The 64,559-nt window shown below is 37.2% G+C and overlaps 3 protein-coding genes across 3 annotated transcripts; 2 read left to right on the top strand and 1 right to left on the bottom strand.

Moving 5' to 3' along the window:
- Positions 1-4,727: 4,727 nt before the first annotated feature.
- Positions 4,728-14,736, top strand: LOC104107248 (mitochondrial outer membrane protein porin 4). Its single transcript, XM_009615989.4, has 7 exons — positions 4,728-4,854; positions 6,177-6,245; positions 7,511-7,578; positions 9,568-9,678; positions 9,834-9,920; positions 11,674-11,882; positions 14,135-14,736. The coding sequence occupies exons 2-7, from the start codon at positions 6,197-6,199 to the stop codon at positions 14,439-14,441; spliced, it is 831 nt and encodes a 276-aa protein (XP_009614284.1). The 5' UTR covers positions 4,728-4,854; positions 6,177-6,196; the 3' UTR covers positions 14,442-14,736.
- Positions 14,737-17,106: 2,370 nt separating this feature from the next.
- On the top strand, positions 17,107-23,855 carry LOC104107247 (4-coumarate--CoA ligase 2-like). Its single transcript, XM_009615988.4, has 5 exons — positions 17,107-18,278; positions 21,033-21,231; positions 22,564-22,777; positions 22,946-23,048; positions 23,580-23,855. Exons 1-5 carry the CDS (start codon positions 17,238-17,240, stop codon positions 23,697-23,699), a joined length of 1,677 nt encoding a protein of 558 aa, XP_009614283.1. The 5' UTR covers positions 17,107-17,237; the 3' UTR covers positions 23,700-23,855.
- Positions 23,856-50,732: 26,877 nt separating this feature from the next.
- On the bottom strand, positions 50,733-51,287 carry LOC138900830 (uncharacterized). The gene has a single exon (XM_070188459.1). It carries the CDS (start codon positions 51,285-51,287, stop codon positions 50,733-50,735), a length of 555 nt encoding a protein of 184 aa, XP_070044560.1.
- Between the last annotated feature and the right edge of the window lie 13,272 nt (positions 51,288-64,559).

Genomic DNA, 64,559 nt, shown 5'->3' with positions numbered 1-64,559 from the left:
GAATAACTGCATAAAGGCTAGTCAATACAAGGATAAGCAATTGTTCAAGTACCGAGATTAGTTTATAGCCGGTAAAAGTAAGGATATGGCTGTTAATATTGATGGTATTCTCCGACTAGGTAATCAATTATGTGTAGCAAAAAGATATGGGTTGAGACAGGCTATTCGTGATGGAGCTCACAACTCTAGATACATTGTATATCTCAGGTCTATAAGATGCACCATGGCTAGAAAAGAATTGGAATGGTTGGAAAAAAAAAAAGAAGAAGAAAAAAATTCAACTTTGTTTCTAACTATTTGACATGTCAGCATGTTAAGGTAAGCACTTGCGACTTACAAGCCTACTACAACAACTTAAGATTCTGAAGTGTAAATACAAAAAATTATAATACATTATATGACCAAATTACCTAAACCATTAGAGGTATGATTATATGTGGAAAAGCTGTAAATTGACTTACAAAGTAGGCACGTTTCTTGCTAGTCAAAACCTCTTACAGTGAGGTAAAATATGCACAGATATACCTGAACTGAAAATTATCTGACTCAGTAGGGCTCTATTGTCCATCATCTCTGATAGAGGATAGCAATTCACCTCACGATTTGAAAATCTTTTCAAGAAACGTAGGGTACATGAGTAGATCTTAGTACTAGTTTTTACCGCAGACAGACGCAAAGTCTGAATATACTATATAGATCTTGGAGGATATGTAGAGAGATTGCATTCTTGAGTTTGGAAGTTGTTGGGATACCTATCTATCTTTAGCTGAATTTTCCTACAATAATAACTTTTAGTCCAGCATTCAGATGGCATCATACAAAGCATTATATGGTAAGAGATGTTGTTCTCCTATCGGATGGTTTGAAGCTGGTGAGACTAACTTATGGGGACCTGGCCTAGTACAAGAAGCTATTGACATGATCCAATTAATCAGGCAGAGGTTGCTCACAGCTCAAAGCAGACAAAAATCTTGCGCAGATAAGAGAAGAAGAGATTTAGTGTTCACAATTGGGGATAAAGGTGTTCCTAATGGTCTTCCCAATGAAAGGTTTGATGCGATTTAGGAAAAAGACGTAAGTTGAGCCCAAGGTTCATAGGACTGTATAAGATACTTGACCGAGTGGGAGCTATAGCATATTGTTTGACACTTCCTCTTAATGTTGTCTATCTATCCCATGTTTCATGTATCTACGCTAAAAGATATATATTGGACTTCTCTAAGGTACCTGAAGCACCGACCGTACAACTTGATGATAAATTAACTTATGGGAAAGATCGGGTCGCTATTATTGAAAACAACTAACAAAAAAGTTACAGACAGAAGAATTTGCGTCCGTGAAAGTCTTACAGGAAAATCACACCATTGAATAAGCTACTGGAAAGTAAAGGATGTTATGCGAGTCAAGTATCTTCATTTAATTCAGTCTATATGTACATACTTGAGTTAAATTCGGAGACCGATTTTTATAAGGTGAGGAGAATGTAATACCTCATATTTAAGTTATGGCATATTAGTAATTTAATAATTTAAATAAAATAATAATAATAATAATAATAATAATAATAATAAAAAGGATAAAAGCCCAATAAGAAAGACTAAACAAAAAGAGCAAAGGGGATTAAAGAAGGAAAATGAAGCCAAAGCTTCTGCCGCAACTAAACCTATCGGCAAAGGTTTTAGATTCATCAAATAATTGAAACCAAATAATAAGAAGCTTTAAAGCTTAAGTAAATTCTGGCAGGTCTCTTTCAACTAAAGAATGGTATGTTCTTCTTTATAGTTTTGTTTCCCTCGTTCTTTGATTTATGAAACTTTATAGGGTACTGAAATTTTTTTTTCTATGGATAGTAGTTTTATTTGGTTTAGACTTATGCGCCTATGAGGTATCATGTGGTATTAAAATTAGATAAATATATTCTATGAAATGGTTGGAATTGATAGATTATAGATGAATTTGAGTGAGGAACTCCTTACAGAAAGTTGCTTCAATGATGACATAGTGCAGTTATTTAACTTAAGCAAGTTTCAGATGTTTTTAAAAGTAATCTGGAATTATATTTTTTACACTAAAATCTCAAAAGTTTACATATGACTTAAGGAGCATGATTAAGATATAAAATAATTTTCCCGTGGTCTGGACAAATCCAACTCAGGAAAAAATAATTGAGAATCAACGTAAAACTCCAAGAGTTGGATATTGTAAAATAGTTAAGGATTAGCCTAAACAATAAAATTGATACGAGATCGATATGATGTGATTATAGATTGATTGAAGAAAGTCGTATGGATTGCACGAGGTGATGTAGTTGGTATTTCAGCACTAGTGCTGTGAGTAGTAATCTTATAGCAATTTGTGTTTTCATAACCTGCATGGTTTATACATTATTTTGAAAATAAAATGTGTTACCGAATGTTTGAAATTGCATGTGGGACAAGTCCTTTACTTGATATGGTAATGAATAGTTTACTTGAGATGTTTACAATTATTTAAAATGTTCTCGCTGTTACGAGATGTGTTTTACTATTACTTGAGATATGTTTACCGTTACCGAAATTAGATTACATGATTTGATAAGAATTGAAATGCCCTATACTATTTTTGAAAATGCTTCCATATGAATATTTACTGTTTACAAAGAATAGTATAAATGGGAGGAGACTTTAAAGGATCCCATAGCTAACGGCGTATTCGTTAGACTTGGTGCACCTTGTATTTACAGATTACCGAGTATAGTTATAGCCCTCGCTAGTGGGAAGATAGAACTTGCATACAGTTACAGCTTTCCCCCGAGTAGGGACCTATAATTATATTTGACTCCTTTTACGAAGGGGTCCACACAGTGATAGAAATTACATGACCCTTTTCTGGAAACCTCCCAAACATAAAGATTTGCTATGAGACAGTGCTTACCGAGTTTATTACCGAATTGTTCAATTGATTTTGTTACACGAAACACATGATGAGACTGATTATTGTGTATTGTTTCTGAAAGGGCAGCTTTATAATATTTTTTGTATAATATACTAGCATTTTTTTTGACTTGTCCCCAATTAAAAATGATTGTGGTTAAGTATTATTACTCACTGAGTTAGCGATTCACTCCCCACTATTTTTTTTTACAGAGATAATAGTTGACGCGAGTGAGGATTTCGTTAATTAGAGTATATGAGTTGATAGTTCCTGGTGAGCCCCGCACTTGTTCACGTGGTGAAGAGTTTATTTAGTTCTTGTCGTCTTTCCTTATGAACTCATAGAGTCTCTCCATAGTCATTGTTATTAGTGTCATGAGTATTCATTCGTTATATTGGACTAGTTACTAATATTGCACTTCTTTCCGTATTTTTGAGATGTGTTTAGTATTATGATATTGATAAGGTTGGTAATGCTGGTGAAAACTCATTTTTGGTTAGTTAATGAAGATTGTGACTGATTTAGGTGAATATTGGTTCGTTGTTATTTGTTTATAAGACAGGAAACTTTTGGATAGTTCTAAAACAGGGAAAACTTTATCCGATTTTCTATAAAATACTGATGGGGCTTACTTGGGGCACTTGCTACTTAGCGCCGGTCATGATCCTAAATTGGATCGTGATAATACATCCGTTAAAAAGGTCGGCCAATAAGCAAAACCCATCATGATGTATTGGAAAATTCTCTCTTTGGATATTGGCTGCAAAGACGTTCGTTGGATACAAATGTTCCAAATCCCCTATTTTGTGAAATGTTGTTTAATTAACCTTTAACTTGGATAATACCTCATTAATATTTAATTATTTATCTTGTAATATGGATATATGTTCCATGCGAATGAGATGGATAAACTTCTTTTAGAATATGTAAATGCTAAACAAAGGAACCAATAGCCGAATGGATTGCATTGACTATAAATTTAACTGAACATAATATTTTCGACACAATATAGATATATGTGTTAAAATATCTATAAGTATTAAATTATGAACCCATAGTTTTAAATTATAATAGCTTTGTGCGAAGACCTTAATAGAGTAATTAACTTAAATATCCGTTCACGCAATCACTTAAATTAAAAATAGTTGGCGGATATATAATATATTTATAATTCATGTATAATTTATATATAATTTTATATTATCAGCTTATAGTCTATATATACGGGATAGAAACAGTAAACAATGAATTAGCCGGCTATTTGTGTAAAAGTCTCAACTTATAGCCTATTTGGCCAAGCTTCTCCAAGTTCAAAAGCACTTTCTTTTTTCAAAAAAAAGTATTTTTTTCTCAAATTTGAAGTGTTTGGCCAAGCTTTTAGGAGAAAAAAAAGTACTTATGAAGAGAAGCAGAAGCAGTTTTGGATAAACAGAAAAAAGTAGCTTCTTCCCAGAAGCACTTTTTTGAGAAGCACTTTTGAGAAAAATACACTTAGAAGCACTTTTTAAAAGCTTTGCCAAACACCAATTGCTGCTTAGAAGTACTTTTTAAATTAATTAGTCAAACACAAAGTAATTCATATCAAAAATACTTTTGAAAAAAATACTTTTCAAAATAAGCTAATTTTTCCAGCTTGGCCAAACGGGCTATTAATAAGACTTGTAAAAGTAAGAAAATATATAATGGGCCAACCTGATAGTGAGCTCATTCATATTAGGAACAGGCCCAAGACCAAACCCAAGCCACTTACATGGTCCAACATGAAGAAATGACATTCTGCAATGACAAATCTACCCCTCAAGGAAATAAGAGAGAGAGAGAGAGAGAGAGAGAGAGAGAGAGAGAGAGAGAGAGAGTTAAAAGAGGTTTAAGCTAAGGTTCAGTCATTTTCTCTGCACCCAAATCTCGACGCCGATTTCCTTGTCTCTCCCCAGAACCAAGGTCAGTGTGTGTGTGTGTGTTTCGTTTTAGTTTCAAAGCTTTAATTTTCTCTTTGATACTTATTATAATGATGCAATATGTTTGGCAGATTTATAATCTTAAATATTCATGTGATTTTATACATCTACTATTTCCTTATAGCTGTTTACTGCGGGGAGGGGGCTCTGGGGTTTTATTTTTGGTGTTGTTGGTTGATCATTGGTTGCATTGATTCTTCTAATATTAGATATTACTGTTTCTGATACTTTTAGTTATAGTCAAATTATTGAATTTTTTCTTCTAAAGATTTGTGTTTTTGATAGCTCACTGTTAGTAATATGAACCAAATGGTGTTTAAAAAGACAATTTTGTTCTTGGTTTCGTTGATGATTTCAGTGTGTTTATGGAAAAGTAAAAAAATTCAGTATGGAGTTTGGGGGGGTAACATTTGTCCATTAACCAGATGGCTTATATAGTCGACGAAATGTAATTGGCTCATAGTAATCATGGGGAAATCATACTAAGACGATATATACTGCTGACGTTGGAGAAGTATTTGCCAATTCAAAAATGATAAGGTGCACCCAAGGGTGTGGCCTAGAGGTCTTAAGTTCAAATCCCAATGGAGGCAAAAATACTAGGTGATTTCTTCCATCTTTCCAAGCCTTGGTAGGTAGAGTTACTCGGTAGCAGGTGCCCAGTGGTGTGAAAGTTGGCCTAGACATTATCGTCATTAAAAAAAACAATGAGTTATCACAAATATTCAAGGTTATGAGATGAAAACTCTACTTTTCATACCAGTCGGCAAGTTGTTAGCTATACTTAGTGTAAATTTGTTACGGTGGTGTTGGAATTGGAACACAGCTATGTTGCTCGGACTCTCCAAAAATGATGCTGGATGTGTGTCGAATTCTCCAAAAGTAGTGCATTTTTGAAGGATCCGACACGGGTGCGGCAACATTTTGGAAAGTCCGCGCAATATAGGAACAAAGTAAATTCATTAAGTGTTCTTTTGGATATGATAAATTTTGGTAGATATGTATTCTTTGTCTATATGTTCTGTTTGTGAGCGAGGCAATATCATAGAGCTAGTGAAGAAAAGCATATAATTTTGAGATAGGAAAACAGAGAAACAAATTCATTTGGCCCGTTAGAGTGTTTAACCTGTCAACTGTAAATACAAAATGTCATGTTGCTTGGTTCTGGTTAGGGTTTGTGTATAATGTGAGGAAATTTGTATTTCCTTCGTGTTCCTTCATTATCTCTTTCACTAGCTAACTATGTAGCTCTGGATCATGTGGGGATAACCTATTTTATGCTAATTGTTTATCAATATTGATCAGTCATTTCACTTGAAGAAGAGATGGACCAAAGCCCGGCACCATTTTCAGAGATTGGGAGGCGGGCAAGAGGTAGTACTTCACCCTCATTTAATGAGTACTGAATCTATTTATGCTTTTGATACTTGTTTGGAAGGTAAAAAGTAAAAATAAAAATATTAGTGGTGCTATGGAACATAGTTCTTAAACTTGATCCGCATAGCCATTTGTATTGGGAACCAAGCATGTCTTCCTTTCTAGGCTGTTTAGGTAGTCAGACCTCTTAAATAGTCAACCAGGATAAACTAAGTATCCTGCCAACCTTGATATAACCTGTTACGCAGTAGGTGCTTTCTACATTTGAGCCTCGGGATACTGTATCTTTTGGAATCACACTAGACTCTCCCAAGCGTGTACCGGTACCATTATTGAGCCAGTTGACAACCATGTATTGGTGCTTCGCTTAACCAACTCTACACAGTCTCCTGTAGGAAGAAGTTACATGTTTCTTCCCCATTTATGTACTTATAGCCTGTGGCTCATATATTAACTCTTTTATTCAGAGTATAGTAAATATATTATGTAATGCGGAATATTTTATGTAATTCGGATTATCTCATAAGCTTTTAACAGTTGTCGTATTATGCCGGAAAGAGAAAATTTGTAATACGTGCTTTTGAAAATACTTTATGCCCAATCCTTCATTAAACCCCCCCAAAAGAAAAGGAAAAATAAAAAAGAAAAGTAAAAGACTTTATGCCCAATCCAAAGTACAGAACTACAGGTTGCATTTTCATCAGCCCTCTGAACACATGCCAAATATGTTCTTGATTATAAGCAGAGAAAAGTCATAAATAGATGGGGTTTCAACATTTAAATATAAGAGTGTTTTAGACCTTAGTCTAGCTGAGTTTGCCCGAACACGCCTCCTGAACTTGCTGGAATCGGTTATTCCAAGCCTTGAATAAGAGTAAGTCGGGCTAAATGTCAGCTAACATCAGGTCATCGTGAAGCTGTGCAGAGATTGCAGCAGGACAAATTAAGCTCAGATCTAAACCAGTTTGCTTATATAGATATCCTATTTGTTTCGTACTGATTTCTCCCATTTAGATTGTTATAACAAAGTGAAGTATATAGTTTTGAGTTTTGATTCTTTTGTTATCATCAAAAATCCCTTAAATAGATTTCTATATATTATATAATCATCATCATGTCAAGACTAATCTAAAGATTTAGTCATTTAACATTTTGGGCAACTTCTATCCATCTCTTAGATTATCTTTTCTCGGAAAGGGAGCTTGCATTTCTTATTAATCAGAATCTCTTCTAATGGGTTGTAAATTGCCCGCATTGTGCAGATCTATTGACCAAAGACTACAACTATGATCAGAAGTTCTCCTTCTCTATTCCAAGCTCCAGTGGAGTGGTACTAGCTTATTCTATCATTTTCTCTTTCATTTAGTTTACTTGGCCTGTCAAATCTTCTATTGGACTTCAGAAGGCTGTCGAACTTTTCCACTTGCACATATTATCTCTTTTTCTTTATTGTAGTTTGTTTATTTGTTATGGGATAAAAATGTATACTCTATTTACAAAATCATCCATTTGCTCTGAAATTCATTATAATGTGGCTTCCAGTTTGAGAGTCTGATGTCCTAGAATTGTCAAAGGTGAAAAATGTTTGCTGGTGCTTTAAGTGCACAGCGTATTTAATGCATGAAATATGATGAATAAGACGCTAATGAAGAAAAATAAACTATAATGTGTGGAATGTAAGAAAATAACTATATACACAAACTATAATATTTTGTATTAGGTAAAACTCCTTCCTCGAAAAGCGAAAAGGTACGCATAAACTGGAACAAAGGGAGTATTATAAAACAAACATATGAAGTAGAGGATCATGTGAATGAAATTCAAAACCATTTTAAATTTCTAATGTAGATGTAAAGATGTAGTTTTAAGTTTTTACTAATTAGTTTTCTTTTAGTAAATTCTATTTTGTTATTCCTAATATATTACTTTGTCAACTATATCTATTGTCTAGTGTTGCCCTCTTAAAGGCAGAGCAAGTGGCATGAGTGACATGCCTTAATGCCTTGATGCCTGCACTAAAGTACCAGATAAGCAAGGTGAGGTGCCCAACCTGCGCAAGTGTGCATCAGTAGCTTCAGGGTTTAAGCGCGCCTCTACCGAGCCTGTAACTATGCACCTTTGTTCGTTTAATAGTGTAACTGATGTTCATTAGTGAATTTGAAGTTAATAGAAAACGAAGAGAGTTTAAAAGTAATATAATCCTACATTGTCACACTTCCATGTGCCTATTAATAGGGGTATATGCATGAACCATCCTGTAGGTTTAAATTAGCAGATTGTACTCCATCTAAGAATGGATGTGAGTGTGTATATAACAGACAATTTTTTTCTGTTGAATTTTGGTAAGGCATTTAAACTTATTTACTCATGCCATGTTATTTTGGTACATTTGTAGTATTCCAAATAGTCCTAATTATCAGGTAAGATTTTCTATTCCACATATGGCTGACCACTGACACAGTAGTAATTAGCACATTTTTTTTGATAAGGTAACAATTAGTAATTAGCACATTTTCAATTTAATAATTGATGTAGGTTAGGGGGTATATGAGGGAGCAGAGGAGGTAAAGGGGGCAATAGTGACATTTTATGAATGTCGAGATAAAGAGGAGGTTAGTTGGAGATCAAAGTTGGGTGGGTAGCATTCAATCAAATAGGAGAAATAAGTAGGGAGTGATTGGAGAGAGTGATGGGGGAAGATAAGGTTAGGAAGGCAAGTGGTACAGGTGATAAGGCCCTGAGATTGGATGGATTCACCTTGGCTTCTTCCAGACAGTGTTGGAGTACTATCGAAGGAGAGGTTATGGAGATCATCGCTGCATTTTGGGAGACTGGGGAATTTGAAAGAACCATTAATGCATCCTTCATACCCATAATACTGAAAAAGGAGGGAGCATTAATGCACATGCTATATAATTTTTCGAGGAATTTTTTATATTAGAAGCTTGCTTGATCTAAGTGCTTCATTGGCTAAAATAACAGGTTACATTTGCTAATGCATCTTGATTCTACTTGATTATCTTGTTCCATTAGGTAATGTATATCCGCTTGAAATTGATCTTGAAATGCTTCATACATTTGCATAAGATTGCGATTTGTTTGGTAGTGATGGGGGTGAATTTGTTGGTAATCATACTTGGTATGCTTTCATCTGTTGTAAGTTTGAACCTTTACCAATAGATGCAGCTGGTGGGTTATGAAGTTTGGTGTTGCTGACTCTTATCATTGTTATGTAGTGTGAAACTTTTTTCTATGTCTTATTACTTATTCTAGAGTTCTATTTGAATTGATCCTAACTTCCCTTGTTTTCTCATGTTAGGGAATAACAGCTACTGGTGTGAAGAAAGATCAATTTTTTGTTGGTGATATAAGTACTCAATATAAGCTCGGAAGTACAATTGTTGATGTCAAAGTTGATACCCACTCCAATGTAAGAGCAGAATGCCGGCCTCTAAGACCAAACAACTGTTTGTCTTCTTGATAATCTAATAACTGATCATGAGATATAGTTAACCCTTTTTTCTCTTGTTTATACCTTCGACGAATTGTCTTCTCATTGAAGTTTATATGTTATCTTTTATGCAGGTCTCAACTAAAGTTACTTTGAATGAAGTTTTCCGATCTGCAAAAGTGTCCCTTAGCTTCAACATACCAGATCACAAGTCTGGCAAGGTTAATACTTGTGTTTACTCTGTACTAGTCAAAAGAATCTTTGCTCTGTTACTTATTCTAACTCTCTTTCAAATTTTCTAGCAAAGTATTTTTTATGATTGAAGGTGAACACCTTTTTTCTGATTGTTCCTCGATATGGTCTGTCTGATACACATATATGTGCTAAAGAATTATATTAGTGTGCATGATATCGCAGATATTATGGCCAAAGAGACAAATAATAGAATAAAAAAGCTGCTTTTCAAAATAATTATTGCCAATTACGACAGAATAGTAGTAAGTTTTACAAAAATTTCCGTTTTTTCATTTGTACTTTTGACGTAAATAATTCCTTTTTGCTTAGATAAATGGTCAGTTTGATGGAAGCTAAAGAGTAGCATACCTATATGAATGCAGATGCAGGAAAATTGTAATATGTTTATGTCACCATCATTTGTGATTTAAGACAATGAAATTTGACTCATCAGAAATAGGTGATAAGTCATAATTAGAGTTGGAAAAAGTAAAGAAAAACAATAGAGGTGAAACAGATGACAACTGATTTGATGTGCTAGAATTACTGTTTGTTTCACTACAAAAAGATTGTGAAATCATCTATTAGCCTTGGAGACCAAATGGTCCTTTTGACTCTCTCTCTCTCTCTCTCTCTCTCTCTCTCTTGTAGCAGTATTGGTGGTCAGACACGGCGATAATTACTGGTATTACATAATCAGCCTAATTGATACAACAGCTCATACAGCTACTGGTTTATTTCTTTCTGACTTGTATGTGGCTACTGTCCTAGTAAACTCCAACTTAGTTAGTACATCTTGGTGAGAGAAACATCATTCTGGTCGTACAGGTACAGGCAGATAATTGTTTGGTGAGTGATTAGGTGTTAATGGTGAACTAGCTGATACCTGGTGAGATGTCTCCTTGGCTGCTAGGTGAACTAAACTTGGGAATACTGTCCACTAGGTGTAATTCTTAGATTATTTTCAGTGCGTGCAAGTAAATCATGTAGTTCAATTTAATGTATTATCATCCATGACTTGTTCACCTTTACCCCGTAACATCATCTTTTCCTTGCGCATCTTAATGTTCAGAATGTCATGGTGTGCAATGTGTGATGAGCCATAGAAAGAGTTAGACACATGCACTTGAATATTTCATGGATGTTGGACTTCTTTTTATTTTCTTATTCCGATTGTTTGGTAGTTTTTGGTGGATGCTTATAATGTGTGAAATCTAGACTCCCTTGTTCACGTGCCGCACTTTAAGGACAGTTGTTCTTGTCAAGTTGTCTTTGAAAGAAGAGATAGTATCAGAGGCTTTACTTTATATCTGAATGGGCGTGCGTTTAGTGAAGACCCTTATGCGGGTCATGTGGATTAGTATTCTATTAATTTGTTTTTCAGTGTTGATATTTCAATCTTTTTTCTTTTTCAGATGATGCAAATGTCAACAATATTAAAATCTCACAGTTTCTAAATTATAATTTGGATCTATTTTCCGATCTAGTAGAACAGGGATAAAGCAGTTGAACCTATTGTTTCAATTAGGGGTGCAAGCTCTACCTGTTAATATCTTAGCGTCTGACTCATGCACATGTTTGTGAGAGTCAAATATGTTGATTCCATTATTTGTATGTTGTACATTCTTTTTCCAATTTCCTAGATTTTAATCTGCATTTTGTTTTGCTGATATAAAGAAACTGTATTTCATTTGATTTGTGAACTCTATCAGTCTTTGGAATCATTTTTTGTATTTTCAGCTTGATGTTCAGTACCTTCATCAACATGCTGCCATCAACTCCAGTATTGGCTTAAATCCCTCCCCTCTCTTGGAGCTCTCTGCTGCTATTGGAAGCAAGGATTTAGCCCTTGGTGGTGAAATAGGTTTCAATACTGCTTCGTCTTCTTTTACCAAGTGCAACGCAGGAATTAGTTTTAACAAACCGGATTTTTCTGCTGCACTTATGTTGTAAGTATTTGAATTTTGTTCTTTGCTTGATATGCATTTGGTGTTTCTGAGTTCTCCAAATATGTTCCTGCCAGTTATGTGAAAGTAGGATGCAATCCAACTGCGGGACATGCAATTATATGACTTTTCTACATCCCTTGTTTCATTTGCTTTTTGTTTCTTCCTGTTGTATAATGATCTCCCTCATCACTGTTGAGATCAAAGGATGCTAAAGCTGTGCTTCTCTATGTTAATAAGAGTGAATACTCCAATAGTCCCCTTCTGTTCTGCAGTTTACGCCCAAAGCAAAGACATTTGTTGGAATCCCATATCCGCTTAAGTGCATGGACTATAGTCTTCCTTAAGGTCTTTTCCAATTCTCATCACTTGGGCTAATTTTTGGGGTTGAGTTCGGCTCAAGATACATTTTCTCAACTTGGTGCAATGGTGTTATAGCCAGACATATCCTGATGTTTGGCTAAAAATGTTGGGCACATATGTAATGTTACTCCACGCTCGAGATGTTCAGCTTTGAGCGTGCAAGAGGAGAGGGAGTGTCATAATACCCGATGCTAAGTGTATGAGCTGCAGTATCCTCATATAGTCTCGGACATCTTCACCATTTGAGCTAGCTTCTGAGGTCTTAGTTAGGCTCAAGATTCATTTTCTTAATTGAAATCTAGCTATGATACTAACTGTGTGTATAATATAAACCTCCGGCCTAACTCAATCCCAAAAGTTAGCTTAAGTGGTTAGGATTGGCTGAGACAATACAAGAAGACTATGGCCCATATATTTTGGTGATATGGGATTCTAACATCATTCTCCAAATATTTGCTCTGCCAAGCTTGAATATAACCTTCTTAGGAGAGAACGTTAGACTTGAAGATGAACTAGTAGGCACCAACACACCGACTTTGTCTACATATGGTCTATAAACAGCTGTGCACTGGAAAATTAGAGAATAATCATAAGATTAGAGAAACTAATCTTCACACTTTTTAGGAACAATAATCCGATGTGGAAACTACTTTTTACTTTCATAATACATCAGTTTAGAAATTAAATTGCAAATAGTAACACTCAAAATTTAAATAAAGGCCGACTGTCAGGTTTCCTATTAATTAATGAGGAATTTAAGAAGCAAAATAGATGAAGTATATTGAACACCCATTACTTAATAAAATTAAGGTGAATCTGGATTGTAAGTTTCCCAATCAATAGAACGGAAACATAAAATGGCTTTGTATTTGTTGTCTGTCCCATTGTTTCTTCTTTAGGTCTCAAAAGTCTGTCAATACTGTCTAGCCAATCAATTGCATTACATTGGCCATGTTGCTTAGAACCTAATCAGGTCATATAAATAGGTTAGAAGGAGTATGCGAAATGATCAATAGATCATGCTAGCAAAGAAGATCTCTTTTTGTTTTATGCGCAAGCGGTATGTATGTTATTGTCCTTTGTTGGGATATGGAAGAGAGCTGGTTAAAATGAAGCAAAAACCTGGAGGTTCAAAGGAAATTACAGTATCAGATTAGGGAATACAGATGATGTTATCTATGAAATGTGCTACACATCTCTGCTCTCCAAGCATTAATGACAGTTTTTCTATTTCAAGATTCTTATCTAGTTGTAGTATTAAAAAGAAATGTGCAACTATGGCGTGAATTAATTTGCTGCTTACTTTGCTGAAGTTTGTTTTCCTGTTGAACATATACATTTTAAAAAAGCTGTTATCCAAATTTCCTGAATTGCAAATTTTTGTTGAAGCATTTACATCACTTGGGATATTATAGTTGGATTACTAAAATCTGCATATCTGAGATTATAGTCTATATGGTGGCTTTGGAAATGAGGGGCTGTATTTGGCATTTCAATTTTCATTTGTTTCTTGAGCTCATAAAGTGGTACAGAACCCCGGTTTTCCCTTCACTAGTAGGGGGAACCATTGTTCCTATGCTGCCGCGTTGCCCAGTCCTTTCTTTAGTAAGTGTGTGTGCCTTTTATAATGCGTGTGGGTTTCTGCACATTGCTCTGATGTGGCTGAAGTTGCATTCAGTGTCAAGGCTTCAACTACCATATTAATGTAGCAAGCTTTAGTCTTTTGTTTTTTACCCCCCTTTCAATCCCTCAGTTGTTGCATTTAAATGCACTCATCATCAGCTTTATTCGTTCAATAAACTAGAGATTTTAACTTGTGCTTGTGCAATATGTACAACATTTCTTTGATATTTCTGAGTGTCTAATCTGCAATGTTGTTGCCATCCATATAGAACGGACAAGGGACAAGCTGTGAAGGCATCATATGTACACTCTGTCGATCCAGCTAGTGGAACTGAAGTTGCTGCGGAGATGATTCACAGATTATCTACCTATGAGAACAGCTTCAGCATCGGGAGTGCTCACAGAGTCGATCCATTAACATCTGTGAAGACTAGGTTTTCTGACAATGGGAAGGTTGCAATGCTTTGCCAGCGGGAATGGAGGCCAAAGTCACTTATTACTTTCTCTGCTGAGTATGACACGAAGGCAAAGAATCCAATACCCAAGTTGGGTCTTGCCCTTGCTTTGAAGCCATAAAAAGGTGCTATCTCTAATTCAACCAATTTTTACTTGGTAGCTTGACATTGTTCTAATTCTTTCGAAGGCCTAAAGTGTGGCCCTTACATCTTCCTCGCATCATTCCAGAGGACACTGGGAAATCAAACCCATTTTTGTCAGATTCATATAATGATGATAAAGTTGAAAGAATACGTTACAGGAGCATTGTTGCATAAGGTTCTTCAAGGTCTACTGGCTTTCTATTACCTTGAAACTTGATACTATATATTTTTTTGAGAATGAAATGTTTCTGATGCCTCGTGCTTTCGCAAAAGTGTTTGTTTTACTTACATTTGCATCCATCATTTCTGGCACCTCGTTAGGATGCATCTCTACTAATTTTAGGATTTTGTTTCACAATTCTATTTTGTCATATTTAACACGGACTAGTTACTCTTTACTGAGCTGGAAAACGAAAGAAAAAGAAAATAGTAAAGTCTTGGAGAAAAATTAGTTGATGGCTTATCTAAATATAGTAGCTTGTATTTATTTTACTGTGTGGTTAGACACGCGGTTAATCAAGTCGTCGATGAATGCCGCTGGAACATTAGTCAATCCAAACGACATCATCAAGAACTCATAGTGAACAGAACGAGTCTTGAACACTATCTTAGGAATGTCTAAAGCTTGAGTCTTCAATTGGTGATAACTCTGATCACAAATCAATCTCGGAGAATGGCTTAGCACCTTGAAGCTGATCAAAGAAATCAATACAAAACAGTGGATACATATTCTTGATGGTATGATTATGTCGATCGAACGAGATCGCTTCTTGCTTTTTTTAAGCACCTTGACTACTCTGCCCTTCCAGGGATAGGGGTAAGGTTGCGTACATCTTACTCCCAGACCCCACTTGTGTGAAACTACTGGGTTTGTTGTTGTTGTTGACTACTCTGCTTACTTAACCACAAGTCTTATTTAGTGTTTTTTTGGTTGATAATGATGTATCATTCAAGAAAATCATGGATGGGTATAAAGTGATGAACTTCGTAGTTAGCGTCTTTAAGCTTTTAGTCAACGAGATATGTAAGTTGATAAAGTAAACGCAGCACACGTATGTATGCCTAATGACTAAATCTCCACAAAATTTAATCCGCCATATGCATCTTTAGAATGGAAGTAGGTAAGCTGTACCATCTGTTACACTGCGATGACCATATCAAACTTTCGGCCTCTATTTAATTTTTTCGTATAAAAATACATTATTAGAAGGGGAGCTTTGGACTTTGGAGCAACGGTAAAATTGTCGCCGTGTGATCTATAGGTCTTAGGTTCGAGCCGTATTAGCTGCCACTAATGCTTGCATTAGGATAGGTTGTCTATATCATACTCCTAGGAATGCAGCCCTTCCTCGAACCCTGCTGGACTGTCCTTTATAATAATACGTTCTTACATATATTAGTGTATTTTAAGTTATGTTTTTGACTAGTCATTATGTTAGGTGAACATGTACAATTGAGTGTAGTACCTCATATGAACCTCTATTCAAATGTGGCGTCACATACTCCTATATAATAATAAATATATAAGCAAGTTGGAAAAACGACTAGGAAAAAAGAAAACAACAATAGAACACTAGCGAAAAGGGTTTGTTACTAGGCTAACAATGTTACTCGTTTTATCGAATGATTATACTTGTAGAATGTTTGGACTTAGATTGAGTTGAAATTATAAAAAGAAAAGTATTTGAAGTTGAAGTGTGTCAATTGTGTTTAATTTGGACATGAATTTTAATTGGAAAAAAAAGTTGAAGTTTTTTTGAGTGAAAACTAGAAATAGAAAACCGTTTAATTTCGATTACCAAGTCCAAATTATTAGTAAGTATGGGTTCTTTTAGGCACAAGTATGACTTGTTAGCAAATAACTCTTGATTATTACTCCTTTTAACTTTAAAGATGAAGTTTTTCATATAAGAAAAATGTACAGAAATAATTAAATGACCTCATTTAATTATGTGACACTCTTACATTTAAAAAGTTTCAATTGACATAGTACTTATTATAGTATCATATCTTGCGATATTAATTTTGACTTAAAACCAAATTGTAATCTTTATGACATAGCCGACCGTATCATGCAAGTAATTATATTGTGTTATAGCTCATGCGCTGTCATAATGCTAAATTTGCAACATTAATTGTATATAGTTGGATATAATTGACTGTAATAATTCAATCGTAACGGCAAGAGTATACCATATTAAATTCTTTCGACAGATATGGATGAAAGTCGACAAAAAAGAAGAAACATTTTAAAGACGAATGATACCCTTAAATATTATAATATCTTTATAAGTATAGTTAGCTGGCTAAATCTATCTAATTTCTTTGATTTTAACCTATATCCACCCATAATATAAAGAACTCTTACACTATATATGAGGTCATATTTTCTGTTGTAGTATGTCATCTGTCTTATTTTTAAAATTACAAATCTTATTTTTTCTGGAGAAGTTCATGTAGATAATTTTTGAGTGATATGATAATATAATTTTTTTTACACGATCAGTTTATATAACTTAACTCCATCTACTTTTGAATACATTTCTAAACCATTTCGTCAAAAACTCCAAACAATTATAACCAATACAAATCCATTAATTTACCAGTTCCTCTACCATCACCTAACCCTCTTGCCTCTGTCTATAACTTCCTACCAATTCCCAAACAAACCAAAGATAAATTAAGCTTCATCTTAATTATACCTCTATACCAAAAAACCACCTTCTCTTTTCTTCTCTCTCTCTTTCCCTCTCCATAACAAAAACAAAAGATTATGGAAATGGTGAAAAACAAAGAAAATCACTATGATCAATACATTTTTCGATCAAAACTTCCTGATATTTACATTCCAAATCATCTTCCTCTTCATACCTATTGCTTTGAGAATATCTCTCAATTCAGTTCACGTACTTGCTTGATCAATAGTGCCACAGGTGCAACATACACTTATGCCGACGTTGAACTCACCTCCAAAAGAGTTGCTATCGGACTTTACAAAATTGGAATTCAACAAAGAGATGTTATCATGCTTTTACTTCCGAATTCGCCCGAATTCGTGTTCGCGTTTCTTGGAGCATCGTTCCGAGGAGCGATAAGCACGACGGCGAATCCGTTCTACACGCCGTCGGAGATCACAAAGCAAGCAAAAGCATCAAATGTGAAGCTTATTATTACACAATTTTGTTACGTTGATAAAATCAAGAGTTTCGCCGAGGAAAACGAGGTGAAAATTATGTGTACGGATAACTCACCACCAGAATATGGTTGTCTTAGTTTCACCAAGTTAATTACTGATCAATCAGAGGAAGATAATCATAATTATGATTATAATACCATTTTATCTGATATAGAAATCTTTCATGATGATGTCGTGGCGTTGCCTTATTCGTCGGGCACGACAGGGTTTCCAAAAGGAGTAATGTTAACACATAAAGGGCTAGTAACAAGTATAGCACAACAAGTTGATGGTGAAAACCCTAATCTTTATTTCAATAGTGAAGATGTGATTATGTGTGTTTTGCCATTGTTTCATATTTATTCACTCAATTCTGTGTTGCTTTGTGGGCTAAGAGTTGGGGCAACAATTTTGATAATGCAAAAGTTTGAGATTAAAGGATTAATGGAGCTAGTAGAGAAATATAAAGTGACAATTGCACCATTTGTGCCGCCTATAGTTTTGGCTATAGCAAAAAGTCCATTGGTCGATAAATATGATTTGTCAAGTATAAGGATGATAATGTCTGGGGCTGCACCAATGGGGAAAGAGCTTGAAGATACTGTTAGAGCTAAACTGCCAAATGCCATACTAGGACAGGTAAAGTACTACAAACTTCGCTTCTTGCATTTCTTTTTATTTTATGAATTTAGCATCCTGCCTACGTCACTATGTCTTGGGGTGCCGCCCTTCCTCGAGCCTTGCGTAAATGCGAAATGCTTAGTTCATATGGGTGTCCTTTACCGTTATATATATATATATATATGTGCTCAGTGGCGGAGCCACATACACCCAAGGGGTGTCAAACTGATACCCCTTCGTCGGAAAATTATAGTGTGTAGCTGGGTAATTATTTTTTAAATATGTATATATACTATATATTGATACCTATTGACTTCTTGGTGAGTTTATTTTCTTATATTTTGACTCCTATTAATGAAAATCCTGACTCCGCCACTGTATGTGCTGCCAATGTGGAATTGTTTGCAATATTCGTGTATTTTAATGTGCTACGGTACGTTATTTACTCTTATTTTTTTTTTTTTTTTTATGATATTAGCACTTTTGTGGTAGTTAATTTCCCAAATCTGATATGGTATGGGGACTAGATTTTAGTTGAAATTATAAATGATGATATACAAAGATGGTCCTTAATCTTTGACAAACTTGACGTTGCATATCAAAATAAAAAATTGTGCAGCGTTTGACCTTTATTAGAGATATACAATGTATAAAAAGCAACGAATAGTAAACATAATGATTTTTTAAACTTATGATATAAATATGTCATAATATTTGTTTTGTTATAAAATTTTGAAACTTATGATATTTAATATACCAAAATACTTATATGACTAAAAATTGTCATCGGAGTAAAACAAAAAAATTAAATTAATTAATTTCAAATTTAAGAAGCTGTTTTTTTTTTGGTAAACTAAAAAAAATAAAAAATAAAATAAAGCTGCTATTTCAACTCATGGTGCGCAAAGCTTCTCCGTACATTAAGATTGGCTTCGTGGATTTAAGAGTTTTGGCTTAAGGCCTATTCTCAAAATCCATATATCTACAATTGTGGGCAATATGGGCGTGATTTGATAATTTGCTAATTTGATCACTATTAGTATATAAAATATTTTCTTTCACGTTTAAATTCCAAACAATTCGGGTGTGATTTGATAATATGCTAATTTGACCACTATTAGTATATAAAATATTTTCTTTCACTTTTAAATTCCAAACAATTCGGGCGTGATTTGATAATATGCTAATTTGACCGCTATTAGTAGATAAAATATTTTCTTTCACTTTTGAATTCCAAACAATTCGATTAGGGGTCAGGACACTAAGATTTAAGATTATTTTTTCAAATTGCTCTCCATTTCTAAATTAGCTTCATCAATATTACATACCAATTAAAAGGCCTTTTCAGAAAGACCGTCTAATAATTCTCCAAAAAGGATCAATTGAAAATCTCAGAATTGTTTCTACTAGACCAACATATTTCCCTCGAAAATCAATAAATACTTCTGCTACGAGGGGGAGGGGGAGGAGGGGGTGGGGCCACGATAGCCTAGACGTAGATATGTTGACACTTGAGAACATAGGTTTGGACCCCTTTGAGCAGGAGGCAATAGCCTGATGTGACTAACATCTAGCTCGTTCTTAATTTTCACTATATTTTAGAATGACTACTAAGGGAAAAATAAAAGGACAAATATTATTAAGATGGAAGCATTGATGCAATTATATAGCCTGTTAGGCCAAATTGGAAAAATCAGTTTATTTTGATAAGTGTTTTTTTTAGAAGTACTTATGAAAAAAATACTTTTGGAGAGAAGCAGTTTGTGTTTGGCTAATCACTCTAAAAAGCACCTTTGAGCAATAATTTGTGTTTGGCCAAGCTTTTCAAAAAGTGCTTTTAAGTATCAAATTACGAATAAGGACATGAATAGATTTACTTAATAGTTAATATTATAAGTAAATAAATAATCTCAAAATATTTGTTATTACAGGCAATAATTAAATCTTTTTATTTTATTTAAGTAAAATATGAAAATAAAATTAAAAATTACTTTAATCCTTTTAATATTATTCAAATATATTAAAAATTATTCAACAAATATAAAAACCTTCACCCCTAAAGTCACTATATATATTAGAAAACTATCCTAAAAATAAGAAGAAATACTTATACATTAATATCCTAAGTATTAGATTTAACGGTTATTTAGGTGTATACTATATTTTGTTAAGGATATTTTTGGTAAGAAGAAAAGTCAAACTGTTTGTGCTTCTGCTTTTGGGAAAAGCTACCTTTTTCTGCTTCCCGGAAATTGTTTCTTCCCAAAAATATTTTTTTCCCCCAAAAAAGCTTGGCCAAACACCTTAAGTTAAGAAAAAAAAGTATTTTTGAAAAAAAAAAAGGAAGCATTTTTGACGCGGAGAAGCTTGGCTAATAGTCAAACTATTGAACGTCGATATGGCCCTCCCCTCCCTTCCAATAAATGCCTTAGTTTACTGGTGGAGTGGGGGTCCATATGACTTTTTTTTTCTTCGTTTATTGAAGATGAGAATTGAGAAGTGAACAAAAAAGAAATGATAAGCATGTTATACTACTCTATTCGTTTCAATTGATATGACTAAGCAGACAATTCTGAATAAACAAAATAAATGAAGAAACAAATGATTAAAAATAGTTGTTGCACATGAAACGTCAACTTCTTAACAAAGTAAACGGTATTTATTATGGCAGAAAAGAAGGTATTGATTAGAAGGTAACAGTAGCATGTATGTGCATGCAATTAATTAGGTTAAACTAATATTATTACTTGTTGTAATGTACAAATTAAATAGGGATATGGAATGACTGAAGCAGGTCCTGTGTTATCAATGTGTCTAGCTTTTGCAAAACAACAGTTTGAAGTCAAGTCTGGATCCTGTGGGACAGTTGTTCGGAACGCTGAGATGAAGATCGTCGACACCAACACCGGTGCGTCGCTTCCCCGGAATCATGCCGGAGAAATCTGCATTAGAGGTGATCAGATTATGAAAGGTACATTTTGTTGTTTGTGTTCGAATAAGCACTAATAAATATCAGAGACGGACCCAGGATATATATATATTAAAGAGATTTAAAAAAGTACTAAAATATGGTAGAAATGACGTCAGATAGCCATTCTAAAGGGCTGATATTTAGGAATTAGCCAATATGTCCTGAATTTTAAATTTTAAGTTTAATTTTTCGGGACAAAAATATCTTGAATTGTCCTGAAATTAAGCTTTTCATTTTAAAGTTTTAGGAAAAAATATGTAATGGCCAATCTTTAAATAGCATCCATAAGAATGGCTATTTATGTACTTCCCCCTAAAATATGGTGCTAAGGGATTAAACTACAAGACTATAATAGACTTTAGGTGTGGACTCATTGCTGCCTTTTGACCCATGTTTTATGGGCCTATAAGATTTCCTAAAGTGATTTTGGGCCAGAGGAATTAACCCAAATAACTGCTCACCTACAAGACTATATAGAAGAATTAACCCAAATAACCGCTCACCTAATTTCTTAAACTAAAAATAGCCGGCGGATGTATAACATATGTAAAATTCATATATAATATATGTATAACTGTGTATAATCAATGTATAATCTATATATATCGGCTAGAAAAAGTAAATAGTGAATCTGACCGGCTATTTATGTAATAATCCCAAGATAATATATTGGCTTCCGCACTTATTCGGCCCAAGTTTATGTCCCCAAATATGTATTTCGTTTCCAACTCTATATGTGCAAAAATTGTATAAATATGAATCTTTTTGAGGTAGTCTTTAACTTTTAACCTCCGCTTGTCTCATAGGTAGAACTTTAAAATTAAAATTTTAAGTGTTGTCCATGGGGCAACCGGGGATAAAATTTTAAGACTATCCACTTATAGGGTTATTTGTGTACTTACCCTTATATATGTGATGTAATTGAACAAAAATGGCCACTAAAAGAAATCAGAACTAATATTTGCTTTAATAATTCTTTAGAATTAGTTTCTATTTATATATTATGGATATTAAGCCTTAGCTTTTATAATCCTTAGGCTCTCACTTTATTTTGCATCATACGGCAAAAGATAATTTTTCGTACTAAAGAAAATTCAAATGATGTCCAAATTAAACTAATCTTTTTGTGGAAGATTGCAACAACGACTAATCTGCATGATCAAGTCATCAGAATTCACCATAAATTACTTAAAAGGTTATTTTTTATATACTGACAGTGTAAACACAAAGTAGGGAAAAAGTTTGCGTACACTCCCTTTTCAGACCGCACTTATGGAATCACACTGAGTATTTTATTATGTTCTGAAAATAGTGGGATTTGATTATGGACAGGATATCTGAAAAATCCAAAAGCGACAGAGGAAACAATAGACAAAGAAGGATGGTTACACACTGGTGACATTGGATACATAGATGATGATGATCAAGTGTTTATAGTAGATAGATTGAAGGAATTAATCAAATATAAAGGATATCAAGTTGCTCCTGCTGAATTAGAAGCTTTGCTAATTTCTAATCCAAACATAACTGATGCTGCTGTTGTACCGTAAGTCCCTTTATCTACTTTTACATTAGTCTGTGTCATTTTTGTTTTTGGATTTTTTGTCAATATACAAAACATATAGTACAACTCTTTAAAATTGATTTATTGAATTCACATTATACTTCAACAATTTTATTGGAAAAGTACTTAATACAAATGTCTTATGCACAGGATGAAAGATGAGGTTGCAGGAGAAGTTCCTGTTGCTTTTGTAGTGAGAGCAAATGGTAGCAAAATTTCAGAGGAAGAGATTAAAAAATATGTATCCGAACAGGTAAATATCGTGTCTTGTTTATTCTTTTTCTTTTTTGGTTTCCTACCTAGGTGTACGGTACTCGCATTAAGGATTCGGCTAATCTGAATTCGTTTAGCGTAAAGGGGAAGCATTCCCTATCGGGATTTATTTTTCATTCCCAGAGCTTAAAACCGAGACTAAAGCTAGAGGGATCTTATAGATTCCACCACAACCCTTGATAGTATATCTTATTCATTCCAAGCATAGAGGAAGAGAAGCTCGTAAAAAAAAAAAATCTTTCCTTTTGTATTTTTTCTTGAGCCAAGGATCTATTGGAAACAAGTTCTTTACCCTCACACGGTAGGGTGAGGTTTGTGTACGCACTACCCATTTCGAATCCCACTTATGGGTTGTTGTTATTGTTGTTGTTGTTGTTGTTGTTGTTGTTGTTATCCTTAATTTCCTCAAATGCAACTATATCTTTGATCTCCATATGCATAATTTACATTCTTGATTGATCATAAATAATTTAACCTGACTGAAAGGAATTTAAATATATAATTGATGCAGGTTATATTTTACAAGCGAATCAATCGAGTATTTTTCACAGAAGCAATCCCAAAAGCTCCATCAGGGAAAATACTTCGAAAAGATTTAAGAGCCAAGCTTGCGGTAGGTTTAGCTAGTTAATTAAAATATGGAAATAAATTCTTATATATAATTGTTTTACTTCATAGGAATTTGTACAATATTGAATTCTGTATGCATGCTTATTTTGTATATTGAACCAATTATGACATCACTTAATTACCTTTTTTGATCAATTATCTATGTATTTTTCGAAAATGAGTTTAAAATATGATATTTCCATAAGAAATACCTTCAGAAACTAATTTCCATAATCTTATAGTTTGTTGTGTGAATTTTAGTTTATCTTCTAGTTGCGTTAGTAACACATTATCGAGCAAATACCACTTCTCACTGGTAAATTGGGTGTAAGGGATTACATTTCCTTTAATTTTGTGGTATATATTGTTTTATATTTGTCACTTTTGGTACATTGTTTACTACTTCGCGAGCTTTTTGGTAATATATATACTAGATGAGGGATAGGCCCATGCTTGACATGGGCCCAACACTTAATTACAAAAATAATATTCTTAATTGCATTACTTCAATTATTTTGTAAAGATCATTAATGTTACTTTAAATAATATATTTAAAGATAGAAATTTCATATGTATCTTTATTCAATAAAAACTATTGTGTTTCTGAGTTAACTATATAAAGTTAAACTTATTTTGTTGGAATTAAACATCAAAGAAAACGAAATAAAATGGTACCAATATTTCATCAACTTGCTATTTCTTTTATGTTTGTGTTTTTTTTTGTTCCTCGTATTCTAATTTGAAATTTACAATATATTATTTTTAGTAAGTAATAAGTAGGCTTATTGGTAGCACAAAAATTCATAGACAACATATTTAGGTAATTTATGGGTGTGTTAAATTTAAGAAAAAAATTCCTAATTTATTTAAATCTCGTTAACTTGTGAATAACCAGAGAGTTTGCAATTTTATTCGTCGATAATTCACTTGTTAATAGTATTAAATAAGATGAGATGTCTTCTTTTAACATAAGAAAAGACATGTATTACATTAGAGGTGGACCTTAATATATAGAAACAAATATTTTGTAAAGGAGTACCAACTCCACTCTTCCTTTTTATAGAGTTTTCTCATTAATTAATTTAATTAAAGATAATTGATTGATTGCACATTCAAAATAATCACTAAAATTCAAATGGTGAAATTAATGCAGTTTGAACAGTAATATCGTGAGTTCTAATTTGAGTATGTGTTATTTCTTAATTAGAACACTCTTATATATATATATATATATATATATATATATATATATATATATATATATATATATATATATATATATATATATAAACATAAATTTACTATTAGTATTTTAAATTAAGTCGGAGCAAGTTTTTTTTTCAAATGAGAATAGCTTAATTAATAATTAATAAAAGTAACTCAATGTTTTGGTTTGAAATGGCATTGTAATATTTAAGGATTAACCTTTTGTAAAATAATTTATATTTTGCTTGGTTATAGTAGTTAATATTCGTTTATTCTTAATATCAAATATAATATTAAGACAGAAAATGTTACTCGCTTTTAAACTATAAAGCAAGAGAAAAAAAATTATTTACACAATTTAAATATTACATAATTAGTATAGTGTCTAATTAGTGTATCCATTTAAGGGAGGATTTATTTTTCAAACCTGATGTAAATTATTTTTCTTGAGCTGGGAATCTATCTAAAACAGTCCTTTTACTTTTGCGAGGTAAGCGTAAGGTCTACGTATACATTACCCTCTCCAGATCACATACTATAAAAAATATATTAGGTATGTTGTTGATCCAACGAGGAATTGGATGTGAGATTGATAAATTTAAGTGGAGTTCATATAGTCATTAATCTAAACATGTGGATAGGAACGTAAATTGGAAAATTATGGTGTGAAATAATAAATTTAAGTGGGCCCATGAATTATAATAGCTTTCAACCTTGCTGAAAGTATAAATGGCAAATTAAAGGGACCCACTGTTTCAGCATTTTGTCTAGACAGATAAATAAAGGCGAATATTTAAAGCACATTAGATCTGAATACCAAAAATACCCCAGATAGGCAAGGAGGATATAAACTGAAGTGATTTGGGCTTTTTAGTCAATTCACTTTGACCGGAAGGAGCTCCCGATCCTCCCTTATTAATAGTAGTAATATATATATATATATATATATATATATATATTTATGGATGCATGTACCGGACCTACCGTCTTCTAGCGTTAATTCCAAGTTACTGAACAATTGCAAAGACCATTGAATATAACTCAGCAAACATTTACATGCATGACAACTTCTAGAAATGTAGAGGGCAATCGGATACACTAAGACATTTCATAATTACACGTGATTTGGAGAAAGGATAATACCCTAAGGAGTGTAATATAAACATATATCTTAATATAAATATTAAAGACTAATTTTACTATTCGAACCCTTAACTTATACATCACACAAAAACAATTGTATCATTGCTCTAAACTCTCGTTCCACAACTTCTCGAAATGCGCCTAACATTAAAGTAACAACAAAGTATAGGTGTTGCAGAATCTTTGAAAGAAAAACTAAGGATGTCATATAGGCAGATTGAAATGAATGAAAATATATTCAACTAACCCCAATCCTTTTACCCATTAACATGTTAAAAAATTTCACAAAGCCTGTCTGAATTGAAATGGATCAATTTTAACTGAATCATTAACCTGTCCAAAGGTTACTGAAATATGTCGAGGATAGGCTAGTTTATAGCCATTGATTGTTCGTTTTTCTATAATTTATTTAATTATCATATTTTTTCTTTGATATGGCTTATCTAACATAGTAATTTTTTATTTAAAAAATTGATAAATTCGTATAGGTCAATTTGAATTATATTAGCCTGCCTTTTAAACAGGAAATAATCATTTACAAGGACTGCGTGTTTTAAAACAGGATCAAAGACATTTGACCTGCAAATTCGATGCATATAAAGATGACATATTTTAGTACTACACATGCATTAAAATCAAAAGAAGAGGGCCTCCGAGCAGAGCTCAACCCCTACTTAAATGTACCAAGTGGTGACACATCAGCATCCAATAGTCGACGTGTCAATATCTAGGGTCAAGTTCTAATGTCTTTGCTGTCTGCCACCTCTCTCAATTTACATTTCTCCCACTTATATTTCTTTCTTAAAATGACATATGGGAGAGATAAAGTAAATCCTTCTCTTCTTGTAACGTTGTGTTTTGCTTTGTCCTTTTCTTCTGATATATGCAGCATTTTATTTTATAACTTTCTTCTTATCTAAAGGTATCCTGGTACACAAAATATCATGCATTCATATAATGTTTGGGAATAAGCTATATTTTAAGGGATATAATGTAGACATCATATCCTAATACAAGTATTAATGACTGCTTTTACGATTCGAACCCGTGACCTATAGATCACACGAAATTAACTTTACCGATGCTCCAAGATTTTTTTTCAAAAATAAAATAAAATAATAATAATATTTACAACTTTGTTTTTCTTGCTTTATCCCTACTTTTATAGGATTGTCGTATCCACTTAGATGCAAGACTGCTTCGTCGAATATCTATAATGCCTTAATTCATTTATGTCATTATTATGTTATGCAGAGTAAAAATGAAAACAGAAAAACAAAAAAGACACTCTTTTATTGCTTAGTTCATACAAGATACCTCTATCCGAAGTTGTGTTCAACGAAATTACCTGCAATTGGATTGCGACATAGTTGTACTATTTAAAATCTTACTTTTATCATGCCGAGAAAAAAGACAGCTCGGAAAACAAACTAATATACTCTTGTTTATCTGAAAAATCGGATAAAGTTAAATTTGTGTATGGTTCTAAGGACACGTGATATAACTTGATACGAATTGTAGAGTGAAATGTAAACATCTCTATATTTGACAAATAGAATGAAATATAAGGCAGAGAAAAAGGAATATATTCATGAACAAGGCAACGTGAAAAATCCCCTTCAATGTGTTAACATCCCCCTCTTATATTAGAGGGATCCTACTTTATCTATAATAATAAAAATATATAGTGGATGACTCACGATGAATTGTCTTTTCCTCGATTTCCGTCAAGATTCTCTCCCATAGTGCGGTTGCAACGGCTCTTGTCTGCGAGCTCGATACTAGCTCGAGCTCGGTATTGGATCGAGCTCTCGACCTTGGTTCGAGCTCGATTCTGACTTGGGGTCTCGATATTCGGGGTGAGTGTTGGTCGGTCTATGCATCTTCGATAATCTCCGCTTTGCCTCGTAGTTCGATTTGGATATGAGTTCGATAACGATACCGAGCTTGTCATTGATCGGTCTTAGAGCTCAAAGCTCAACGTCCTTACTTCGGACCTCGACCCAGCTTGTCATGCAGATACCCTTTGATCGAGACATTATCGCCTCGACCAGTCCGTACGACTGACTCAATCGATTTTGACCGTACACAGATAGTCCCCTCATTTCTCGAAAAAGGATGTGGCGAGAAACGATATGATTTTCCAATAGCTGGATCAGATATATGCTGACATTTACATCGATCTCAACCATGACGTATGTGATAGCTGTCCCATCGGTTCGGTTTTACCAAGGCATTAAATGTGTGTCAGACGGTGCTCGGCCACCGCTGATATCGAACCGTCATTGCTTCAATCTATAAATAGCCTTTCCTTCCACCATTCATCACTTTTACGTCTTCAATCTTCCAAATTTTCTAAGCTCTTTTTCGTCTTTTCTGAGTTTTCTACCTGTAAATCTGTGAGTTTTACTGCAAACTCTTTCTCAAAATACCAAATACTCCCATTCTTTGTTCACAGAATTTTAAATGGCAAAAATGTCTAAAACTGTTCCGCAAAAAGAGACCGCTTCTTTATCTCGACCTGCTGGTGGCGAGGATGTGGAAGAGCCCCGCCCAGAGAAATTCGTTCCGGTAGGATGTTCGACTGTAGGTGATTTTAAAATTGAAAAGCCTTCTTCGATACTGGGTCGGTGTGAGCCGATGTCGAGGTACCAATGTTCAATTACTGAAAAAGTTCTCGATAAAGTCATACAAGAATGCAACTGGGATAATAAACTCCTTGTAATCCCATCGCCTGATGAATCAATTACTACCCACGTCGAAGGGTTCTTAAGTGTTTGCACTTATCCTTTCACGTTGGGACCTCTAGACCCTGTCATCGTTGGCTTTTGTAAGAGGTACGATGTGACCCTCAGCCAAATACACCCTTCCTTTTGGAGGATAGTGATTCTTTTTCGATTTTTCTCGAGCAAGGTCGAGGGGCGTATCTTCACCCTCGATCATCTTATGCGCCTTTTACAGTCCCCGACTTTATCGAGTAGGGTTGATCAAGCTTGCTCGCCGAGCAACCAAAGCGCCATTCTTGAGCATAGATGAGACTCAGGATCGGGGTTGGATGGCCCATTTTATTCGAATCAAAACCTCGGACTTGATCACTGCCGATGACTTGCCAATTCCCGAGAAATGGAATATGAGCCGTGAGTAAACCTTTCTCTTTGCCCGTTTTGATTTTATGATTGCCTTTTATTTTGTTGATCCATTTTTCTTTTCTTAACACAACCATAGCTCGAATGCCGGAACCGATCCCGGATCTTAAACAATGGGTCGAAAGTCTAGTGTTGTAGAGACCGTACTCCGAGCGTGCTTGGGTCGAATTATCAAAGTGTCGATGGGAGGCCCGCAGTCATGGTAAATCTTTTTGTCTCTTCATCGGTTTGTATGGTAAATCTCCCTTTTCCCTTTTGTAGGACTCGGGAAAGATGTAGTCATGAGGCCCCCATCTGGTGGCGAAGAAGTTCCTGCCCTGTAGCAGGTAAAAAAAAGGAAGAGAAAAGACGTATCGGGCTCCCCGAGCTCGGAAAAGAAGAAACCGGCTAAGTGATCTCGAAAGCCGAATGGGGGCTTTGGTGTTATGTCTTCGGAAGTGGCCCTCCATTTAAGGGACGAGCCCGAAAAAGGAGAGGAGAATTTAGCCTGCGTACGGGCTAATGTTGTGATTCAACAGTCTTCCAATTTGGTGGAAGCAAATCAGGGAACCTTGGCCATAATCCCAGAACAAGAAGAAGCCGAGATTATCCCTTCTCGAGCTAAGATAATTGAAAGGGATACCGAGGGTGGATCTTCTCGGGAAGTAGAAGATATTTCAAAGGATGAGTTTGGGATAGTTGACATTGGCGGATCCCCTCAGATTTCGAATGCCATGATTCGAAAGGCCGTCATATTGGAGGATTGGTCCTATGAGGGTATTCAGGAGTCGGCTGATATCCATGGTTTTCTGGAGGGGCTTGAGTCAGGTGCCTCGGAGGAGGTTACCGGTTTTGGTGGAATGCTGGTACCCAAAAAAGTATCGTGGTCGGGTTCTACCGAGCCTTCATCGATTCATAAGATGGTGGACCGATTTTCGGCCCCGAGTATCGATCCCGACCGAAGGCGGAAGATAGTGCTCTCCGTACTTGCGGATACCCGAATTTTTTTTCCCCTGTGGGGATTGCCAGTTACTTTCGGTCCTTGGTGACTGGAGAATATCAATCAGTGATGAATGCGGTGGGTCCCGCTTATCTCTTCAACGAGGCCCAGCATGCTTTGAATCGGGTAACTTTGATGGCGTTTTTGCCACTTCTTATACACATAGAGTTGTAGGTAATTCTAATGTTTCTCCTTTTGTTTGCAGGCTTCAGTGTTGCATCACGAGGCCTTTCTTCGAATCCGGGAGGAGCATGATGCCGAGGGTCGGAGCCTTACTAAGAAGAGTGATTCGTACAGGCTCATTTGTGAAAAACTTCGAGCAAATTTGACAGCGGCTCGGGAAGAGCATGAGGAGATGACTGAGCAGGTATTCCGAATGTTCCATGATAGTGAAGACGAAAAAGAGATAACCACTAATGATGCAATTCTGCAGGGTCGGCAGAGGATCGAGCAGATTGGACGGCTTAACTCACAGGTAGATGCGCTACTGGCCGAGGCAGAAGAATTTAAAAAGTGTATGGATATCCTTGCCTCGAAAAAAAAGAAGTCGTTCAAGCTTAGTTGGAGCTGTCTGATGCCCAGCTTAGATCTGCGAAAGAAAATGCTTCGGGGCTGATCGAAAAGATGAAAGAGCTTCAGCATCAGTTGGATTTGGCCACTTCAGATAAAGCAGATTTGGCTAAAGAACTTGAAGTGGCCAGATCTGAGGTGATCGAGGCAAATAAAAGAGCTGATGCCAAAGTGGCTCAGTTCAGGATCGATGTCGAGGTTAACCAAGCCAAAGCTGAGAGCATGGTCGAACATGCAAAATGGCAAGCTTGGAGAGAGGCTCTCGAGAAGGTCAGAGCTCAGGGCTTCGATATTGGGGCCGAGATTGAAGTCGCCAGGGCGGAGGAGAACAAAGCTCGTAGGTTGGCCTTTCCTGAGGAGGACTCCGATGACTCGGGGGAGTCTGAAGATGAGGATGATGCCGAGAATACGGCTTCCGATGAAGATTGAGTCATTTAGGGCTTTAGGTCGTTTGCTGCGTTCTTTTGATACCGCTCTCGGTTTTTGTATAAAGAATTTCCTTTTGGCAGAGTAGCCACCTCTATACAAAAGAATTGTAAATATAAATCTTTCTTCCTTTTGAAGCAAAATAGCCTTTTAAGCTAAATAGATAGTTTAAATTTTAATCTCTGTTGCCTTCGGGCCTTGTGGGTAGTCCCCTTTGCTTTATCGGGCACGAACATCCTTCAGCCTTAAATAGTCAAGTGTTCGTTTGAATTCGAAGAAATCAGTAATTTTACTCGAAGTAATGTAGCCCGTAGGCATAATGGTCGAGTGAGTGCTTGCTCGAACTCAAAATAAAAGTAGCCCGTAGGCTTAGTAGTCGAGTGAATGATTCGAACTCAATGTAATGTAGCCCGTAGGCGTAATGGTTGAGTGAATGCTTGTTCGAACTTGAAATAAATGTAGCCCGTAGGCTTAGTAGTCAAGTGAATGATTCGAACTCGATGTAATATAGCCCGTAGGCATAATGGTCGAGTGAGTGCTTGCTCGAACTCGAAATAAAAGTAGCCCGTAGGCTTAGTAGCCGAGTGAATGATTTAAACTCGATGTAATATAGCCCGTAGGCATAATAGTCGAGTGAGTGCTTGCTCGAACTCAAAATAAAAGTAGCCCATAGGCTTAGTAGTCGAGTGAATGATTCGAACTCGATGTAATGTAGCCCGGAGGCGTAATGGTCGAGTGAGTGCTTGCTCGAACTCGAAATAAAGGTAGCCCGTAGGCTTAGTAGTCGAGTGAATGATTCGAACTCAATGTAATGTAGCCCGTAGGTGTAATGGTCGAGTGAGTGCTTGCTCGAACTCGAAATAAAAGTAGCTCGTAGGCTTATAGTCGAGTGAATGATTCGAACTCGATGTAATATAGCCCATAGGCGTAATGGTCGAGTGAGTGCTTGCTCGAACTCGAAATAAAAGTAGCCTGTAGGCTTAATAGTCGAGTGAATGATTCGAACTCGATGTAATGTAGCCCGTAGGCATAATAGTCGAGTGAGTGCTTGCTCGAACTCGGAAACGTAGCCCGTAGGCTTAGTAGTCGATTGAATGATTCAAACTCGATGTAGTGTAGCCCGTAGGCATAATGGTCGAGTGAGTGATTGCTCGAACTCGAAATAAAAGTAGCCCGTAGGCTTAGTGATCGAGTGAGTGCTTGCTCGAACTCGATCCTGTTTGCATAATAAATCTTGAACATAGGATATCGGTAAAGAAGATGGCTTTCTTTGCAAGTCATTATACATGTGTTCATGATTTGCGTCAGGGCTCGGGCCAACTACATAAACATGGTTCGTTTTGACCATTTGGCTCTTACAACGTTTCCTGTCGAGACACTATTTGTCATGAAATAATGAAGTAACTTCCTTTGCACCGAACTTGATAATCATCACAGATACATTCAATGATAAAGCCCCCCAGTATACGAGGTTGATTTTAAAGAGGCCTCGGATACTCAGCGGTAGTATCGTTTTAGGCGTTACACGTTCCAATTGCTTGGTAGTTGATTGCTATTTTATCAGACCGGGTTTGGAGGATTTCCGCTATATGGTCGGTATCGATCTCTGATCAACCTTTGCTTGGTAGTTCTTTTAGTAACGGACCTAGAAATCAACTGGTCATCGTCGACTCTTATTTTGGATTGATATCGATTGTGCACATCGGTCCAAGTAATAGCTGGGTACTCGATCAGATTTTGCTTCAGCCGCCATGAAGCCATCGAGCTCCGCTCATTTAGACCTTGAGTGAAAGCTTGAACAACCCAATCATCTGTGACTTGTGGGAGATCCATTCGTTCCATTTGAAAACGAGATACGAACTCCCTTAGCATATCGTTATCCTTTTGTATTACCTTGAACAAGTCCGACTTTCTGGTTTCGACCTTTATGGCTCTGGCGTGTGCTTTTATGAAGCAATCTGCAAGCATAACAGAAGAATCAATAGAGTTAGATGGTAAATTATGATACCATACCATTGCCCCCTTTGACAGGGTTTCACCGAATTTTTTTAATAATACAGATTTGATCTCATCATCTTCCAAATCATTGCCCTTGATGGCACACGTGTAAGAAGTGACGTGCTCGTTAGGGTCGGTCGTTCCATTATTTTTGGGTATTTCGGGCATACGGAATTTTTTGGGGATTGATTTTGGGGCCGCGCTCGAGGGAAAAGGTTTTTGCACGAATATTTTGGAATCCAACCCTTTTATCATTGGTGGAGCTCCCGGGATCTGATCGACCCTAGAGTTATAAGTTTTTACTTTTTTATCATTGGCTTCGACTCGCTTTGTGAGTTCCTCGATCAATTTAGCAATTTTGGGAGTAGTCCCCGATTCTTGCTCGTTTGACTTCACTATGGCTGGCTCCGTTATGTTGGTGATTTCTTGAAGCGGATTAGGCTCCGACCTGCTTTGTACCTGAGTTTGGCTCTGCAACTGAGCTATCGCTATTTGTTGGGCTTGTAACATTTCAAAAATCATGCGCAAGCTAACGCCATTTTCCTCGACATTATGGGTATCTCGAGCTGCAGACCGAGTGCCACCATGAATGCTATTTTCTGGTTCAGCATGTAGGTTAGTCTCAATAGCTACATGCGAATTGATATCTATCGGCGCTCCGATTCGAGCTCCAATGGCGTTTACAAGTGGTCTTTCGGTACTGGGTGTCAATTTATTGTTCCCATCTTGAAGACCGGCTTCGTTGTCGATTGGTGAAGTCATTTGATTGATAGTTAGTCGTTATTAATCCGAAATCCAAGATATTTTCGGAAACAAGCACAAAACACAATGGCGTATTTTTTCAGATTCGTATCAAATAACCACTGTTATCCTTAGCCCCACGGTGAGTGCCAAACTGTTTACTCAAAAAATCGGATAGAGTTAAATTTGTGTATGGTTCTAAGAACACGTGATATAATTTGATACGAATTGTAGAGTAAAATGTAAAAATCTCTATATTTGGCAAATGGAATGAAATATAAGGCAGAGAAAAAGGAATATATTCATGAATAAGGCAACGTGAAAAATCCCCTTCAATGTGTTAAAATCCCCCTCTTATATTAGAGTGATCCTACTTTATCTATAATAATAAAAATATATAGTGGAGGACCCACGATGAATTATCTTTTCCTTGATTTCCGCCAAGATTCTCTCCCATAGTGCAGTTGCAATGGCTCTTGTCTGCGAGTTCGATACTGGCTTGAGCTCGGTATTGGATCGAGCCCTCGGCCTTGGTTCGAGCTCGATTCTGACTTGGGATCTCGATATTCGGGGTGAGTGTTGGTTGGTCTATGCATCTTCGATAATCTCCGCTTTGCCTCGTAGTTCAATTTGGATATGAGTTCGATAACAATACCGATCTTGTCATACCGAGCTTGTCATTGATCGGTCTTATAGCTCGAAGCTCGACGCCCTTACTTCGGACCTCGACCGAACTTGTCATGCACATACCCTTTGATCGAAACATTATCGTCTCGACCAGTCCGTACGATTGAGTCAATCGGTTTTGACCGTACACAATTCTGATACAAGCATCCATGACTGATTTTACGGCTCTAACGGAAACAAAGTAACTACTAGTCCAAAGCTCCCCTTCCTTCCTTTTATGTGAAAATACTATTTTTTTTCACTTTTTTCTCTAAGTGTCACATTATAAAATCTATAATGCCATGATTCAAATCGAAAATTGTTATGATAAAGATTAAAGAGATCTAGATAGTAGATTGTCTTTTAGTTTGTCGTAATCTCCTTTTGTCTGTGCTTCTAGTAAAGTTGGACATATATAAACACACATGTAATAAAGAAACTGCTCCTTTAACCTTTGGAGATTATGAGAAGCCTATCCACATTTTCACTTTCCATTGAAAAAGACAAATGAATATCTTTCTATGTTAGTTGGATCTCTGGAACAAAGGATCTTTGTATTTATATTAAATCAATATACTGTTGAAGTGCTAGGATGACAGATGTGAACTGTGAGAAGCTGAGGCTGTGGACTGAGGACTGAGTGACAGGCAGTCACTTTAGCATAGTGTTAGTTGGATATTAGAGATTAGTTATAACAGATTTAGGTGTAGGTTTGGAGCTAATTAAGTGAGATATTTTTATGTTTATATATACACGTGTATATAGCAGTAGTAAAGAATTGTAATTGATTTTTCTTTTCTCTCAATACACAAAAAATACAACTGTCCAGAAGCTTCTCTCCCTAGCCTTCGTCTTCATTCTTAGCTAATCTTAACATCCACTCAACAATGGTGAATTTAACATGGTATCAAAGCTAAAGAGAATCGATCGAAGCTGAGACTCTGGTTTGAGAGTTGTTCTATGAAATTGTTGAGAGAATTTTCAATGATTTCTTTTCTTATCCTCAAATCCCTAATTTCTGAGTAAATCTGTAATGGTTGCTTTAGACATTGATAATCCGCGACATCCGTTGTACCTACAACCTTCATATGCGCCAGGAAATGTAATAATTTCAGTCCGATTGATTGGCGGCGAGAATTATTCAGTCTATAGTAGAGAAATGAAGATCGCGTTGCGAGCTAAACGAAAATTAGAGTTTATAAATAGTACATGCCCTAAGGATCAATTTACTGATGATCTAGGTGAGGATTGGGGGCGTGTCAATACTACGGTTTTGACTTGGATCATGAACACTATGTCGCCGAAATTAGTGAATGGGATAGTCTATGCAGTAATACTCATGAGGTGTGGACTGATTTACAGGACAAAATCAATGGTTCAAGGATCTACAATTTTCATCGCAAAATTGCTGCAGTTTCTCAAGGTACGTCAAGTATTTCTGCTTATCATTCTAGACTTAAACTGTTGTCGGATGAGTATAGTGCTCTAATTTCAACTCTGCCTGTAACTCCTGAAACAAGAGAATTCATAACACACCTAAATCAACATAAGCATTTTTAGATTTTAATGGGTCTAAATGATAGCTTTAGTGCCATTAGAAGTCAGATGCTACTATTGTCCCCATCGCCAAGTGTGAGTCGTGCATATGCTATGTTAATTCATGAGGAGAGTCAAAGGAAAGTTTGTATGACCAATACACCTATGAATGAGGTGAATGATTCTACTGCTTTAATGAGTTCTAGAGATAACCCACAGAAGTTCAAGAGATATGGAAATCTATATTGCGAGTACTGTAGAACCAAAGGCCACACTAAGGATACTTGTTATAAGTTAGTGGGCTACCCACCTAGTTTTACAGGAAAGAAAGAAGCAAAAGTATAGACAAGCCAATGCAGCCATGGGTGATGGATTTCATGCAAAGGATGACATGTTTCAGGTAGCCATAACTACAGATTCTAATGTAGCAAGATAAGGAATGCACAACTATTTCACTGATGAGCAGTACTACCAGATAATGAAGCTATTGAATCAGGACAAAGGAGAAGAGTTTGCAGCAATTATGGTAGGTAACATTGATTCACAATTGACTCAAACATGTGTCATTACTTGGATAATTGATACATGGGCAATAAATCATATGACTTCAAACATTAACTTGCTGACTGATATAACTAAATTACCTAACTCCAAAGGAGGTAATGTTCATCTGCCAAATGGAAAATCAGTACCAGTTGTGTACCAAGGAAAGTGTAGTATCACAGGTGGTGAATCAATTCACAATGTTGTGTGTGTACCTGACTTCAAATACAACTTACTGTTAGTTTCAAAATTGACTAAGGAACTATTTTGCTCAGTGCTTTTCTTTCCATCATTCTGTGTATTCGAGGACCTATGCAATGGAAAAGTGAAGGGGATTGGTAAAGAAAATGGTGGTCTTTATCTGCTATTACCAGATGGATAAAGTACAAATAAGCCCAGGCAACAGATCAAAAGTTATTTGGCAGAAGATGCTACTACAGACAATAATGTGTGGCATAGAAGACTTGGACATGTACCAGCCAGAGTAATGAGGCTGCTGGCTTTCATGAAGAAAAAGATGCCTATAGATTGCAATTTCAATAAATGCATTGTATGTCCATTAGCAAGACAAACTAGGAAGCCTTTTCCCCTTAGTACAACTAGAGCAGGAGTGATCTTTCAATTAGTGCATGTAGATATCTGGGGACCCTACAAGGTGCCTACTTCTAATGGAATAGATATTTTTGACGCTTGTAGACGATCATTCAAAGATGATTTGGGTGTTGTTAATGAAGTTGAAAAGTGTTACACGTGTGCTTCTAAAGTCTTTTATCAAGATGGTGAATGTGCAATTTAACCATAATGTTAAATGCTTTAGAATTGATAATGGAGCTGAGTTTTTTAGCTCTGAATGTGCAACTTTTTTTATCAGACAGTGGCATATTACATCAGAGTAGTTTCCCACACACTCCATAACAAAATGGAGTGGTGGAGAGGAGACACAAGCATATATTAGAAATAGCAAGAGCACTGAGATTTCAGTTAGGTATATCATTACATTTCTAGGGAGATTGTGTACTAGCAACTGTATACTTGATAAATAGGCTGCCATTCTCTGTACTAGGTGGCAAGTCACCATATGAGGTCTTCCACAAGTCACCACCTTCACTACTTCACTAAGGGTTATTGACTGTCTTTGTTTTGCTACAGTCACCAACCAGAATGATAAACTTCTACCTAGGGTAATAGCAATAGTCCATATGGGATATTCAGCATCCTAAAAGGGGTACAAGTTATATAACCTCAAGGATAAAAAGTTTTTTGTCAGCAGGGATATTGCATTTAAAGAGGATGTGTTCCCATTCATGGTGATGAAAGAAGGAAGAAGTCCTTCATTATTCTTTGAAACAGCTAGACAGTATACAACAGAACAACATGTATCTCAACAACAACATACTCCTGCTCAGGAAATGCAAGCTCTTGATCAAGAAATGGGTCAACTACATGCTGAAAATGAAGATGCAATGCCTCAGCTGGATGATTTATCCAACAGTAGTAATGGGAAAATTCTAGTTCAGCAGTCAGACCAGGCAACAAAGGTGGAAAATTAGGAAGTATCACATATTAAACTTAGGAGAACCAGTAGAGGATCTAAACCACCAGTCTGGACCAAGGATTACATCATCCCAACTGTGAAGCCTTCTTCTTCTACTTGCATATATCCTATGTCTAACTATCTAGGGTATGATATATTGAGCACTACCTATCTGAGTTATCTTACTGCAATGACAACAGATGTTGAACCCATATCCCATCATCAGGAAATGAAGGATAAATGCTATGCAAGCTGAAATAGATGCACTAGTGAGCAACGAAATATGGGAGATGGTTCCTATTCCCAAAGGTAAAGTTCCCATTAGTTGCAAATAGGTATACAAAATCAAGCATAAGTCAGATGGAACAATAGAGAGATACAAAGCTAGATTGGTTGCTAAAGGATACAACCAACAAGAAGGGTTGGACTATAAAGAAACATTCTCTCCTGTGGTCAAAATGGTAACCATTAGGAATGTGATTGCATTAGCAGCTACGAATCAATGGCCATTGCTTCAAATGGATGTTCACAATGCCTTTATTCAAGGTGACCTTGTGGAAGAGGTATACATGTAACTACCTCCTGGATTTGGTAGCCAATGGAGGAATGTAGACTACTCAAATCCTTATATGGCCTTAAACAAGAATCTAGGCAGTGGAACCTTAAGCTCACTAATGCACTCCTACAAGCTGGTTTCATACAAAGCAAGTATGATCATTCTCTATTCACCCTGAAGAAGCACAACATACATGTTATCATACTTGTATATGTGGACGACCTTCTTATTACAGGTGATGATGCTGGTCTTATTCAGGAAGCCAAGAACACTCTACAAAACAATTTCAAGATGAAGGACCTAGTAACTCTGAAATACTTCCTAGGAATAGAGGTGTGCAGATAACAAAAGGGAATCCTGCTTTGCCAAAGAAAATATGCCTTGGAACTGATTGCAGAATTAGGACTGTTAGGTTCTAAGCCTGCATTAACTCCAATGAAGCAGAACAAGAAACTTACTACTATTGAATATGATGAGCACTGTGACATCAATGATGATAAAATATTAGAAGATGTAAGAGAGTACAAAATATTTGTTGGGAAGTTGCTTTACTTGACATTAACCATACCAGACATAACATATAGTGTGCAGACCTTGAGCCAGTTTATGCAATCTCCTAAAAAGTAAAACCTTGAAGCAGCTTACAGAATTGTGAGGTATGTGAAGAATAAGTCAGGTCTAGGAGTGTTGATAAGTGCAAAAAAGAATACAGCCTTGAGAGCATTTTGTGATGCAGACTGGGCAAGTTGTCCAAACTCAAAAAAATCAGTAATAGGGTATTTGGTGAAGTTGGGGAACTCTTTGATAGCTTGAAAGTCAAAGAAACAAAACATAGTAGCAAGAAGCTCAGTAGAGTCAGAATACAGGAGCATGGCTCTAACAATAGCTGAAATTGTGTGGCTACTAGGTTTATTCAAGGAATTGGAAATCAGTGTTGCTACCCCAATACAGCTGTTCACAGATAGTAAGGCTGCAATGCAGATAGCTAACAATCCTGTATTTCATGAAAGAATAAAACACATAGAGATTGATTGCCATTTCATAAGGGAGAAGGTGCAGCAGGGCATGGTACATCCTGAGTATGTGCCAACAGAAGAGCAAGAGGCAGACATTTTGAAAAAAAGGGTCTTGGCAGTGTGCAACACTATCATTTGTTGTCTAAGCTAGGATTGATGAATATTTTCACACCACCTAGCTTGGAGGTGGGTGTTAAAGTGCTAGGATGACAACTGTGCACTGTGAGAAGCTGAAAAGGTGAGGTAGAGGACTGAGTAACAGGCAGTCACTTTAGCATAGTGTTAGTTGGATATTAGAGGTTAGTTATAATAGATTTAGTTGTAAGTTTGGAGCTAATTAAGTGAGTTGGTTTTATATTTATATATACACGTGTATATAGCATTAGTAAAGAATTGTAATTGATTTTTTTTTCTCTCAATACACAGAAAATACAACTGTCCAGAAGCTTCTCTCCCTAGCCTTCGTCTTCATTCTTAGCTAAGCTTAACATCCACTCAATAATGGTGGATTTAACATATACAAACCGCAAGGGATCAAAAGTTGTAAGAGATTAGTTTAAACTTGAGATCAGTATATTTGAAGTTTTTGAAAGTTGAAACTCACAAGTTTTAAAGTTGATTTGAAAGCGATTAAATTTATAAATTTTTATAAGTTTTGACTATGTTAACTAAAGTAAACTCAAGCGTAAAAGAAAGAGGATGTGCTCAGTGATGAAGCCAGAAATTTCTCAAAGGGTGTTCAGACATGAAAGAAGCAAACAAATATTTTTAGACAAAGGATGTTCAATATACATCTAAACTCAATATTTTACTTATATATACAGTGTAATTTTTCGTAATATTTCGACAACCACCCTTAGCAAAAGGTGGATTTGCCCCTGGATGTGCTAGTTTGATGGAGAATATAAAATTTTGAGAAATTTTGATGATTTTTTTTTTCATTTTGCATCCTTTGATCCTTACTTTGGAAAATCTTACTTTTAATTTATTTGTGCTTGTTATTGGCGTACGTTTCGAAACTCGATAAATAATAAATATATAAATATTCTTTCTGTACGGCTTATACACGATGGATGAAGGTTTTAACAAGGTTAAGAATGGATGGTGCCTATCATTAGACCCAACAGTTGCAATACTTGAGAAGATTAAGGCTACTATCGATTTTTTATTTGTTATCCTGACGTCCTCTAGGCAAGGTTGTTCGAAAATCCCTTTGCAACTTCCTGGACGATCAATTATCCAAATAGAATGCAAGAAATGTATATCTTGTGGTAAAGTTTTATATGACACAGAAAAGAAAAAAGTATAATGTCACATGTGAATTTTGATAAAACTAGAAGGCTAAAAGCGACCTTTATAACGTATTAATCAAGTCTTTAAAAAAAAATCATAATGTAGGTCCATCTATGAGCGCAGTAGTGTTTGTATTACCTTCCAAATAGAAAATTGAGTGTTATGGCAGGTGTGTGGGTTTTATATAACACAGAAAATAGTGCAAATAAAAACACAAGCACTATAAACATAGAATACATTTAGTAAGGTAGTTTTGTATGATAGATAAGAAAAAATAATTTAATTTTGGATAAAAATTTAGTACCGCCTTATCCCTTATTTAGTTACTAATTTCGGGATAAGTTATTTCATGATTAAAAATAGTATCGGAATAACTTATACCTGCCAGCTGATGGAATAGTAATCCCAGGATAAAATAGTAAAATTGACAATCTCAGAATTAATACAACATACTAAACAATCAATAAAATATACTACCAATATAACTAATCATGACATAACTAATTACCCTGACATAATTTGTCTTCAAACCAAACAACGCCTAAGAGTATAATCCGATCTTCTAGTAGTTCACAAGATCGTGATAAATATGACCAAAGATTGCTATAGAATTGACATTTAAATCAAATGCTAATTGGAATTGCAATACTATTTTTGAGTGTGTTTAGTTCAACTTGTTTGCTCGTCTCTTAACTTAAACCAGTTGCGTAAAGTTAATAATTACAAAATGTTTCGTCTCAAATGGCATTTGATTGTGAAAACCTACTATAAGAAAACATTATATTCCAAAACTAAATCTTAATTATACTTCACCGATATTCTTTAGAATTTGACACATTATCTTCTCAATTACTTTATGAGCTGCAACTACAAATCTCTTACAGTCAAAGTCATGACCCATGAGTGCAGAATTTCTGAATTTTGGATATTGAGAAACATCAATTAAGAAATTAGCCAAAGTTTGATGAATAGTTAAGTGCATGAATATTGCCACTTTCAGTCGGAGTGTCTCTTTCTAAACAAGTTATTGGTTTTTGTTATTATTGTCAAGTAATCTGAAAACCGTGGGAGAGCTTTCATGATGTTTTATACTTCAATGCCACAGAAGAGGGGTGATTTGTGTGGTATCCAATTTTCGCGTACACTGATTATAAAAGGACCTAGTTCTTCTAAGTGTTCCTTATACTACTATTGCAGAAAGTAAAGAATACAAGTATTTTTACGTGAAAAACACCCAACTCAGAAGGTGAAAAAACCACGACCTACTACTCAGTAGGATTTTTCCCAACACTTCACTAAATCACTAAGCCAAAACATCATTTACAAAACTCTTTGTAAACCTAAGGATTACCTCTAATCCCGTTGTGGCAACCAACCTCTAACTGTTGCGACAACTTCAAGTTAACTCTAACTTGAATACTCACAGTACCAAATATAATTGCTTCTAGATAAAGCTGAAAGGTACAACTTGAAACATCTACTACAATGAAACTAGAATAAAAGACAAACACTTGGATCTGGTTCTTCTATCTGGTTTATGTAGCTTCAGGTTCGAACACTTGAATCACACAAGAATTGTTTGCAAAATGCCTTGCTATTTTGCTCTCAACTCACGTTTAACTTCAGCGTTTGTGCGTACCAATAGAATGAGAACATCCTGCAATATATAGAATTAGTAGAATAAGAAATAACTAGAGTTCTAATGCTACTCTTCCTTGGTGGAAGAGTTCTAGTTATCTTCAACTTCTAACTCCTCCCTTATCTTGGATAAAGTTCTCTTCGAGTAAGGAGTCCTTCTCCTTATCATTTATGCAACCTTTTCGATCTGGAGATATCAGATATAACAACTTAAGCTTATCTTCTTCGCGTGTATCCCTAATGCTCGAATCTGCCCATGTCTGTGTACACTGTGTATGGACCTGGTTCTTGCTTAGTTTCCTTTGTCAATCATCAAAACAAACTTCATTTGGGCCAACAAATTCCCCTTTTTTGGTGATGACAAACTATGTGCTTTTCATAAGCATAATCTCTGTTTCAACTTAGCTCAACATCAACACAAGGTTAAGACACTTTTCATTTTAAAGTCACTAATCATCAAGGACTAGGTTCATTAGGTTATAAACATCACAGTCCAAAGTAAAAGCACAACCTATCTTCCCCATTTTGGCATCATAGAAAATTTGCATAGAAATTATGTTATATAACCAGATTTTAATAGAAATTACTCATGGCCACTAGGGCTACTTCAAATGCAATCATGGAGTCAAGCATCATTTATCAATCTAATGATGTTAGCCATCTAAGAAGTATCAACAAACAGTTAGAGCACACAAATAGTTAATTATCATTGATACTTAGTCATCCATAAAGCATAAAGAGAAATAAAAATACTGGATCATGAGCAAAAGAAAGAAATCCTATCCGGGTCACTGGTTGGCTAACTAGGCTAGGAAGGTTTTAAAGCTGGGAAGGTCCAGGTTCTTGGTTGTTGGCTTGAAGTAGTTTCAGCTTATCTGGAAGAATGCCATCATTCTTCTCTTTCTCCTTTGCAAGCTCAGCTCTGAGAGCATCTCTCTCAGCTTCTAGTTCTGCCAACCTCTTCTTCATCCTTTCAATTTCAACATCCTTAGCTCCACTCTCTTGCACCAAGGCTCTCACTTTGGTGTTCACAGGTACCTTTTTGGATGAATCAGGCTCTTTGGGAGTGGTGTGGACTTCACAGTCACAAGCAATCAAAGTGTGTACCCCAAAGTGATCTTTGCTTGTACCAACCTCCCATTTCTTGATGGGTACTTTAAAGTGTGCGAGTACAACCGTGAGAATAAAATCATAGGGTATGACATGAGTTTTGGCGCCAGTCAGAACCCTATCAAAAAGCTGGATGATAAATCCAAGCTAATTGATTTTTCTCCCACTGTCCAGACATTCCATAAGGACCAGGTCCATGAATGTGGCAATGTGCCTGCTTTCCGGCCTAGGCAGCACAACTTTGTTAACAAATTCGAACAACACTTTGTGGGGTGGCTTCATCTCACTTTGTATATAGCCTTGGGCTCAAACTCTTCTTCATTGTCACCAAATTTTCTTGTAATGGCAAAGGTAGTAGGGAGATTCTCTAAACTTGGCCATTTGAGTTTCGTGTAGTCATTGTACCCTGTATCAGGTACACCTAAAATCTCTCCAAGTTCCTTGCCATCAAAACTCACTGTCACCCCCTTCACTACACTGGTGACTCTACCATTCTTAATCTCACAATTTGCCGTGAACTTCACAATCTCAGTTTTGGCAAGCTTTTCATCCATTTGAAGGACCATGCCCTTCCAACCTTGCAATTGTAATTTTTCCAGCAACATCACCATGCTTTCCTTCTCCAAGTTCCTGAGGAGTCTACCTTTCAAGATGGATCTTTTCCCGAACTTAACCATCTTGTCCTTCTCTGCATCAGATTCTTCTTCTTCTTCTTCTTCTTCTTCTCCATTCTTCTTCTTCCACTATTTTCACTTTGCTGGACTTTAAGGAAGACCTAGTTCTTTTGACCAAGGTAGATGGCCCTGCAGACTTTGTCTTTGAAACAAGCTTCTTTGTAGAAGTCTTGATCTTCTTTGCCTTTGGAGTCATAACCTCCATTTCTTCTGCCTCCCCTTCATTCTAAAGAACCAGGTCCATCTCATCAATTTCAACTACCTCAACATGCTCAATCACATTTTTCTTTCCCTTAGCAATAACTTTTATCTTACTTTCTTCTAAGGCATTTTCCAGTTCAGCCTTACACTGCTTCTTCTGACTCCTTGTAGCTATTCCTCTTATAGAAGGAGTCTCTAGAGGGATAGACGAGGTAGCCTTTAATTTCTTATTTTCCCTAGCAGTAACATGGACTCTAACTCCTGAACTCCTTTTCTTTTTAGGATTGTAACTGTCATACACCTTTTTCAGTAAGTCTTCAAGGGGTTCCTGCTCAAATGGAATAGGTTATTGAACCTTCTTCCCCAATCTAATCAACCCCTCAACAGCTTCTCTAGACCCACTTCCCCCTTTTTCTTTCATACTTTCTTCTTTTCCAGCAGAATCCTCACCCCATCCTTCCATAACTCTAATTTTTTCAGTCAAACCAATAGGGGTGGGTGAAGATTCAACCACTCATTATCCCATTCACCTCACATCACCTTGAGCTCCCCCACTCTCCTTTTCTTTTCTCCTTTTTATTTTTACCACCCATTTTCTCAGACTCAACAATCTCTACCCCAACTACTTTCCTACCAGAATAAAACTAGTTTCCAGATTTGCAGTAACCTCAGAGGTTACTTCATATATAACTTTAGGACCAGATTTTACCTATTATGTTTAAGATGAAACATTTTCTTCCCCCCTCAGTTGCATATTTGAAAGATTCTTCATATTTTTGGGGTTCAACTCCCTGACTTGCCCTCAAATGCTTATTGATTTTCTTGATTTGTTCTTTTCCAGCAACAACTTTGCGATCCAGCATCTTGAACCTTCCTTTCTTAAAGGTGGGTGTAGTTGAAGGTGTGATGGATGGTGTGTGTGTTGTTTTTTTGGGTGGTGATGAAGGATTCTCAAAAGGGTGTGCCATCACTGTGTTTGGGTATGAGAGAAGATAACCATCGATGTGTTTGGGTATGAGAGAAGATGAGTATTTGTGTGTTTGGAAGATGAGAGAAAATAGAGAGAAATTTTTTACGGCTTGGAAATTAAGAATAGAAGAAACAACTAAGGCCTAATCAATTTAAAGAGGTAGAGTTTAATTGGGTAACAACTACTTTTTCATAAGTTCAGAAGTTTAATCAACCTGGAAGTTGGTTTGAAGAGACATTTATGACTCTCCTAGAATCTAGGCACTTTTTGCGTTTTTGGGACTTTTTTTGAATGAAACTGGTCCATTTCGTAATGAATAAGCTCAAGGAGGTTAGGATTAAATGGGACTCTCCTCTTGATCATAATCCAAATATAATTATTCCAAAATATGCAGAGCGGAGAATACGTACCAAGTAATCTTGATGAACCACGTTCTTCACTGAGAAATCTCTTGTGTAAGTCTGAATTTTCCAAGAAAATAGAGATAATATCATTCGAGATTAATGAGTCATTTTAGCACATGGAACAAGAGTATACCGATGAAAGTATGAGACTGAGCAAAATCTAATCTAATTATGTATAAAAATTCACAAATTTTCTAACCAATTTTTTTTGAGTTAGAACTGGTTCCTTTTAGGTGATCTTAATCATCCCTAATTCTAACATGTTCCTTTCAAAGTGATCTCTACTTAGAGGTTTTGTGAACGTGTCAGCTATTTGCTTGTCTGTAGCATAGAATTCCATAGTGATCAAACCCTTTTTATAGTTGTCCCTCAAGAAGTGATGCCTAACATCTATGCGCTTAGTTCTTTTGTGGTGAACCGGGCTCTTGGTCATACTAACTGCACTAGTGTTGTCACAAAAGATGTGGATAAAACTTACATCAATTCTAAAGTCCATTATTTGTTGTTTGATCCACAACAATTGAGCACAACATGAGGCAACAACAACATACTCAGCTTCAGCAGTAGATAAGGCCACAAAAATTTGCTTTTTGGTGGCCCAAGACACAAGACATGAGCCAAAAAAGTGTGCCATACTTGAGGTTCTCTTTCTATCCACAAGAAAACCTGCATAATCAGCATCAACATATCCCACTAAGTTGAAATTACTACCTTTTGGATACCATAGACAAAGGTCAGTGGTGTCTTTTAGGTATCTCAAGATACTCTTGACAACAGTCAAGTGAGACTCCTTTGGACATGCCTGAAATCTATCACAAAGGCTTACACTGAAAATAATGTCAGGTCTTCTAGCAGTGAGATACAACAAAGAGCCAATCATTCCCCTATACAACTTCTGATCAACAGATGAACCAGGTTCATCTACATCCAATTTTGTGGCAGTATCTATAAGAATGTCAATTTTTTTGGAATCTTCCATTTTAAACCTTTGAAGCAACTCTTTCATATACTTTTACTGATGGATAATAGTTCCATTTGAATTTTGTTTAATTTGTAAGACTAAAAAGAAATTAAGCTCATCCATCATACTCATTTCAAATTCACTCCCCATTAATTTAGCAAATTCTTTACTTAACTTATCAGTAGTTGCTCCAAATATTATATCATCAACATATATCTAAACTACCAAGAGATCTTTACCTTTTTCTTTCAAGAATAAAATATTATCAATTTTACCTCTATTGTAGCCATGCTCAAGCAAAATATTTGATAATCTTTCCTACCATGCTCTTGGAGCATGCTTGAGCCCATAAAGTGCCTTGTCAATCTTGTACACATGATCAGGACATTCCTTGCTTTCAAAGCCCGAAGGTTGCTTGACAAACACTTCTTCCTTTAGATAGCCATTGAGGAAGGCACTCTTGACATCCATCTGATGGAGAGTGAATTCCATATAATCAGCAAAGGCTATAAGGAGTCTAATTGCCTATAATCTTGCAACTGGAGTAAAAGTCTCATCATAGTCTATGCCGTCATCTTAACTATATCCTTGAACCACCAATCTTACCTTGTTTCTTGTAATTGTTCTATCTTCATCAAGTTTGTTTCTGAAGACCCATTTTGTGCCAATTACTGATCTATCTTTGGGTCTTGGTACCAGATGCCAAACTTGACTTCTCTCAAATTAGCTGAGTTCATCTTGCATTGTATTCATCCAGTCTTCATCCTGCAAAGCTTCAACAACATTTTTAGGTTCAATAAGAGATAAAAAAGCATCAAAAGCACAAAGATTCGTCAACGAAGATCTAGTTTTGATTCTGGAGGTTGGATCGGTAATTATTTTCTCAATGGGATGAGAACTTTAATACTTGTAAAGTTTCACAACTAGCTGGTTTCCCCAAGATATTCCTACAATGTTTTGTTGCTGAGGAACATGTTCATGGATAGGTTCTCTCGATATTTGAGGATCACTTCCTCTTTGTTTAGTTCCCCATGTCAAGTTGTCCTGGGTAGAAGGACCTGTTCCATCACATGTTCCTTCCTCTGGTGCAACTTCAATATGGGCTGTGGTTTCATTTTAGTTTCTTACCAGCCCAATTGCTTCATCATCATGTTCCTTTCTCCTAGAAAGAATGTTAGTTTCATCAAAAACCACATGTACACTTTCTTCTACACTTATAATTCTTTTATTATAGATCTTATAAGCTTTACTGTGTGGAGAATATCCCAAGAATACTCCCTCGTCTCTTCTGGGATCAAACTTACCTAGGGAGTCTTTACCATTATTGTGCATAAAGCACTTGCATCCAAATGCCCTAAGATGGGATATGTTTGGCTTTCTCCCTTTAAGTAACTCATAGGGAGTCTACTTAACAAGAGGTCTAGTCATGCACCTATTTATGATGTAACATGCAGTGTTCAGAGCTTCTGCCCAGAAACTATGGGGCAGTTTACTAGAAAGAAGTAAGTCCTAGTCATTTGTTCTAATGTCCTATTCTTTCTTTCAACTACTCCATTTTGTTGTGGAGTCTTAGGAGCAGAAAAATTATGATTTATTCTATGCTCATCACAAAATTCAGCAAATTTAGCATTCTCAAATTCAGTACCATGATCAGAACTAATTGATGCAAGTTGATTACCTAGTTGCATCTGAGTTTTTCTAACAAAAGAAGTGAACATGTCAAATGCTTCATCTTTGGATGTTAAAAATAATATCCAAGTAAACCTAGAGTAATCATCAAAAAGCACCATCACATATCTCTTACCACCTCTGCTCAATGTTCTCATTGGTCCACAAAGATTCATATGGACCAGTTCCATCGTTCTGGTGGTGCTTACCACTTTCTTGCTTTTGAAAGAGGATATTACCTGCTTCCCCCTTGCACAAGCCTCACAAACTTTATCTTCCTTGAACTTAATGTTAGGCATCCCTATCACCAAGTCCTTGGAGACTAGTTTGTTGAGTTGACTTAGACTGGCATGTCCAAGTCTCTTGTGCCAAAGGAGGGGATGATTATCCAACACACTTAAGCAAGTGAGTTCATTATTTGAAAGTGGACAGATCTACAATATATATGTTGTTCACTCTTTTTCCCTGCAATACTATCTTGTCAGTGGTAAGATTAATCACAAAGCATTTTGTAGAGGTGAATGCTACCATGTTACCTCTATCACACAGATGTGATACAGTTATTAGACTGTACTTCAGTCCATCTATCATGTAGACGTTCTCAATAGAGTGAGAATCAGTCTTACCTCCCTTTCCAACCCTAATGATCTCATCTTTCTTCCCATTTCCAAAGGAGACATTACCTCCTTTAAGGTCCTCAAGTGAAAGGAATTGGTTCTTGTTTCCTGTCATGTGCTTTGAGCAACCACTATCCATATACCACATTTGGCTGCTCCCCTTCACTTGGACATGCAAAAGGAAATCAAGGATTAGTCTTAGGAATCCAAACAAGTTTGGGTCCCTTTCTATAGGCAAACAAATGAATCAAATTCTTTTTAGCCCAACTCAGTAGCCTATTCTTCCCTTGAAGAAATTCTTTGTTCTTTTGACTTGCCTTTTCTTTTGCAGTGCATTCACTTTTATAGTGACCTGTTTTACCACAGTGTGTACAAATCTTATTCTCAGGAAGTTTGAGGTACTTGATTTTGGGATCCCACTTAGGTTCCAGGTTCCCAAAGCCAAGTCCTCTTCTGTTGCTACTACAGTGTTCGTGTAGCCATAAAAGTGCATCGGAGGGCCTATTCCATTTACAAGTTTTGTCTAGCTCGTGCTTGACCTTGCTTATATCCACCTTTAGGATTCTTACCTGCTTATTCCTTTTATACAACTCATCTTTTATTTTTCCTACATTTTCTTCTAGAGTGAGTTATGTGTGATCAACTGTCTTTTTACCTATTCCTAATTTCAGTTTTAGATTTTCAGATCTAAGCTCTAGGACAGTTGAGTCAAGTGCATGAACCTGGTTCTTCAACACAGTATTTTAACTTACAGTTTCACTAACCCTAAGTTCCAGGTTTTTGCACTTAGCCTTCAAAATCACACATTTATTAGACATCTGTTCCTTTTCATTATTTACATCCTCATATTCATCAATTAGTTCTAGAAGTAACTCATATAACCTTTTTTTAGACAACAATTTAATCTTGTCTTTGAGATGAATTACACTTACCTCAGTTTCTTCATACGATTTTCCAATGGCCATAAGTGCTTGTTCATACTCATCATCATCATCTGAGCTTTCTCCCCAAGTAGCGACCATAGCCTTGGTTGATCCTTTGTTGTTGCTTTTCTTGGGTTGAACTTGTTCCTTCTTCTTGTTCCTTATTCAGCTATTTCCTTATTCCATTCAATTTCCCATTAATGATAGTTCTTGATGTGGTGATCAGTCTTTCCACATTTGTAGCAACCATCATTTGTTTGCTTCTCAAGAGCTTTTGACTTGCTATAGTTTCCACTTCTTGAAGAGTCTTTTCCTCTCCTCAGGTACTTCTTGAAGTCCTTTGTGATCATAGCCATTTCATCATCTTTTAGATCAGAGCCTTCAGTGATTCTGAGTGCCAAGCTCTTTTTCTCCTTAGGTACATCCATTTTCATGGTTTGTCTCCTGAGTTCATAGGCATTAAGATTTCCAATTAATTGATCCAGTAGGAGAGTGGCAATAGTCTTTGATTCCTGAATGGCTGTGATTTTGCTCTCCTAAGTGATAGGCAAAACCCTAGTCAGTATCTTCTCGACTCTATCTTTTTTAGGAATAATCCTTCCAAGAGACTTTAGTTCATTTGTCAGTGTAGTGAACCTTGTGTGAATCTCTTGAATGGTTTCTCCTTCTTTCATAGCAAAGTTCTCATATTGAGAATACGGTAGAGTTCCTCTGGATCTCTTCACCTGAGATGTTTCTTCATGAGCCACTTGCAATGTGTCCCAAATTTGCTTAGCAATGGTACGACTTTGGATTCTGCTATACTCATCTGGACCAAGTCCACAAACAAACCATTTCTTGGCTTTAGCATTCTTCTCCCATTTCTTCAAGTCCTCAGCAGTGCAATCCGCTCTTATATTTGGCACCTCTATTCCTTCAGTATTTATCTTCAAGGTAGCCAGTGGACCATCGGTGACAATGTCCCATAGCTCATATTCCTCTCCTACAATGTGATCTCTCATCCTGTTTTTCCACCAAGAGTAGTACTGGCCGTTAAAGAGTGGTGGCCTAGCAGTGGATTGCCCTTCCCAGTTTCCAGGTGGTGCACTCATGTTGATCTTCTCCTAAGGTGTAAGCCTCTTCAAGGAGATCCCTCTATGATACCAATTGATGTTTTATACTTCAATGCCACACAAGAGGGGGGTGATTTGTGTCATGTCCAATTTTCACGTGCACTGATTATAGAAGGACATGGTTCTTCTAAGTGTTCCTTATACTATTGTTGTAGAAAGTAAAGAATACAAGTATTTTTACGTGGAAAACACCCGGCTCAAAAGGTGAAAAACCCATGACCTACTACTTAGTAGAATTTTCCCCAACACTTCACTAAATCACTAAGCCAAAACAGCATTTACAAAACTTTTTGTAAACCTAAGGATTACCTCTAATCCTGTTGTGGCAACCAACTTCTAACTGTTGCGACAACTTCAAATTAACTCTAACTTGACTACTCAGAGTACCAAATATAATTGCTTTTAGATAAAGCTGAAAGGTACAACTTGAAATACCTACTACAATAAAACTAGAATAAATGACATATATTTGGAACTGGTTCTTCTATATGGTTCATGTAGCTTTAGGTTCACATACATGAATCACACAAGAATTGTTTGCAAAATGCCTTGCTATTTTGCTCTCAACTCACGTTTAACTTCAGCGTTTGTGCGTACCAGTAGAATGAGAACATCCTGCAATATATAGAGTTAGTATAATAAGAAATAACTAGAGTTCTAATACTACTCTTCCTTGGTAGAAGAGTTCTAGTTATCTTCAACTTCTAACTCCTCCCTTATCTTGGATAAAGTTCTCTTCGGGTAAGGATTCCTTCTCCTTATCATTTATGCAACCTTTTCGATCAGGAGCTATCAGTTATAACAACTTAAGCTTATCTTCTTCACGTGTATCCCTTATGCTCAAATCTGCCTGTGTCTGTGTACACTGTGTATGGACCTGGTTCATGCTTGAGTTCCTTTGTCAATCATCAATATAAACTTCACTTGGGTAAACATTTCACTTATCATGTACTCACGGGGAGCATTGGAGCAATGGTAAAATTATTTTTGTGTGACCTATAAGTCACAGATTCGAGCCGTGGAAGCAACTATTAATACTTATATTAGGTTAGGCTGTCTACACACAACCCTCAGGCAGGGGCGGCTAAAGCAAATGGGATGCCTAAAGCCAAAGTTTAATGAGACTAAATTTTTTAAAATATAGTTATAGCATAGTATATTTTTATTTGAAGTCTATTCTTCTAGCTTTTTGAGATACAAATTATTAATAATTGTTTTATAATCCATTTCCTCTCTTGTCAATTGATAATATAGCCAACTCATTTAATTTTTCTTGAAACATTGTTGATCTTAGGTAAGATTTTATAGAGCAATAGAAGTATAGATCTATTGAAATCTTAAAAGTATTATTGAACACTTGAACTAATAAAATCTTGGAGAAAGAAAGTGAGTAAAATATTAAAGAGAAAGACAAAAAATATGTACTGTAGGAGTTATGAAATATGAAGAGAATGTGTTTACCCCTAAATCGGATAAAAATTAAATTTGTATGCATTTTTAAGAATATGTGGTTTGATTCAACACAAATAATCAAGAATATTAGATAAATAAGTGAAAGATGAAATAAACGATCAAATAGTTGTAATGTTATGGGCGAGCCTAAACTTAGATTAAACGGTGACCTCATCCTCGATTGGACCCTTGGTTCGAGCCCAGTTGTGAATGAAGAACAAAATTATTAAATAAGAACTTGAGAAATATCTAAAAGGAAGAAAAATAAACTTGTATTGCTTTGATTTGCGTGTTACAATGTGTGTTACAAAAGAAAAGTTTTCCCTTTATACAGTAGGAGAGGTTTATCCCTACTATAAGTCTAAAAAAGATAAAAATCTTCTTTTCTTGTTAATTACTGATCCATAACCGACATCGAGCGAGATCCGTGCCGTGATATCCGGTTAGGTGCGAATGTCACGGCCATCTATCCATCGTGTGTAACCGCTTACAGTGTTTCTCGAGGTCTTAGAACTCGTTCTGAGCCTGGTTCGCATCGCTTTATCATACCCGATGATGAGCACATCATTTACCTTTCATGGATCTCGATACGAAGGGCTCTCAGCCTCGATTCTAATCTCGTACGTCCATGCCCTTCTTCCGTTTTCTTCACTAGGAAATCTAGGTATGCATTATCCCCGATTTTACCCGTATACAGATAGTCCCCTCATTTTTCGGAGAGTAGGTTTACCGAAACAATGGAAAATGATTGATGAACCCCGGCTCCTTCTTTCGTACGTCCCAACTAAGATGACGAGTAAATCAAAATGTCCCATCAGTCACGTCACTCTGACTTCGGACATGTGTCAGTCACCGGCTGCCTTCCAATGCGAAACATCATGCATTGCATTGTTTTCCCCTATAAAAGCTTCAACCTTTTTTACTTCTTCTACTTTTCGATTCTAGATTTTACCCTCGAACTCTCTAACGGATTTTAACTTCTCAAAATCTTCATACATTGCTCTCTGAACCTTCATATCTTCATCTTTAATCCTAATACATTTTCTTTGAACCTTCAACCCAAACGTTCATACCTTCATACCATCTTCAAATCTTCAATTTTTCTTCAAACCTTCATATTTCCCAGATTACAATGGCAAAAACCTCCAAGTCAGTGCCTCGGCATGCCGATCCTTCATCTTCCCACTCGAACACAAATGCTGAGCTAGTCGTTCCCGAAGTGGCTCAGGAGACCCCATAAAAAGCTTCGTACCTGGGGGTTGCCCTATCGGGAACACCTTTAACATCAAGAAAGCCTCTAGTCAACAGGACCGAGGCGAGGGAGCATGTAGATACATATGCTTCGTTACTGAAGAAACCCTACCCATAGTCCGAGCTAACTGTAAATGGGAGGGCAAGGATGTGGTTGTCCCCGGGCCTAATGACGACATCACTACTCATGTGAAGGGGTATTTAAGTATTTACACTTACCCCTTCACGCTCGCCCAGGAAGACCCCATAGTTCTTGCTTTCTACAAAAGGTACGAGGTGTGCCTTGGGCAAATCCACCCGTTATTTTGGAGGATCGTGATCCTCTTACGCTATTTCGTGAACAATACCAAAGCCTCTCGGTTCACCCTCGACCACCTACTTCGCCTATACAGTCCCCGAATCGTTTGAGGGGGGTTGACCAAGCTTGTCTGCCCAGCAAGCAAGGTTCCGTTCTCGAACATCAATGAGGACCGAAATCGAAGATGGCAGGGGAGGTGCGTTCGGGTGAAACCCGAAAAACTTATCCCTACCGAGTTCATGCCATTCCTCGAGAAGTGGAAAGCATTTCGTAAGTACTTTCCTTTCTCGAGTATTTGTAATTTTTTTTGTTCTTTCTCTCATTGCCTATGTTTTTTGTCATGCAACTGTTGCCCAAGTTCCCAATGCAGTTCCTCTCTTGAAGGAGTAGATCGAGGGGATCTTCAAGCAAATGTCGTACTCCAAGCGCACATGGCGCAAGCTTTCTAAGGGCAAATGGGAGGCCCGTTTTCATGGTAAGGTTCTTTCTCGAATAACTACCACCATGCTCTAAACTTACACAGTGATAACTCTTTCTCTTTTCTTACAGGTTTGCCTAAGACTACCAAACTTAGGCCGTTAGATGAGGACGAGGATCCGTCCTCGCTGGCCTAACCCTCCGTTCTGTTTTTTTCCTTTCAAACAAATAAAAATGATTGAGTAATGAAATATTGTGATCACAACGACAGAACTATATTTCGAGGCAGCCCGGGGCTGCCGCGAAGGAGGAGGAGAAGAAGAAAATAAAGACCTCAGGTTCCCTAGACACCGAGACGAATAAGAAGAAGGTGACCATCCGGGTCCAGAAGCCCAAAAAGAACACCATGTCTAAGGTGCCAGATCCCGATTACTTTTACCGGTTCAGGGACGAGCCCGAGGATGAGGATATTTTTATTTCTCATGGGTCGACCCTTAACGAGAGGGAGCAAGCGACAATTGAGAAATAAGACCATGAGGTCGAAACCCTTCTAACTCGGGAACCAGAGGGAGAGACGGAGGCTCCGCCCCCCGGGAAGCTTGCTCCTATCTTGAAGGAGGAAGTCAGTGTCACAGACATCGTGGAGACAACCTTCTATACCAAGTCCATGCTCGAAGAGGCCCAAGCGGGCATAGAGAACTCAAGCGAGGTGGCGAAGGACAAAGCCGATAAGTGGTCTCGGCTAAAAGATGATCTTCGGGCACAACTGAGCTCGGTCGTCATGGAAGGGGATGCTCTTGGACAAGAATATGCTGCACTGAGGTCCAAATTGGATGCAACCTCTGCTGACGCCAAGGAAATTGTAACCCGGTATAAGGCCGATGTGGTGGTAGCCGAGGCCCTCCTAAAGATGAAGACTGAGTACATAAAGCGGCTATCCCGGTGAGAGACCCTCGAAGAGATCCATTCTCGAGGTTTTGACCTATCAACCGAGATTGATGAAGCCAGGAGACTCGAGGACGAGACAAAAGAGCTCTACAAGCCTGAGGGTCCCGAAGGCTCCGAGGGTTCCGAGGGCTTCGGCGGTTCTGATGATGAGTCGGGCCCCGGTGAAGACCAGGTGTAGATGACTTAGTATTTTTCAAGTTTTTCCTTATGTAATTTTTTTTTGTTTAGTTTGAGGCCGTTCAATCGTGCCTTTGTAAATATATTTTCGAGTATATAGAGTTTTCCCCCTTTTGGCAATAACGTGTCTTTACCTTTCCAGCATATTCTTGCAATTTTCTATTTGAGTATTATTTTTAATACCTTAGCATAAAATCAGATGTAGTTTTGGAGCATCCGTTTTTTGGAGGTCCGAATGGAGCCCGACTTTTATGCAACTTTGGTTTACTTGTAGCTTCGAATACTCGGTAAAACCGAAGTATTTTAAGATGCTTAAGTGTTTTTAGACGATGTTTTTGTCAAGGGTAACATTTTAGTAGGTTTCAATTTTTCGTAAGGGCCTTACTTTTTGGTTACGGACTTCGGACGTCTCCGAGCCATTTTTAGGATAGCCGTAGCCTTTCATATTTGGGCACCGCCTAGTGGGTTTGGTGCCTTCGGGATTCGGTAGCCTGGGTCATCCAAATTAATAGTCCCCGAGTAGGGGTAGCCCGTGGGCTTTAGGATCCAGGATCGAAGAAGCAAAAATGCGCAGTAATAAAGTGTAAGGGAAGTAAAAATTTCTTTCATTGGTTAGTATACAAGGTACATGATCGAAGGCACATAAAACTTGTGACGTGGCTAGAGCGGAGTATGTGGGCATGGTTCATACGACCGTTTGACCCTTAAAATGAATCCTAACCACCAAGCCTTAGCTTTTAGCACATAATATTTTCTTTTTTCCTTGCTAAGGATCTTAATCCGGGGGTAATGGCCCCCATTATTCGAGGTCGAACTTGTGAGGGCTCAGATTAGGGCTGTTCAAAACCGAACTTAAACCGTTAATCGAAATGAACCGATAGCTTATTGGCTTATTGGTTTCGGATTATCGGGGTAATGTATGGTGAACGGATTGAGATTTTATAATTAACGGCTTAACGGTTTGGGGGTGGATTACTCAATTTTTTTATCGGGTAAACCGTTAATCCGTTAAGAATTTTTATATTTACACTTTTACCTCTATATATATAAAGTGCTATTGAAACCCTAAATGGCTAAATCCTTATTTTCTATTTTCTAATTCTCAATTGTCTGCAGCCACCAGATTCAGAGAAGTCGTCTGTCTCATCTCTCTCTTGAACTGAAAACTAAGAAGTCCAAAAATCAAAATCTCAATGATTAATACATGTATATCTATATGAGTAATCTTGATGGTATTAAAAATTTGGTTAATACGTGTATGACAGTATGATTAGTTTTGAAGACTCTTCAATTAAAAAAATACCAATTAGTTAGATCGTAGATGGTATTAAAAAATTGGTGTTGATTTGAAATTGTTTGGTATTGATTGAATGATTGTTCAAAAAATCTCTATTTGGTTTAGCCGATAAGCTGCTCGATAACCGCTCAATAATTGTTAATCTGATACCAATCCGCCTATTATCTTATTGGATGGCTAGCGGATTACTACATTTATAATCTGATAACCGTTAAGCCAGACTGTTAAGCGTAATTATCCAACCGATAAGCACCCCTAGCTCGGATACTGTTAATCTTAAGCAAATGATCATCGATTCCTGTATGAAACCGGTTTTCAAATATAAGGTATCACGTTTTACAGGTGCGTTGTTAAAAACCTTGCCGAAAAACCCACTTCGGGACAAAACCGGTTCAAGGAAAAAATAGTGCGACACGTGCTTTCAGACCTAATAGCCGCATCCGTCCCTGGCTGATTACCTTCATACGTTAGTCCGATTTATAACATAATTAAAAAGTAATTGAGTTCGTACCTTAGCAGTAGTACCGCTTTAAGTGTGTCACGTTCTAGTTGTTTGGTAGTTGTACACCGTTTCTCGCTTCGAGTTTATATGAGCCTTTGTCGGTTATTCCGACAATTCGATACAGTCCTTCCCAATTTGGCCCAATTTCCCTTCGTTTGGGTTCCCGATGTGTAGTGTTACTTTTATCAACACCAAGTCCCTGACTTTAAAATGTTAGAGGCTGGCTCTTCGGTTGTAATACCTTTTTATTCGCTGCTTCTGGGCCGCCAACCGGACCAGGGCGGCCTCCCGCCTTTCATCCAATAGTTTTAGGCTCATGATTATGGCCTCGTCATTTGTCTCTTCTGCTGCATACTGGAACAAGAGGATAGGTTCTCCCATATTAAATTATATTAAGGCTTCGGCTTCGTAAACCAAAGCAAACAGGGTGGCCTCGGTGCTCGATTTCGAAATCGTACGGTATGCCCACAGGACTTCGAGTATGATCTCCTTCCATTTTCCTTTTGAACGGTCAACCTCTTTTTCAGGTATTGGAGTATAGTCTTGTTCGTTGATTCCGCATGTCCATTCCCACCAAGGTGATTAGGCGTTGATAGTATCTTATTGATCTTGTGATATTCGAAAAACTTGCTCACTTTGCTGCCGATGAATTGTTTTCTGTTGTCGCAAACAATCTCGACCAGTATCCCAAATCGACATATTATGTGGTCCCAGATGAAGTCGATGACTTCTTTCTCCCGGACCTTTTCGAATGCTTGAGCCTCAACATATTTGGAAAAATAATCGATCATGAATAGTATGAACGGGGTGCCTATGGTAGGGGACCGATGATGTCCATTCCCCACTTCATAAATGGCCACGGGGATAGGATTGAGTGGAGCATTTCTCCCAATTGATGGATCATCGGGGTATGTCTTTGGCACTCGCCGTATTTCCATATGAATTCTTTCGCATCCTTCTCCATTTCGGTCTAGCCAACCTTAATTAGTTTCTGAATCTAGGATTCTGCCCCTAAATGGTTCCTGCAAGTGCCTTCGTGAACTACTCTCATGGCATATTCGGTCTCTCCTGGTCCCAAGCATCTGGATAGTGGGTCAAATAAGGTCCTCCTGAATAATGACCTTTCGACCAAGCTAAATCTAGCAGCTTTGACGCGCGGGGCTCTCGATTCTTTGGGGTCCGATGGCAATTTTCCTGTCTTCAAGTAGTCTATGTATTTGTTTCTCCAATCCCAAGTTAAACTTGTTCAGTTCACTTCGGCATGACATTCGTCTATCAACGAGTTCATTAGCAGCACTACTACTCTCGAACTGAATTCATCGGAATTGACCGATGACCCCAAGTTAGCCAGTGCATCTGCCTCACTGATTGTATCTCGGGATACATGTTGCATGGTCCATTCCCTGAATTGGTGTAGGGTTTCCCACAATTTGTCCAAGTACTTCCGCATCCATTCTTATTTTACTTCGAACGTTCTGTTAACCTGATTTACCACGAGGAGAGAGTTGCACTTATCCTCGATTATTTCGGCCTCAAGGTTCTCAGCCAATTCTATACCTACAATTATGGCCTCATACTCGGCCTTATTGTTAGTCAATTTCACGGTTCTAATAGATTGCCTAATTATATTTCACGTAGGTGGTTTTAATACGATACTGAGCCCGGACCCCTTCGCATTGGAGGCACTGTCCATGAAGAGGGTCCAGATTCTCGAAGTAGTCCCCGAGGTTAGTAGTAGTTCCCTTTCGACTTCGGATATTAAGGCCGACATGAAGTCGGTCACGAAGTTTGCCAAAATCTGAGATTTTATGGCATTTGAGGTCGATAATCGATATCGTACCCACTAATTTTCACGGACTATTTGTCCAACCGGCTCGAGAGCTCAGCTTATGCATGATATTTCTCAGTGGGTAAGAGGTCACGACACATATAGGGTGGCATTGAAAGTATGGCTTTAACTTCTTGGAAGCGCTTAGCAAAGTGAGCGCTAACTTTTCCAAGTGAGGATACTATTGAGACTCACCTAGAGTTCTACTAACATAGTAAATAGGAAATTTTGTACCTTATTCCTCTAGGACTAAGACACCACTTACCGCTACCTCAAAAACCACCAAGTAGAGGTACATTTGTTTGTCTGCCTTTAGAGTGTGCAGCAGGAGGGGACTCGATGGGTACCATTTTAGTTCTTCCAAATCTTGCTGGCGCTCCGAGGTCCAGGAAAAGTCATTCTTCTTCTTTAATAGTGAAAAGAATCGATGAATTTTTTTCGGGAACCTTGAGATGAACCTACCCAAGGCGGCTATACGCTTGGTCAGTCATTGAACAGCCTTGACATTGTCCACCACGGTGATGTCCTCTATGGCCTTTATTTTGTCGGCGTTGATCTCAATCCCCTGATTGGATACCATGAACCCGAGGAATTTGCCCGATCCGACCCCGAATGCGCACTTCTTCAGATTTAGCTTCATGCTGTATTTCTTTAGTATGTCGAAGGTCTCTTGCAAAATTTTCAAATGGTCCTCTGCTCGTAAGGAATTGACCAACATATCATCAATATAAACTTCCATTGATTTCCCTATTTGTTCTTCGAACATCCGATTTACTATGCGTTGGTAGGTGGCACCAGTGTTTTTTTAATCCAAATGGTATTACGTTATAACAGTAGATGCCTAATTTAGTGATGAAAAAAGTCTTTTCTTGATCGTCCAGGTCCATCTGAATTTGGTTGTACCCGGAGTAGGCTTCGAGAAAGTTGAGTATCTCGTGCCCCACCATCGCGTCGATCATTCGATCGATGTTAGGCAAAGGGAAAGAATCCTTAGGGCATACTTTGTTTTGGTCTTTGTAATCTACACACATTCTTAGCTTATTCCCTTTTTAGGCACAACCACTACAATAGCTAACTAGTCCAGGTATTTAACTTCCCGGATGGATACTATTTTAAGAAGTTTGGACATCTCATCCTTGATAAATGCATGTTTGATCTCGGACTGTGGCTTCATCTTCTGCTTAACCGGATGGAACTTCGGTCCAAACTCAACTTATGAGTGGTTACCTCCAGTGGGATCCCTGTCATGTTAAGATGGGACTAAGAGAAACAATCTACATTAGCTCTAAGAAAGACAATAAGTTTTTTCCTGAGCTCGGGGGTTAACCTTGTGCCCAGGTATACCTTTCGATCCGGTAGGTGTTCGATTAATATGACCTGCTCCAATTCTCGAGACACCGTAATCATCCTCCTCGTCTTCTCCTCGTTCCTCTGGTTCAACCGAGACCGACATCAGTGATTACTATTTAATCTCTTTCTTTCTGGCCAGCTCTACGTTCCTTGATGTCAAAACTGTGGGAACTGGCATTACCTCATCGACAATGAACATATCCTTTGCGGTCGGTTGTTCTCCATAGACCGTCTTGACTCCCCCCGGTGTAGGGATTTTCACGCCTGGTGCAAGGTCGAGGGTACCGCCCTCATATTGTGAACCCACGGCCTTCCGAATAGAGCGTTATACCTCATGTCCCCCTCGATCATGTAGAACTTTGTCTCTTGGATCGTCCTGGTGGTGTTTATTGGCAAGGTTGTCTCCGCCTTAGTGGTTTCATATGCCATGTTAAATCCGTCCAACACCCGGACTGCTAGCACGATTTGGTCATGTAACCCCTATTGCTACGACCCTTGATATGATGATGTTGGCCTAGCTACCTAGATCAATCAACACACGTTTAACTCGAGATTTATTGATAAGTATGGATATTACAGGCGCATCATTGTAAGGCTATACGATGCCTCGACATCTTCATCGCTGAACGAAATGGCTCCCTCTGGGATGTAATCCAGAGTGCATTTCTCCCTCGTGATGGATACTTTTGTGTGTTTAATCATTGATCCTTGAGGGTCATCGATTCCTCTGATGATCATGTTGATCACATGCTGAGGCTCCTCTTGTTCAGACTGTTTGTTGGCATCCCTAGTCCTGAAGTGGTTTTTGGCTTGATCACTCAGGAATTCTCGGAGGTGTCCGTTGTTAAATAACCGGACAACTTCTTCTCTCAACTGTCGGCAATTCTCGGTCCTGTGACCATGACTGCCGGGATACTTACACATGAAGTTAGGAACCCTTTGGGTAGGGTCAGACTGCAATGGTCGGGGCCACTTGGTCTTTTTGATGTGCCCGATGGTTGACTTGATGCTGGCAACGTCCACTATATTCCGATAATCTCAGTGCTTCCCTACTCCCGAGCGGCTTGTCAAAACCATTTTTGCTCATCAGACCTCGTCCACTAGGCCCTCGGTCGCCTCTCTTCTCGTTCCTTATAGGGTGATGCCTGGGCCCATTTCCCCATCAGTCCGCGGTGCATGGTTGGTACCGATCCTAGAGTGGTCTTTGCTCATGACCAACGACTGTCTTAGACCTATCATAGGCCCTAATGGGGTAAACAGACCCAGAAGGAGCTCCGAGTCGGTCGTCCTCGATCCTGATCTTTGAATGGTACCTATTGTAAACATCGGCCCAGGTCTCCACTCGGTACTCTATCAAATTTTATTTCAGCTGTTGCGACCAAGGAACTTTGGGGGTTAAGCCCCTGAGTGAATGCCTAAACGGTCTAATTATCTGCAATCGGAGGCAGGTCCATCCGTTCCGTCTGGAACCTTGACACGAACTCCCTGAGCATCTCGTTATCTCTTTGTTTAACCTTGAAAAAGGTCTAACTTTTTGGTCTCGACCTTGATGGACCCAACATAGGATTTTATGAAAGCATCTGCAAGTATAGCAAATAAGTAAATGGAATTTGGGGGTAAGTTGTGATACCATATCATTGCTCCTTTGGACAAAGTCTCCCCAAACTTCTTTAGTAACACCGACTCGATTTCATCGTCTTCCAAGTCGTTCCCCTTGATTGCACACGTATAGGAGGTCACATGCTTGTTTGGATCCATGGTTTTGTTATATTTGGGGATATCGGGCATGCGAAACCTCTTTGGGATTGGCTTCGGTGCCGCGCTCGGACGAAAAGGCTTCTTGATAAATTTCTTAGAGTCCGGACCCTTCAATATCGGGAGTGCTCGCGGGATTTGATCGACCCTGGAATTGTATGTTTCCACCTTCTTGTCATTAGACTTAATTTTCTTCTCACCTGACTCCACTCACTTCGTTAACGCTTCAAGCATTTTCATTATCTCGGGATTGACCCCAGGCTCGTCTTCACCCGGTCTTTCGGTGATTTGTTCGTTTCTTCGGGTGCTTTCCTGGGATTGTTCGAGCTCGACCCTGTTGGGGGCATGGCTTTGATTCTGCAGCTGTGCTATTGCCACTTGTTGAGCTTGTAATATTTCGAAGATTAGCCGTAGGCTTACCCCATCACCTTCGCCTTCGGGCGTTTCTCTAGCTATTAGTCGGGGTCCCTCGCGAACACTAGTTTCGGGATCAGTTGGCAAATTGACGTCGATTGCCATATGTGAGTTAGCATCGACCGGATCGACAATTGTGACACTGTGGGATCAGAAGGAGGCATCTCGTTGTTAGGCACCAAATTAGTATCTTCGCCATGATGGCCAGACTCAACGTCAATGTTCAATTGGGCAGACTGAGAGTTCGATATTTTTGGGGTGACCTGAAATTAAGACTTTAAAGAACAAGCGTAAAATAGGGAGTGATAAGGAGATTCGTATCAAATCACCACTATTATCCTTAGCCCCACGGCGGGCACTAAACTGTTTAACCCTAAATCGGATAACAATTAAATTTGTACGCGATTTTAAGGTTAAGTGATTTGATTTAACACAAATAATCAAGAATATTAAATATGAAATAAACAACCAAATCAGTTGTAAAGTTATGGCCGAGCCCGAACTTAGATTGAATGGTGACCTCGTCCTCGATTGGACCCTTGGTTCGAGCCCAGTTGTGAATGAAGAATAAAACAATTAAATAAGAACTTGAGCAATAGCTAAAAAGTAGAAAAATAAACTATTTCTTTGATTTGCATGTTACAGTATGTGTTACATAAGAAAAACTTCCCCTTTATATGTTAGGTAAGTTTCATCCCTAGTATACGTCTAAAAAGGTAAAAAATCTTCTTTTCTCGGTAATTACTGATCCATACTTGACATCGAGCGAGATCCGCACCGTGATATCTGGTTAGGTGCGAATATCACGGCCCTATATCCGTCGTGTGTAACCGTTTACCGTATTTTCCGAGGTCTTAGAACTCGTTCTGGGTCTGGTGCATGTCGTTTTATCATACCCGATGATGAGCACATCGTTCACCTTTCATGTATCTCGATACAAAGGGCTCCCAGCCTCGATTCCAATCTCGTGCGTCCATGCCCTTTTTCCATTTTTTTAACCGGGAAATCAGGATATGCATTATTCCTGATTTTACCCCTATACAGATTGGGAAAAAGAAAGATTGACTTGGACAAATTAAGAAAGGGGAAGTGAAATTTTACACGTTATCTAATGAAGAAGTAAAAAGGAATTGTAAAATCAACTCAAATTGAAATGTTGGGAAATTATTCATCTACCTATTTTTAAGTACGTCAAATTGTTATTTTATTTATATATCTAAAAAAGATTTTTTCCTTTTATATGAAAATTTCTACTATGGTATTAAAAGTACTAAATATTATTTTTTAAGTACTTATAAACTTATTATTATTTTTAAAAATGGGTCCCCCCCAAATTTGGGGACCTAAGGCACAAGCCTTACTACTGAAAAGGTTAGAGTCGGTCTTGCCTTAGGGTGCGATCCTTTTCTGAACCCTGCGTGAATACGGAATACCTTGTGCATTGGACTGTCCTTTTAATCTCTTCACCTCTCACTTCTCATATTTTCTGCCTTCTTTGGACCTATACCCTAAAATATAAAACAAAACTCCAAATGGAAGTTGCAACTCATGTTTTTAAAGAA

Source organism: Nicotiana tomentosiformis, chromosome 11 (genome assembly GCF_000390325.3).
Source record: "Nicotiana tomentosiformis chromosome 11, ASM39032v3, whole genome shotgun sequence".
NCBI classification, from domain to species: domain Eukaryota; kingdom Viridiplantae; phylum Streptophyta; class Magnoliopsida; order Solanales; family Solanaceae; genus Nicotiana; species Nicotiana tomentosiformis.
The sequence above is the reverse complement of the archived record's forward strand: the minus strand, read 5'-3'. Positions and strand labels throughout refer to the sequence as shown.

What these genes read in the sequence shown, in the direction of transcription:
- LOC104107248 (XM_009615989.4), top strand. Translation starts at nt 6,197, where the DNA reads ATGGACCAAAGCCCGGCACCATTTTCAGAGATTGGGAGGCGGGCAAGA. An exon ending in CAGATCACAAGTCTGGCAAG is followed by an intron (nt 9,921 to 11,673) that starts GTTAATACTTGT and finishes TTGTATTTTCAG; the next exon opens with CTTGATGTTCAGTACCTTCA. An exon ending in TTTTCTGCTGCACTTATGTT is followed by an intron (nt 11,883 to 14,134) that starts GTAAGTATTTGA and finishes CCATCCATATAG; the next exon opens with AACGGACAAGGGACAAGCTG.
- LOC104107247 (XM_009615988.4), top strand. Translation starts at nt 17,238, where the DNA reads ATGGAAATGGTGAAAAACAAAGAAAATCACTATGATCAATACATTTTT. An exon ending in ACTGATGCTGCTGTTGTACC is followed by an intron (nt 22,778 to 22,945) that starts GTAAGTCCCTTT and finishes TCTTATGCACAG; the next exon opens with GATGAAAGATGAGGTTGCAG. An exon ending in AAAAATATGTATCCGAACAG is followed by an intron (nt 23,049 to 23,579) that starts GTAAATATCGTG and finishes TAATTGATGCAG; the next exon opens with GTTATATTTTACAAGCGAAT.
- LOC138900830 (XM_070188459.1), bottom strand. Translation starts at nt 51,287, where the DNA reads ATGAGTGCACCACCTGGAAACTGGGAAGGGCAATCCACTGCTAGGCCA.